The sequence below is a fragment of the Schistocerca americana genome, chromosome 1, assembly GCF_021461395.2.
Source record: "Schistocerca americana isolate TAMUIC-IGC-003095 chromosome 1, iqSchAmer2.1, whole genome shotgun sequence".
Lineage (NCBI taxonomy): Eukaryota > Metazoa > Arthropoda > Insecta > Orthoptera > Acrididae > Schistocerca > Schistocerca americana.
This window is the reverse complement of record NC_060119.1, coordinates 712,644,148-712,716,236: the sequence shown is the minus strand read 5'-3', so window position 1 is coordinate 712,716,236 and position 72,089 is coordinate 712,644,148. Positions and strand designations below refer to the sequence as shown.

At 43.4% G+C, this 72,089-nt stretch overlaps 5 non-coding genes and 1 pseudogene across 5 annotated transcripts; 3 read left to right on the top strand and 3 right to left on the bottom strand.

Annotated features, from left to right (window-relative positions):
• Nucleotides 1-5,226: 5,226 nt before the first annotated feature.
• On the top strand, nt 5,227-5,299 carry Trnaa-agc. The gene has a single exon. It is a non-coding gene; the product is annotated as a tRNA-Ala (tRNA).
• A 9,893-nt stretch (nt 5,300-15,192) lies between these two features.
• Trnaa-agc lies at nt 15,193-15,265 on the top strand. Its single transcript has one exon. It is a non-coding gene; the product is annotated as a tRNA-Ala (tRNA).
• A 23,659-nt stretch (nt 15,266-38,924) lies between these two features.
• On the bottom strand, nt 38,925-38,997 carry Trnaa-agc. Its single transcript has one exon. It is a non-coding gene; the product is annotated as a tRNA-Ala (tRNA).
• A 174-nt stretch (nt 38,998-39,171) lies between these two features.
• Trnaa-agc lies at nt 39,172-39,244 on the top strand. The gene has a single exon. It is a non-coding gene; the product is annotated as a tRNA-Ala (tRNA).
• A 4,262-nt stretch (nt 39,245-43,506) lies between these two features.
• LOC124557415 lies at nt 43,507-43,624 on the bottom strand (annotated as a pseudogene).
• An 18,821-nt stretch (nt 43,625-62,445) lies between these two features.
• Trnaa-agc lies at nt 62,446-62,518 on the bottom strand. The gene has a single exon. It is a non-coding gene; the product is annotated as a tRNA-Ala (tRNA).
• Between the last annotated feature and the right edge of the window lie 9,571 nt (nt 62,519-72,089).

The following is a 72,089-nucleotide window of genomic DNA, read 5'->3' as shown; positions in this document are numbered from 1 at the left end:
TCTAGAATTTAGTGTTAAATACACTGCTTGCCCCGGCACCTCGCAATTTTTTTCGCAATTTTCGGTAAATATATGAAATAGTTCTTTTGAAACTGTTGTTGTTGTTGTTGTGGTCTTCAGTCCTGAGACTGGTTTGATGCAGCTCTCCATGCTACTCTATCCTGTGCAAGCTTCTTCATCTCCGAGTACCTACTGCAGCCTACATCCTTCTGAATCTGCTTAGTGTATTCATTTCTTGGTCTCCCTCTTCGATTTTTACCCTCCACGCTGCCCTCCAATACTAAATTGGTGATCCCTCGATGTCTCAGAACATGTCCTACCAACCGATCCCTTCTTCTAGTCCAGTTGTGCCACAAGCTCCTCTTCTCCCCAATTCTATTCAGTACCTCCTCATTAGTTATGTGATCTACCCATCTAATCTTCAGCATTCTTCTATAGCACCACATTTCGAAAGCTTCTATTCTCTTCTTGTCTAAGCTATTTATCGTCCACGTTTCACTTCCATACATGGCTACACTCCATACAAATACTTTCAGAAACGACTTCCTGACACTTAAATCAATACTCGATGTTAGCAAATTTCTCTTTTTCAGAAACGCTTTCCTTGCCATTGCCAGTCTACATTTTATATCCTCTCTACTTCGACCATCATCAGTTATTTTGCTCCCCAAATAGCAAAACTCCTTTACTACTTTAAGTGTCTCATTTCCTAATCCAATTCCCTCAGCATCACCCGACTTAATTCGACTACATTCCATTATCCTCGTTTTGAAACTGTAGAAGAACATAATTTTATTTTCACTGGGTGAAGGAGTCTGACTACTTTCTGAGCTCCCGTCACGTCCCGTACCTCTCTATGTGAAACAAGTATAGGCGGCACAAAGCAGTAGTCCGACTGCACTGGGGGGGGGGGGGGGGGGGGGGGGGTGGCCGTGTGAATGGAATAACAAGATTTCCGGTGTGGAGAAATAGCAAACCAGTCACGTTAAAAAACAATTTTTAACGCAACTAGTGCTCTATTTCATAACATCGCCATTCTTCAGAAACAATTGCTGAAAAGGTGACCATAATCTAAATTATAAGATTTGTTTTTGCGATGGGTAAAGACTTGTGAGGGGACATGCTGACGGTCGGCGCTACCAACAGAAACTGCAATGTTTAACTACACCACGTAATTTTGACACAACTACTAGGCCGCTAGCGTTTACAGAAATGAAAAACCAGGGAAGTCTGCATACAGTGCTCCAGACAAAACCGCTATATGACGAAACCGAACGACAGACCCATCGGGCATCTTTTATTGTCATAACCTGCACCATTGTTACGGAAGTGGTTATCGCCAAGCGTGAACGTGCATCGTTTTCCTTTCAATTCTTGCCCTAAGGGGGAGAAGCAGCCAGGTAGCTTGTTGATATACAGAATAACTAATAATAAATCAATTGCCGGCCGCAGTGGCCGAGCAGTTCTAGGCGCTTCAGTCCGGATCCGCGCGGCTGCTACAGTCGCAGGTTCGAATCCTGCCTCGGACATGGATGTGTGTGATGTCCTTAGGTTAGTTAGGCTTAAGTAGTTCTAAGTTCTAGGGGACTGATGACCTCAGATGTTAAGTCCCATAATGCTTAGAGCCATTTGAACCATCAATAAATCAATACTTAAATATGCAGATCTAAAACCGGCAGTATATTTACAATGTGCAGCCAATATTTTTATAGGCCGATACGTCGATATTTTGTCGTCGATGTATTGAGGACCGATAATGACATTTTGAATACCGATATATGGATATATCGGTTTCCCAATATTTCTAAAAATTTCACCGGCCCTAGTGTACACTACACGCTAGAATTATGTTCCATCACCATCCTTCATTTCACTCCTCGTTCAACCGTAACATCACTAGCACAGAGCAGTAAGTTTTAATTACAATTATCCGTGCGATAACAGATACGCACCTGACTCATTGTTGACACGTTGGATGCTACTCAGCCCGACAACATGAGGATATTTCTGCATCACATTGCAATAATGAATTAAAAATCTCTTATTAGAATGTCACGTTTTCATAGCGAATTTGTCAATATGGAATGTATTGTACACAGAAAACCTTACGCATTTCTTCGCTCTACGGTCACAGAGTTCACTTGTTTAGAATAAATAAGGTAGTGTTTACTTAATGTGTGATACTTTCCTGTGTAATTAACTTAGGACAACACGAAGGAAAGAAAGTTTGCTCTTCTTTTTGCTTGATTCATGACTACTGTTAATCCTGTCGATCCGTGAATTACATTAATAAATTACAAAGAGTCTGAAAGCCAAAGACCAGATTTCATTTCAAACGCCTGAAAAAGCGTCGCAAAGCGAACTTAAGTTCGTGAATTACAAAGACCAGTGTGAAAAAGAGAACAAACACAACCACAGAATGGAATTCAGTTGCCCGAAGACGCTACTGCCTTCAGACTGAGCCCGTGGCAGATGCTGCAGTTAGCAATTTACACATGCTTTGACATAAGTTAAACGTAAGTCTTAGAAAAATGAGAACCTAGAATACAGGCCGTACGTAACAGCCTGCTATACGCAGTTTCAAGCACATCTACTCACTGATGAGGAAATTTGCGCACGTGATCGTGTCTACCCAATAGGATCTTCACCGTTGACAATTAAATGCCATAGAAATGTGACAGTGACATTAGACACAAATTCAATTAAAGATTTTTTACGATCTTGTGAGAAGAAAGGACTTCAAAAAAGGTAGAGCGAGAACTTAGAGGCTGTGCTGTTATACTTCCAACGGCTGACAATCACATCAATTCGCATGTGCAAGACTAGAGGCTGAAAAGTGCTGCCAAACCACCAGTGGGCACACTTATTTAACAAAAGTTTTGTAAATATACAGCGCATGTAGTCAGTTAATGTGTGTACCGTCAATGAAGATCGGTAATTACTTCACTTTTACCTTGGGATGGTAATAATTTTACACAAGTCATCTGGACCAAAAGAATAAAAAAATATAAATGAAATAATTGAAGAAATCATCTTCTTCAAGACAATGCCTTTGATCTGAAAGTGGTTGGGCAGTGAAACAACTGAACAATTTAAAATACGATATGTTGGAGCATCCATCCACAATAGTCACCAGATTAATGCCGATTCCCACATGCAACGAAATTTGTCGCTCTACAGCGATTTGAGCCAAACGAAGAGGAGATGGCAGCCGTAGGTGGCCACTTTGATTTCCAAAATCTCATTTTACAGGCGGAATGTACCAAAAAAGCACTGAGCGTCGTAAAAGGCGACGTATTTTTTGCAAAAAGCACAGTGCTGCAGTGTAAAAAAGAAAAGGCAAGATAAATATCTAAAATCACTTATTCCTCCTAACCTTCTGATTAATTACTCAGTACATTCAAGCAGTGTACACAGCGTGTTTCACAATTACTGTTACAGGGTCTGAGGAGACTTAAAAGATAAAATTTCGATAGAGAACCCTTGTCCAGAAATGTACCGTCACTTTCTCAGCATGCCACTTTACGATACGATACGTAATGGTATAGCTGCACAACACATGTTTAGAGAACGGTTTTCAGATTGCCTCAGTCCATTACATACCGTTTTTCTCCGACTGCAACAACATCTGAAAGAAACTGGTATGTTTGCTACTAGGAATGTCGACTGTGGTGCTCCACGGACGCGGACCAGTGTGTGGACAGTGTGTATTGAAGCATGAGTCGCATATGCACCATGTGCAAGGAACAGCAGGGTCGACAAGTGGAGCAACTCCTGTAGAGTACACAGATCAGAGACCATTGTCTACCCCGAGTCAGGAATGGGAAAAACCGAACGGTTGAAACCGATACCGGTACTTTAGTTCTAAATAACAGCTATTTTTCGGTATTTGTTAGGCCTCGGTTCTAAGAGAGTTTTTAAATTTTTTTCTCTAATAACCGAGTAAAACAACCGAAATATCAGTTAGCTGTAGCAGCAGTTCTAAAATTTTTTGCTTTTAAATAAACCTTTTAAAAGAGGAGTAATTTTTGTTCGTAAAATTTGCATTCGTTTTAAATACTACGTTATTACACAAAACAGGAAAAGCGGTCAGTGCTATCTTATTAACAACGCTGATGGAAACGAGCTACATACACACAGCATAAGAATTGGCGCAGCATTGCTGGGACAATAATGGCCCAGTTACCGTGTGTTGCGGTTTAAGATACGCGAGCACGTGCGGAGTAACAAGACTTGCTGCGACATCGTCGCTATGACAGTTTCTTGCGGTCGTCGCCGGGTATCCTTCGTATCGGAGAATGGCACCAACCCTAGTCTGGAAATATTTCTATGAAGTGACATAGCGATGAAGTACAATGCTTCATTGTCATTAAAAGATTAAAGATTTGTCTGCCATTTCTACGAAATAAAGGAAGAGGAAGGAAATTATGGCAACAGCAATAAATTAGAAACTTAACAATTGATTCATAGCATACAATAAAAATAGAAACTAACTGACCTTCTGCCTATGTCTATATAATAAGCCTTTATTTGCTTGTAGGCCTTCAAACGGGCAAATTTACGCGAAAAACAGTGATCTTCAAACTCAGTTTTTCATTCTTTTTGTACTGACTTCTCGTCGTGCACAAAGAGTGGCATGGTCCCCGATTACAACACGATTTTTGAGCAAATTTCCAAAAAACTACAATCAGTAGGAGTGTCGTGATTGTTTGTAGTATTCAACTATTTATTGCTTTTCGGGAAAAGTAGTGAACTGTGGACGGACTAGTTTTCTTAAGTCGCCTATTTAATTTAATATTTTAAATCCATGTATCTTGAAACGGAGAGTGTCAATTTTTTATCTTTGTTCAATTTCTACATTTATTACAGGAAATAATAACAAAAAACCGAAAATCAGTTATTTCAGGAATCGGTTACTTCAGAAATGCTTATTTTGAGCGGTTTTAATGTCACTTTAAACGGCGTGGAAAAAACCGATATAACCGTAAACCGGTTTTTTGAGCGATAACAGCCATCCCTACAGTACGGATCTTCAGAACGGAAAGTGTAGCGGAGCCAGTGCCGCCTGCAGGGCGTCGCGAGTGGACGGCTACTGCCGCTCTCCTGCCCAGCGTTCTGGCTTTTACTCCACCTCCCCACCAGTACGACTGCCTCTAGGCGCAACGGAGAAAATCCGGCACGCAGCGTTTCACCAAAAACTGAGGACAGGCCGCTTAACCTCTATCTGGGGGCGTAGCTCAGATGGTAGAGCGCTCGCTTAGCATGTGAGAGGTACCGGGATCGATACCCGGCGCCTCCAGGCCTTAATTTTTGTGAGTACATGGTACCACGCACTACACAACCTATGACATTAATATGACAATCGCTCGTCAGGACCAGACTGTAAGAACACGTGTTCCACATTTGTAATGTAAGTGATGGATCACGAACAAAGATGAATCAATGTGTGCATGAAAAGAAGTGGCTATTAAACAGGATGATTGATCGGTGTCTTAGAGCGTAATGATTACATTCATATTGTGTTTTTATGATAGTGTTTTAGCATAGAGCACTTCTAGCAGCCTTTTCCCTAAACAAAAATTCTGGAATTTAGAACACGTGCAGTTCCATGGTTGAGATGAATAACTGTACTGTAAAATGTATGACTGACATCGAAAAACAATATTACAAAGCTTTCATTTGCACTGCATTGAAAATGAAGCTTTTAAATAATACTAATAATATATTATATCATTATTTTATTATTATACGCATCAGACACGTTGGTTACGGATCGAAAAGGTGAAGCAGAAAATATCTGGAAATTACAGAGAAGAATCCCTAAGGCCCGTAAAGAGACTGGAAAGAGGATAAGAGACAGAACACGTATCTCACATAGTACATGATATGAAGAAACATTGAGTGAAATTTTACCGGCATATCAAGAAAATTACGGACACCCAACAAACTAAGCACACCATTCAGTATATGAAGTTCCCCAGTTTTCTCCTTGGCAAAGCACACTTCGGGGCTCGTGCGCTGCCCTAATGAAATGTGTTTTTTACTTTTTATTTTAATTTCATACAGTTCACTCCTCACGTATTTTTTTCATTCAGTCGCTACAAAACGTATGAGTAGCATTTTACTCTTTGCTATTTAATGGTCAAGAAGAAACACCCCTTCAGAATCCCAAAAAGAACTCTGGATAATAATCTTTATGGAACGTTAAATCGAACGTTAAATCGACTTCATTCTGATGTGACGTCTGGCCTGAAATCATGCCAAATGTGTCTTCCACAGAAGGAAGTCGACGCACACAGTCACATACATTAATTTTAGAACAGCGAAAATTTGCTGAGAAATTTGTTTCGCATTTTCTTATGTTCAGAGTTCAGTAAAGGACTCATCCTGCACAAGGCTTTTCAATCATCAGTGTTTAATGCACTGTTCCATCTACTCCTTCTTACATGACTATGCGGTCAGTTATTTCTTACACCTTTCATTGTCGGTCTGCGTGTACCATATTGTAATCATTTGAAAAGTGAGTAGCGTGACACCCAAACAGTGTGCTGATTTCAGTGTAATTTTATGAACAAAATACGAGGACACTTAACTGAAACGAACTGTGATTTTAGTTTCGCAAGTAAGTTCTTATAGACAATACCTAAATACTGAATACATACGACGATGTTCTGTGTTTTCCGGGGACGAGAGGGACACATGTATTAGATCTCGTTATTAGTAGGGTACAGAATGTTTTTGTATGATTTTAGTAAGATGTAATATCTTTCTATTTATAATTATTAATTTTCAGCAAGATAGCTCTGACCGTTAAGTAGGTTCCTTTGTATGGAGGTTGACGCCTTGTGCTCAAGGATGTCTCTGCTAGGAGGTAGCTCGTGGCCAAAGCCAGCTATACAATGGCAGCCCAGAAGATCTGCAGAGTTCCCTCGGAATCCGATTGTAAAATTAGTCCAGTTTCCTAAGGTTCTTCCTTTTACGATGGCAACAAAAAAGAGCATATCACGATGGTGTACTATTCCTTGCTGGGATCAATTATTTAAAAAAGTCCCAGCAAGATCACTCACTCTCACTTCTAACAGTTTTCTGGAGCACACGAAACGTCCGCGTCGTGTAGTCATTGCCTAGTAAGATGTCCATTGCGGTTGATACTATGTTGGCGAAAATCTTGTAGTGATTCACGCAAGCGCTGAGAGGAGTGGTAACAACCTCTGATATAGACTGTGACGTTTATCGTTCGGCAAGCGTGAATTACCTTGGCAATTTACGTGATCGGAAGATGAAACGGCGTCCTGCGGTCTGCAGCTACACGTGCAGATTTTACAGCCTACGCTACGCAGTAAAGGCTAGGTGAGACCCCATCATATTCCGCTGAGACCATCATTGCTCGCACTTCTTTTTGCCACTCCTCTCAACCCCATATGCAATCTGCAAAAATATTCATTTTGAAATCTTTTCACGATTAGTGTCAGTGCAAAATGTATGTCTGCTAACGTAAATGTAAACTTTTGGAGCACAATAAATTCAGATTATTGCGTGAAATTTGATTCTTCTCAGTCTTGTGATTGTCGTATATCCTTTGCTGGTCAGTTACATCCAAAGATTAACCTTTAGCTCAATTCACGTGTGTGTGTGCGGGGTGGAATAGGGTGCTTTCGAGGGTACATCAAACGGTTTCTTTCCTTGGGTTCCTGTTCGAGAAACTGTCAGGCAGTATAGCTGTACCGTCATTGTGTTTGCAGGTTAGAAACGTACTTCACGTCGATTTCCTTAAAAAGGGGCAAGGCACGTTTGGATACTGCCATCCGTTACTTAACTTCTGAAAATCAGTTTAATACGTCAGTCGAACTGAGATTCAAACGGACTAATTGTGTTTGGGGTGTTTAGCTTAACTATGGGTTTTACAGCTTGACACAAATCAACCTACTCTACGGGGGATCTGTCATGTACTCGTACATCATCTTCAAAATGAATAAGTACATAATCTAATAAATAAATAAAAAAAAGACATGGAACTTCCATCCAGGAGCAAGGAAGTCAGTGCCAACGCAACGGCGCTAAAACATTCTGTACTGCTGCTGTATCGAGAACGTTCTTGATTCTCTAGCGATTTCTTCTTTTTAGTGGTAAGAATTTCAGTCACCTTCCACCGTACACAAAGAATTTCAGATGTCCTCCAACACGAAAGGGCGGCGTCAGGCACATAAAGTTGTGTCTAAATGTATCGGCGCATTAGGGACTGAAGGTAACGGCGTCGATAAACGCCACCATCTTGGAGGTCAGACTAGCCACATTTCATGAGACGCCTCGATGAATTGTTTTCTGTGGCTAGCTTTACATCAGAATACTATATGAAGCAACTTTCGAACATGAAAGTCAACCTTTTGTTTAACAATGGTCAAACAACATCTTGCGATGGTATACGTTTCAAAATATAGGCAGTGGAAGAAGCTTACACTTTCAGATTCGCGCAGTCTAAGCGAACGCAGGTAGAAGAGTACATGTCCTCATTCACAGACCGTGCTCCAAGGTCCTGTAACTTTCGGACACTTGTCGGTAATGCGAACATTGTGTGTAGTGACGCATACGTTCTGTAATGGCCGGGGATGGATGCTCACTGCGATGGGTGGCTTCTGGACTCGGTAGTTCACCATCCTCGGCTGGGTAGCAATGAGTGACGAATGGGTGTCTGGTTGTAGGCTGATATGTCATCAGGAAATACCATTTACTGAAGTTACGGGTTATGAAATGTGTTTAGGCAATGGGAAACCGAGGAATTTCAAGCATGATTTGTTGGAGCATTAATTTATTCATCATATTTTGGCACATTCCCGCACAAAGAAACGTGCTGGAAAGCTATTTGAGTTAAAAGAAGAGAAATGGCAGCCCTAGATTGTTTTTTGAATGACTTCCAGAGTCCCACTGAGCACTGAGCAAGAAGTGTTGACCTAATAGTGGACTACGCTGAAAAAAGAAGCATATTTTTTATGAAAGAAACATCCTCTCTTTATAAAAACAGAGAAGGCAATGCAAATAAATAGAGTGGTCAGAGACAGTGTGAAAAGCTTGTAATGTTCTCGCGGGGTAGGTTGTGCTGAGAAATAATGGTTAAGAAAAAATTCGATACGTTGCGCCGTTTCCGAGTTAATTAGCACTGAAGTTAGCCAGTCAGGCTGTTGAGCGCGCAAGTTCAAGGGGCGCACCAGAAACGGTGTTGCCAAACGTGTTACTCCTGTGGTTTCCTAAAAGCGAACAAGAAAGCGACACAAAAATTGGACGTGGAACGGTAGTAAGGAACGAACGCAGGCGAAATCGTGAGCAGTCTCCTGCGCTACCATATACGCTATGAGAACAGCTGACACTAATTATATCTGGCGGGCCACTTGAATTTGTGCGCGCAATGGCTTGATTCAATAACTTCACTGCTAATTAACTCAGAAACGGCATAACGTAACGAATTTTATTCTTAGCAATTACTTCTCAGCACAGTCTTCCTGCAACACCATTAGAAGCTCTTCAAACTGTTTCTGACCGCCAAGCATGAAGTCACTTACTCGTCCTATTTCACTGACGAATTGCTCTGTACAGATACTTAAAGCATAAAGGGTGCTTCGCAACTCCTGTTACAGGGTTCTAAGAACTTTAGAGGCGACTTTATCAAAATTTCATATCGTATGTTGCGAAACTTACTGTCTGGATATAGAAATACGTTTTCGGGTAACTTTAAAATCATTCGCTCCACGGTAAAATACGTAATTATAAAGCGCTACACTGCAAATACGGGAACGTTTCCCGGATCGCCTCAGTCCTACTGTAACATTGCTTGCGATAAACTGGCACTTTCGCAACTAGGATGGTCGACTGTGGTGCTCCACGGACGCGAATCAGGATTTGCATTTCGCGTGTATGAAAGAGTGCGTCGCGGATGTACCTTCTGCAACGAACATCCGAGTCGCTACGAGGAGCAGTCTTGTAGACACGCAAGTCAGAGCTCATTGCCTACACTAACAGCGTACTGCGAAGCGGAAGATTTGAAGGTGATCCGATGTTCATATATACTTTACATCCAAACGGAATATTTCCGCAGATTGATTTCTTATCAAAACTATGTACAAAGTCCCTTCTACTACCCTCAAAGCCGGTAATACGAAACAACTTGTTTATTATTAATACAATGATCGTCATAAAAAGAGCTGCATCCAGAAGGATCCAACCGATCCACTGGAAACTTGGTGGTTATGTTGCACACCATCAGCTATGCCAATAATTACCTTTGCACTGTCGGACACGCACCCAGGGAGCGTGAGAGGTGCCATGACGTCGCCGATAGGTTGATTTAAGAGAGCCCCAAACGACCGTGCTGGCCAGCATCACGTGAATGTGCACAATTCTTAGGCGATACGTATGACAGCAGCCTGCACAACTAGACGGGGTCGAGAGACAGACACTACCTTTGTCCGTTGTTGGTGGAAGTGGATACAGGAAGGCACGCATGCACTTGAGGGTTTGAACGTCTCACTTGCTAGAAAAGACAGGACGACTGACAGATTGTCTGCCACGCGTGAACAGATCCAACGGTCATGAGTGACGAGTTCCGCTTTTGTCTCAGGGACGACGACCGCCGGGTCTCTGTCTGGAGACGCAGTGCAGAGCGCCACAAAGAGCGGTTTGTGGTCTCACGTCACAAGTCCGTCAGCTTGATTTCAAGGTGTGGGAAGCGATGTCATATGGTGCCCGTTCACCGTTAGTGTCCCTAATGGGCTCCATGACTGGCGCATGGCATCTGGGAGACGTCATGCAAACAGTGGCTCTACCTATCGTGATCCCCAAGCACATGCCTTATTTCTACACGGCAATGCTCGTCCTAATACTGCTGCCACATCCCCCAGCGTACCTTGTAGCTGTGAATGCTCTGCCATGACCAGCCTCATCGTCCCATCTCTCAATGAACGACAATATGTGGATACCATGGAGTTTGCCATCAGGACACCATCTAAATCCACCAACGTGCAGGAACTGTGCGCTCAGATGCAAGCAGCTTTGGATATAATATCACAGGACTACATCCGAGACCCGTAAAACTTCACACCGTGATGTCTGCACACTTTTATTCATAAAGACGTGGTCCCAACAACATAGTAACACATAGGTTTTGTGGCCGTGTAATGTGATCAGTGGTAATAGACGTTGTAAACTGATTTTCTGTTTAGTGATGCTTGACTACAATTTCATAACATTTATCATATCCATCTTGTAACGTAGCAAGTTACAAGGTGCATTCAAGTTCTAAGGCCTCCGATTTTTTTTCTCCGGACTGGAAAGAGATAGAAACATGCACATTGTTTTAAAATGAGGCCGCGTTCATTGTCAATACGTCCCAGAGATGGCAGCACCGTACGGCAGATGGAATTTTACCGGCAGCGGCGAGAATGAGAACTGTTTTAAATACTTAAAATGGCGACGTTTTCCTTACTTTAACAACGTGCAATCATTCGTTTTCTGAATTTGCGTGGTGTGAAACCAATTGAAATTCATCTACAGTTGAAGGAGACATGTGCTGATGGAGTTATGTATGTGTCGAAAGTGCGTTCGTGGGTGCGACTGTTTAATGAAGGCAGAACATCGTGTGACAACAAACCGAAACAACCTCGGGCTCGCACAAGCTGGTCTGACGACATGATCGAGAAAGTGGAGAGAATTGTTTTGGGGGATCGCCGAATGACTGTTGAACAGATCGCCTCCAGAGTTGGCATTTCTGTGGGTTCTGTGCACACAATCCTGCATGACGACCTGAAAATGCGAAAAGTGTCATCCAGGTGGGTGCCACAAATGCTGACGGACGACCACATGGCTGCCTGTGTGGCATGTTGCCAAGCAATATTGACGCGCAATGACAGCATGAATGGGACTTTCTTTTCGTCGGTTGTGACAATGGATGAGACGTGGATGCCATTTTTCAATCCAGAAAGAAAGTGCCAATCAGCTCAATGGAAGCACACAGATTCACCGCCACCAAAAAAATTTCGGGTAACCGCCAGTGCTGAAAAAATGATGGTGTCCATGTTATGGGACAGCGAGGGCGTAATCCTTACCCATTGCGTTCCAAAGGGCACTACGGTAACAGGTACATCCTACGAAAATGTTTTGAAGAACAAATTTATTCCTGCACTGCAACAAAAACGTCCGGGAAGGGCTGCGCGTGTGCTGTTTCACCAAGAGAACGCACCCGCACATCGAGCTAACGTTACGCAACAGTTTCTTCGTGATAACAACTTTGAAGTGATTCCTCATGCTCCCTACTCACCTGACCTGGCTCCTAGCGACTTTTGACTTTTTCCAACAATGAAAGACACTCTCCGTGGCCGCACATTCACCAGCCGTGATGCTATTGCCTCAGCGATTTTCCAGTGGTCAAAACAGACTCCTAAAGAAGCCTTCGCCGCTGCCATGGAATCATGGCGTCAGCGTTGTGAAAAATGTGTACGTCTGCAGGGCGATTACGTCGAGAAGTAACGCCAGTTTCATCGATTTCGGATGAGTAGTTAATTAGAAAAAAAATTGAAGGCCTTAGAACTTGAATGCACCTCGTATTACGAAATAATATTCGATGCAGTAAGACACGCAGCCGTGTAGCACGGTGGCTTCAGAATAGCTATGTTTTTTCTTCGCTCTGACTTAAGCGCAGCTGACGTTACTAGCCGTGACATTCAGTCGGTACTCAAATCCATACCCCCAACGAATCTACATAAACCACAGTAATTATCATCCGATTTTGTTCAAACTTGGTACACAATCTTTTATTATTAAGTTAAGGATACTGTCAATTTCAGATTTTTATGTATTACAGTAACGGAGATTGAGAAAATTACTTAAATGTCCTAAAACCGACACTTATGTTTCAAAACTCAGTTAGTAATAATAACCAAATGTCTTTCATATCATCTGTAGTCATAACAAAGCTCACAGTATATAAAATCACTTAATTGGAAATTTATTTTCAAAATTTTAATTACTCTACGTTATGTAATATAAAAAATCATTCACTAAAACTTAATGTCATTTTATGTAAAACCTTATAAAATTGAACGGTGGGAAAATTGTGTTGTAACCACGATGCTGATGACGTATGTCGATGTGTTTGCTTTTGTAAGAGAGCAGCTAGAATAAAAGTCTGAAGCGGAATAAGTTTCTACATTAATTTAAAGAATATTTTGCATTTCGCTCTATTTTATTAAACAATACATTAAAAATTGAAATTGTAATGACGTCAATGACTATCTGATTAGTGGTTGGCTAGCAAGAATGATATGGAAAGATGGTTCTGATTGGTCATTCGGATCAATAGCCAATCAGAATTAGGCGATTCCCGCGCGCAGATAATTAAATAGGCAGAGAGCAGAGGAGCATCGAGAGACTCGCTCGCTAACCTGTTCCCTAGTAACACCATGCTAGATGTCTCCGCGAAAATAATATGTAAAATGAAGAGCTAGTGAGGTCATTTCAGATAGAACACGTCGTGACTAAAGCGGTTTAAGTTACGAACATTTTGTGGGAAGTGTGATGTTTCGGAAGTAATTAGTTGAAGTTTTATAAGCGTGTGATCTTTTGGGCATAGAGACAACTCCGCGTGGCATATTCTTTATGGAATACTTTGGCGAGCACTTCTGACATAGAAGACCACTGAAACGACCGATTGGTCAACTCGCTAATAAACGGGACCGATTTGCAGGAATTCTAGTTGCTTTCACGCTGCTGGATAAACAGTGAACTTGGAATGATAAAGCATTTGCATTATTAAATACGGACTTGATAGCCATTTCATGTGCTTCCTTTTGAATAAAAATACGTTAATAGAATTTCCAAATGCTTACTGCACTTAAACTACATGCTTCTACCTCCCGAAATTTGTGAAAATGAACTTACAGGAACTGATTTTCAACTTGAGTTACACGGCCTCTGTGTGGTAGGTATTCGTAGTTGTTTCATCAACGCTCCTTTACACTGTCTAGCGTGTATCTACTACTGCAGAGCGATGGGACGTAGGAAGGAAGAAATATAGAGGTAGGTGAACTGTTCGATGGAAGTGACAGAGAGTAAAGGAGACAAAAAGAACCACCGAACGACCCCGGCCCGGCGCAACCTGAGTGCATGATACATTTACACTTTTTGTGTCAGTTTTGTTATTACCTCCTAAACAAAAATATGATTAAGGTTTTCCAGTTATTCTACAACTATGAGGATCATTTCACTTAAATCTGTGTAAGGAACATTACGCTACTGCTTTATATTTTTTTATATTGTTAGTTTGTAAGTCGCCACTCGATACTATTTTTTGAGTTATTTGCTGCAGTCTGATTGGTTGGAAAATTAGGCGTCGGACATTCATATGTAGCCACTTTTGGAGTGTGAACTCACTCCCAAGGTACATGTGCCAATAACTAAATTCTGACCATGCGCTTACGACACTTGCACTATCTACTCTACCACACCGTTCTATGACTCATTCCGTTCCAAAAATTCTAATAATAATTAGGAGGTGAACATTTTTGTACGATACAATTTACTTCATTTTAAATTAAAAAATTACGTCCCTATTTCGTCTGATCGCACACTGCAATTGCTGCCACTCATCTATCACGTTACCATGGCCGATTTATTACTGTACGATCGTTATTTAATCACATAATAACTCCCCCGACACGATATTAATCCTTTGCTTCAAAATTGTTCCTTTGACCACGATCGCTTCTCTCACTCATGTACGCGTCCTGCTAGTGTGATGGCTCTGGCGCGACTGACTCAGTCCTTCGCGCCAAACCATCTCTAGGCACCAATCTGCCCTCCTAGAACTATGGGGCTGCGCTGTAGCAAAGTAGCTTAAGATTAGATTCCGTCAGTCTAGTACAGTACCGAAATCTGTACCCTTACAAGTTGTAGTCCGTATTCTCCTTTTATGACACGATCCACATACTTGAAGACATCGTCACTACTGATGTGTGGGACAGAAAGCATTGTGGACCAGACGTAATCTACAGAGCGACGTGAGTGGACGGCTTCTGCTACTGTCCAGTCCTGCGTTCTGCCTTCCAGTTGCTCCGCCTCCCCACCGACACGGCCAACTGGCTCCACACGCAACGGAGAAAGTGTGGCACGTAGCAGTTCGGCTTAATGTGAGGTCGTTCTTCTGTATCTGGGGGCGTAGCTCAGATGGTAAAGCGCTCGCTTAGCATGTGAGAGGTACCGGGATCGATACCCGGCGCCTCCAGCTTACATTTTTGTGAACACTTGCGTCTGTGCATTACAAAACTTATGACTTTAGTAAGTCAATCGCACTTCAGGACCAGTTTGTAAGAACGTGTGTTCTCTGCTTGAAATACAGGTGACCGATCACGAATAAAGACCAATCAAAGGGTAATCTAAAATAGCGATGGTTCTCTTGGGGATTTCTTAAACAGATAAAAGTCTATTTTTTATGATTAGGAGCTGAGTAATATTGTATGTGATGATGTTTTTCGGGAGACTGTTTTGCAAGAATGTAGGATATTTAGAGGGGATTGAGGGCCTCGAACCAAACTGTTTGAATTGGAGGGCGTAAAGGAACCGTGCCACGGAGAGAAAAAGCAGTATGTCGTTTAAGTTAGGAGGTTGGTAGTGCTCTGAGCTGATTTCTTGGTCTGACAGGGCGAGGTGGTTAAAGTTTCGTTGGGACGGAATATAGAGAAATGTCTAGGGAAGGAGTTGGAGAGGAGACTGTAATGATGTAAGCCCAAAAGATTACGAGAGTTGGTAGTCATGAAGGAAGTATTGTTGGTGTTAAGTTTACGTGAAGCGTAGCAAATCTGTTGAGTTGAATGTAGGAGACGAGAGGACATACAGGATTCAGGTGGGTCAGGGTAGGTGGACGCGGTAAGGGGGCAGACGTTCAGCGATTTTGAGGGAACGGTATAACTTTGGTGGAGCTGAGCTCTAGGCGGCGCTGGGACAACAGAGAATTTCGCTTGTTGGTGATAAGTGCAGTAAATGTGTCATTTGGATCACCGTTATTTAAGAGCAAAGAAACTCTACTGAGATACCCCTTCGTAGTATTCTATATCTATACTCCACAAGCTACCTTGCTGTGTGGTGTGGGGAGTACTTTGTGTACAGCTGTCATTTTCCCCCTTTCCTGTTCCACTCACGAATGCTTCGCGGGTAGAACGATTTCCGATTAGCCTCCGTTTGGATTCGAATCCCTCCGATTTTATCTTTATGGTCTTTACGCATGATATACGTAGGGGGAATCACTACATTCCAGTATCTTTTCATGCACACTATGTGATCAAAAGTATCCGGACACCCCCAAAAACATACATTTTTCATATTAGGTGCATCGTGCTGCCATCTACTACTAGATACTCCATATCAGCGACCTCAGTAGTCATAAGTCATCGCGAGAGAGAGAGCACAATGGGGCGCTCCGCAGAACTCACGGGCTTCTTACGTGGTCTGGTGATTGGGTGTCACTTGTGTCATACCTCAGTACGCGAGATTTCCACACTCCTAAACGTTCCTAGGTCCATTGTTTCCGATGTGACAGTGAAGTGGAAACGTGAATGGACACGTACAGCACAAAAGCGTACAGGCCGACCTTGCCTGTTGACTGACAGAGACCGCCGACAGTTGAAGACCGTCGTAATGTGTAATAGGCAGACATCTATCCCGACCATCTCACAGGAATTCCAAACTGCGTCAGGATCCACTGGAAGTACTATGACAGTTAGGCGGGAGGTGAGAAAACTTGGACTTCATGGTCGAGCGGCTGTTCATAAGCCACACATCACACCGGTAAATGCCATACGATGCCTCGTTTGGTGTAAGGAGCGTAAACACTGGACGATTGAACAATGGAAAAACGTTGTGTGCAGTGACGAATCACGGCACACAATGTGGCGGTCCGATGGTAGGGTGTGGGTGTGGCGACTGCCCGGTGAACGTCATCTGCCAGCGTGTGTAGTGCCAACGGTAAAATTCGGAGGCGGTAGTGTTATGCTGTGGTCGTGTTTTTCATGGAGGGGGATTGAACCCTTTATTGTTTTGCGTGGCATTATCACAGCACAGGCCTACAGAGATGTTTTAAGCACCTTCTTGCTTCTCACTGTTGAAGAGCAATTCGGTGATGGTGATTGCATCTTTCAACACGACCGAGTACCTGTTCATAATGCACGGCCTGTGGCGGAGTGGTTACACAACAATAACATCCCTGTAATGGACTGGCCTGCACAGAGTCCTGACCTGAATCCTACAGAATACCTTTGGGATGTTTTGGAACGCCGGCTTCGTGCCAGGCCTCACGGGCCGACATCGATACCTCTCCTCAGTGCAGCACTCCGTGAATAATGGGCTGACATTCGCCAAGAAACATTCCAGAACCTGACTGAACGTATGCCTGCGAGAGTGGAAGCTGTCATCAAGGCTAAGGGTGGGCCAACGCCATATTGAATTCCAGCATTGCCGATGGAGGGCGCCACGAACTTGTAAGTCCTTTTGAGCCAGGTGCCTGGATACTTTTGATCACATAGTGCATACAGACAGAAGTGGCAAGTGAAAATTTGTATCAAGGCCGGGAATCTAACTCAGGTCTCCTGCTCACTAGGCAGGCGTATTAGCCAGTATACCACCTTGTCACAGCGGTTCACACAACTGCACGGATTAACCTGGCCACTTCGTTCCAAATTCTCCCTGCCGTCCAAATCTACTTTAAATTCCCTCTTACACACAAACAGAATTCTTCTAGGATCACTTAAGACCATGGAGTAGCTCTATGGCCCTACGCAACTAACACCGGAGAGGACAGGTTCCAAGATGCTACTCCAGGCGGGTGTAAAATGAATGTGCGCAACGGAAAATATTAAACGCCAAATGAAGATTTGGTCCTGACTGACTACCCCCTGAAGCAGATCTTAGGATATCTTAATGGACTTTAACATATAAATTACAATCTAAACATAAATGAATGATGAAGACAACTAATCCCACTAAATGATAAACGTTGTTCCTGCTTATATATTTCTTGTAGATTCAAAGAAAAACTTTATATTACAAAGTTTACATTTCCTAAGAAAATTACTGATCAATTGCCCAACTCTGCCCCTTATTATGACTGCATGGTCTAATATCAATAACGCGGAACGACTGACATCATCTACGTACCAAATACTAGAAGACACTACTTTCAAAGATGATCTATGGTGGTGTGGTGGTGTGGAATCTCAGTGGAAGTAAACTAACGTGATCACAGCTGTTTAGCTTTTATAGCCTAGTAAGCCGAAGCAATTTGCGATATCACCGTGTGTACTGCGTCCGGTGCATCGAAGTGATGGTTCTCGTACTCGTCTGCCACGGCGGAAAAACTCCAGCCACAAATAAACTCTTTCAAACACTAGAACGGCAGAAGGCGGTCCTCTGACTAATATACTCTAATACTGTCTTCTCCTCTCTGTGTTCTACAGACGAGAAACGCCTACTCCCAGCCACAAGGATTGAGTTCAGATAACGTCTCAACGTAAGTATAGGCAGAAGAAGTGCTCTCAATCCCTGAACACTGCGTACTCAACGACGACTTCCAACCCGCAGGCGAAGTCCAGAATCGTATAAGTTCGCAACAGTACAGTGCCTAACTGTTCTAACTATAAACTCTCTTGAGAGCAAAGACAGCAAGTTCGTCCAACAAAGCTGCGTTCGAGCGACCGTCACACACGGGCGCTCACAACGGAAGGCTTCGTCTCTCCACCGTTGGCCTCCCAGCAAGACTCACCTCCCCACCATCGTAATTCCGAAAACGAATCATATTCCCGAAACCACGGAATAGTCTTTTGTCGTCCAGCGCGGAAAGTTTGCGAGGAAAATCCTATACTCGTGCAATGGTATGCTTCTGAATGAAAATTCTTGGAAATAACCCAGCCTTTGTGGTTTACGAGGTGCCGCTTCTTCGTTCCTCTCACGTGCGTCCAAGATTTTCGTAGTTTCCGAAATATAGTCCTTCCGGTTCGGCTACAATGTCGGCCAGTCGCGACTCTGTGTTCCAGCGCTTACGTCCTACGACGTCCGTCTTGGCATTTCCTGTGTTTAAGCAGGACCAATACACCTGTGTGGGCCTTCCACACAGGGCTTGAGTTCCGTCTGTAGTTTCATTTCCACTGTCATTCCAACCTCTTCTAGTATGATAACAAAGTCACTCCGTCACCTTTCATGCAATAAACGTTAACAATTATTTACAAGGCGTATGTGACAAAGTCAGTCTCCTTTAAATATTCATATATACGATGTGCTACATATCAAATAACACCTAATGTGGTTGTAGATCACGGAAAAGTATGTGGATGAGCGCTTGTAAGGTGCGAAATTATAGCCATCTTACAAGGTGTATGGTTCACTCAACTGTGTACCATGGCAGAGCCATGTAACGCACCTCAAGCCAGAAAATCTACTTGTTTGCAGCACGACAAGTTTCACACAGACAGTACGACAACGTCTGGAGCGCCATGAATTGTCAGCACAGCGACCACCGTTATTGCTTTGCATAAAGTGGCAGCAGACAGGGCTGCACCAAAGAACAGACAGGATGCAGGAGTGGCACGACAATGTCTTTTCAGAGGAATCATGATGGGTGTATCGGTATGTGGTGGCACTGAAGAGAACGAACACTGCCAGACTGCATTCATCATCGACATACAGGCGCAGGACTTGGCGTGAAGCTATTGGTACAATACCACTTGTGATTTGCATAGCAGGTAATTTGCATAGCAGACGTTACATTTCTGACGTTTTCCAACTGAAGTCTGTGCGCTATTTTCGCGGACACTATGACACTGTCTTTCAAACAGGTTAACATAAGACCGCATGTTACCAGTGCTCTCCTTACCTACTTCAATTCAGTGGGTGTTCAACCCATCCGATACATGTGGTCATAGATGGCTGAGAACCTGGAACGCCAACACTTGCCAGCCACTACGATTGATGAACCCTTGTACACCGCTACAGCAGTTCAGAATGAAGTACCCATACCTGACATGCAAGCTCATTTCGACTTTTCGCTCACCGCGATTAGTACACAGAGTAGCTATCTCCTGGCAGCAACAAAAGGTCTAAATCTTGCAGCCTGTATACATTCAAATCACGTACCAACTCAACGTCGTATTGTTCCTACTGTACCATATTGGCTGACAAAAAATGTGAAGTACCCTGAAGGTAGAAGGAAATGAAGGTTTATTGGTTGAGAGTGTATGTGATGTTATTTCAGCGATTATAAAATCGAGTCCTATTTACAAACAATCTGGCAATATGAGCCCACTTATCAGTAGGCGGCTGCACTTCCTTCGGTCCGCATGTTTTCATTGACTTCATTCGAAAGGGTGTCATGGAGCCAATGTATCCTCTTCTGAAGCACGCTGGCCCACAGCTGTTTAAACTGGTCACCGATATCCTTGATACTGGCACTGGGACAGAGGTGATGTCCGAGCTGTCTCACAGTGCTATATCTGGGAGAGATCTACATCTACATCTACATTTATACTCCGCAAGCCACCCAACGGTGTGTGGCGGAGGGCACTTTACGTGCCACTGTCATTACCTCCCTTTCCTGTATCAGTCGCGTATGGTTCGCGGGAAGAACGACTGTCTGAAAGCCTCCGTGCGCGCTCTAATCTCTCTAATTTTACATTCGTGATCTCCTCGGGAGGTATAAGTAGGGGGAAGCAATATATTCGATACCTCATCCAGAAACGCACCCTCTCGAAACCTGGCGAGCAAGCTACACCGCGATGCAGAGCGCCTCTCTTGCAGAGTCTGCCACATGAGTTTATTAAACATCTCCGTAACGCTATCACGGTTACCAAATAATCCTGTGACGAAACGCGCCGCTCTTCTTTGGATCTTCTCTATCTCCTCCGTCAAACCGATCTGGTACGGATCCCACACTGATGAGCAATACTCAAGTATAAGTCGAACGAGTGTTTTGTAAGCCACCTCCTTTGTTGATGGACTACATTTTCTAAGCACTCTCCCAATGAATCTCAACCTGGTACCCGCCTTATCAACAATTAATTTTATATGATCATTCCACTTCAAATCGTTCCGCACGCATACTCGCAGATATTTTACAGAAGTAACTGCTACCAGTGTTTGTTCCGCTATCATATAATCATACAATAAAGGATCCTTCTTTCTATGTATTCGCAATACATTACATTTGTCTATGTTAAGGGACAGTTGCCACTCCCTACACCAAGTGCCTATCCGCTGCAGATCTTCCTGCATTTCGCTACAATTTTCTAATGCTGCAACTTCTCTGTATACTACAGCAACATCCGCGAAAAGCCGCATGGAACTTCCGACACTATCTACTAGGTCATTTATATATATTGTGGAAAGCAATCGTTCCATAACACTCCCCTGTGGCACGCCAGAGGTTACTTTAACGTCTGTAGACGTCTCTCCATTGATAACAACATGCTGTGTTCTGTTTGCTAAAAACTCTTCAATCCAGCCACACAGCTGGTCCGATATTCCGTAGGCTCTTACTTTGTTTATCAGGCGACAGTGCGGAACTGTATCGAACACCTTCCGGAAGTCAAGAAAAATAGCATCTACCTGGGAGCCTGTATCTAATATTTTCTGGGTCTCATGAACAAATAAAGCGAGTTGGGTCTCACACGATCGCTGTTTCCGGAATCCATGTTGATTCCTACATAGTAGATTCTGGGTTTCCAAAAACGACATGATACTCGAGCAAAAAACATGTTCTAAAATTCTACAACAGATCGACGTCAGAGATATAGGTCTATAGTTTTGCGCATCTACTCGACGACCCTTCTTGAAGACTGGGACTACCTGTGCTCTTTTCCAATCATTTGGAACCCTCCGTTCCTCTAGAGACTTGCGGTACACGGCTGTTAGAAGGTGGGCAAGTTCTTTCGCGTACTCTGTGTAGAATCGAATTGGTATCCCGTCAGGTCCAGTGGACTTTCCTCTATTGAGTGATTCCAGTTGCTTTTCTATTCCTTGGACACTTATTTCGATGTCAGCCATTTTTTCGTTTGTGCGAGGATTTAGAGAAGGAACTGCAGTGCGGTCTTCCTCTGTGAAACAGCTTTGGAAAAAGGTGTTTAGTATTTCAGCTTTACGTATGTCATCCTCTGTTTCAATGCCATCATCATCCCGGAGTGTCTGGATATGCTGTTTTGAGCCACTTACTGATTTAACGTAAGACCAGAACTTCCTAGGATTTTCTGTCAAGTCGGTACATACAATTTTACTTTCGAATTCACTGAACGCTTCACGCATAGCCCTCCTTACGCTAACTTTGACATCATTTAGCTTCTGTTTGTCTGAGAGGTTTTGGCTGCGTTTAAACTTGGAGTGAAGCTCTCTTTGCTTTCGCAGTAGTTTCCTAACTTTGTTGTTGTACCACGGTGGGTTTTTCCCGTCCCTCACAGTTTTACTTGGCACGTACCTGTCTAAAACGCATTTTACGATTGCCTTGAACTTTTTCCATAAACACTCAACATTGTCAGTGTCGGAACAGAAATTTTCGTTTTGATCTGTTAGGTAGTCTGAAATCTGCCTTCTATTACTCTTGCTAAACAGATAAACCTTCCTCCCTTTTTTATATTCCTATTAACTTCCATATTCAGGGATGCTGCAACGGCCTTATGATCACTGATTCCCTGTTCTGCACTTAAAGAGTCGAAAAGTTCGGGTCTGTTTGTTATCAGTAGGTCCAAGATGTTATCTCCACGAGTCGGTTCTCTGTTTAATTGCTCGAGGTAATTTTCGGATAATGCACTCAGTATAATGTCACTTGATGCTCTGTCCCTACCACCCGTCCTAAACATCTGAGTGTCCCAGTCTATATCTGGTAAATTGAAATCTCCACCAAAGACTATAACATGCTGAGAAAATTTATGTGAAATGTATTCCAAATTTTCTCTCAGTTGTTCTGCCACTAATGCTGCTGAGTCGGGAGGTCGGTAAAAGGAGCCAATTATTAACCTAGCTCGGTTGTTGAGTGTAACCTCCACCCATAATAATTCACAGGAACTATCCACTTCTACTTCACTACTGGATAAACTACTACTAACAGCGACGAACACTCCACCACCGGTTGCATGCAATCTAGCCTTTCTAAACACCGTCGGTACCATTGTAAAAATTTCGGCAGAATTTATCTCTGGATTAAGCCAGCTTTCTGTACCTATAACGATTTCAGCTTCGGTGCTTTCTATCAGCGCTTGAAGTTCTGGTACTTTACCAACGCAGCTTCGACAGTTGACAATGACAATACCGATTGCTGCTTGGTCCCCGCATGTCCTGACTTTGCCCCGCACCCGTTGAGGCTGTTGCCCTTTCTGTACTTGCCCAAGCCATCTAACCTAAAAAACCGCCCAGCCCACGCCACACAACCCCTGCTACCCGTGTAGCCGCTTGTTGCGTGTAGTGGACTCCTGACCTATCCAGCGGAACCCGAAACCCCAACACCCTATGGCGCAAGTCTTGCTGGCCACAGACGTACCTCAACATCATGGGGACAGCTGGTAGAGACATGTGTCGTGTGTGGACGAGCACTGTCCCGTAGAAAAATGGCTTTTCGACATTGTCGCATAAGAGGTAACACAAGAGGACGCAGGATGTCTGTGACGTACCATTGTGCCCCCGGAGTCCCTCAGTCACTACCAGGTGTGGTTGAAGCTGTACCCCATGCCTCCCCACAGTACTCACCGACAACGGTCACCTGTGTTAGTGCAGGACCATGATTCCTTACTGAACAGAATGCGACGCTTTTCGTCAGTGGTCCATGTCTCCCAGGCACGGTGTCACTCAAAACACAATCAGTTGTGCTGGTATGTTAATGGCAGCCCATGCCTGCGATGCTAATTCCCTATTAAACTGTTGCTAGCCCACAACGAGTAGTGTGGTAAGACAGCTTGCTGCAGGTAGTCCATTAGTGATTTTCGGATGACAGGCACAGTTATGAACGGTTTACGATGTGCTTGGTACACTATATGGCGATCCACCATTGTGATGGTAAAATTTCGATATTTGCTACCTTGCCTGCTATGTCCAGCAGTATATTAATATGGAAAGATGCGGTGAAGATAAGAAGTTGAGATTCTGGCAATGATGTGCGCGGTACTATAAGAAGTTTCCCGCCCCGGGATTGGAAGTTTCCACATCGTGTGTACTGGTGACAGAACTCTTGCTCGGGAGCGTTCTGCTTAATGCAGGACGTTCATGAGAAACACACTATTTAAAAAATGCACTATATCAACAATTTTGAAGATATGTTTTACAGGAAATCAATACCTTTACTGTTAAGTCCCTTGGATTACACATATTTAACATTTTTTAGGGAATTTAAAAATTTAATTTTCAAAAAGTAATATATGTACCTTTTTTTTTTAGAAACTATTCAAGAGATTTCAACAAAATTAGCTCTGTTTAATCTCTTTCACACAGTAAGCGTCTCCAATGAACTTTTTGAATATATCGAACAGGAGAATTTTAATAATTTTTAATTATAATTCTGTAAATGTAAGGTAAAGTGCGCAAATTGGAGGGAAAAGAAATTTAGGACTATTGTATGTGAATATCCAGCACACTCATGAACAAACAGAAATGGTGAAAGACTGATCAATATGTGTAAAATGTTCCAGTTAAAACGCATGTCCACACATTTCCGCAAACTACCAATAAAATTCAAAACTTCGCGACATCCAAATCCAAACCTAGGAGAATTTCAACTGGATCACGTACCCATATCTAAAAAGTATATCACGGAACTAATCAATGCTAAAATAGTCAGAAACGAGGAATTCGATTCAGATCATTATCTCTCTAAGATTAAAATAAAATTTCTCCCATCTAAAACCAAAAAGGTGACCAAGAAAGTGATCAGATACAACACCACTACAGTTAATATTACAAAAGAAAATATAGAAAAATTTAGAGAAGCAGCTGAGACAAGTAAAGAACGTGATTGGCGTGAACTCCAGATGCAAAAAACTCAAGCAGCAAAGAAAACTTTAGGATTGGCCAAGAATAAAAAGAAGACATGGTGGAATGAGGAGTGTGAAGAAGCACTAACACAAAGAGCTCAAATATGGAGAAAATGGAGATGTTCGAAAAAAGACGAATACCTTGAACTATACAGACAACAAAGAAAAGAAAGATCAAAAATAATCCGGAAAATCGAAAGAAACTTTGAAAATTCTCGGTTTATTGAAATAGAAGAAAATTTCACCTAAAATAATACCTACTAGAATTGTTTACCAAACTTTGAAACAAGTGCTTACAGGATATCGGGCACCAAGCATTTGTTTCAAAGATGAAAATGGCAAAATGGGATTAAATGACGAAGAAAATTGTGAAATTTTAGCAAAAACTTTTTGAAAAGCTGTTAAACTGTTCAGTTCCAACAGATAAATTAGGATTTCCAGTGACACCTCAAAATCTATATTTCCCACCAACAGAGTAAGAAATTGATGAAGCCATCAAAACACTTAAAAACAATAAAGCAAGTGGTGAAGACTCCATTACAGCAGAAGTATTGAAGTGGTCAGAACCAAAAATCATAAAGGATCTGCAGCTGCTTTTTGAGAACATTTGAAAAGCTGAAAAGATTCCAGTTGAATGGAAAACAGCATTAATCCACCCACTACATAAAAAGGGAGACAAACAAAATGTCAATAATTACTGGAGGGCAGCGTGGAAAGTAAAAATCGTAGAGGAGACCAAGAGATGAATACACTAAGCAGATTCAGAACGATGTAGGCTGCAGTAGGTACTCGGAGATGAGGAAGCTTGCACAGGAGAGAGTAGTATGGAGAGCTGCATCAAACCAGTCTGAGGACTGAAGACCACAACAACAACAACAGATACCATTGGAAAGCTGAGAAATCGATCTGTTTGGTGGTGTATAACACACTCAATTTCTTACAGTGTTTTGCGAGCTATAAGCAATTGTTTTCAAGTTGAGTTAGGTTTATCCCCTCCTCCCTCCCTACACCCCCCCCCCCCGCCCCCTCCCCGCGCGCCGCCCTCCCAAGTCTCTCAAAAACAAAGCTTCCAGACATTGTGTAGTGTGCGTAACAAGGAAGAAGAAAAGTATGAGTGTAAGAAATGTCTAGGAGCATTGCTTATTCCTGTATTTTTTCGAGTATCCCACACCAACAAAGACTATTAAAACAGTATTATCTTCACTCTTTACCACTTCAATAAATATTAAAGATAGATTTGTAAAGAATACTGATCAAAAACCTATGTAATTTTGAGAAAAGTGTGTAAGACAAAATATGATGATTTTTGTAAATTTAAACTATGCGTATAGGGTCCTCTACGGGGAAAAATATTAGTAACTCAATGGGTTATGGGGGGAAATTGACCGAAAACATCAATTTTCAATTTATTTTTTATCTATTAGAGGAACTCGTGGACAATTTCCCAGAGTTTCGGTGATGAAATCGCATCCGCAGCACCTGAAAAGTAATTAAATGTGTGACTCGAGATATATGACAAAGGGGAATGGCCCGATGACTTTCTTGCAACGTTAATGATACCAACTGAGAAAAAGAGAAATACCTAAAAAAGTGAAGAGCATAGGACTATCAGCCTAATTTCTCATGCTGCTAAAGTACTGCTGAGAGTGATGAACAGACCATATGGAAAATAGGATAGATGGACTGGGGAGGCACAGTTCGGATTTAGAAGAGGAAAAGGAACAAGAGATGCTACTGGTCTGTTCAAAAATGTTCAGATGTGTGTGAAATCTCATGGGACTTAACTGCTAAGGTCATCAGTCCCTAAGCTTACACACTACTTAACCTAAATTATCCTGAGGACAAACACACACACACACACCCATGCCCGAGGCAGAAATCGAACCTCCGCCGGGACCAGCCGCACAGTCTATGACTGCAGCGCCTAAGACCGCTCGGCTAATCCCTCGCGGCTACAGGTCTGTTAAGAATAATAGGAGAAAGATACATGGAGAAAGGTACCCATTTTTGCTGTGTTTATTGGTATAAGAAAAGCTTTCGACAGAGTACGACGGACCAAGCTGATGGATATTTTGAAGAGGAATGGAGTAGACTGGAAGGAGAGACAATTGGTACAGAATCTGTATTTACGACAGAAAATAAGAATGACTGGAAATGAAATGTCTGGAGGAAGCAGCATTGGAAGGGATGTTGCCTCTCTTCTTTATTGTTAAACGTATACCTGGAAGAGATTATTGTGAAAGGCTTGGATGGGAAAAGAGGAGTGTGGATTGAAGGAAAGATCTGCTGATCACGCGATATTAGTGGCAGAAAGTGAACGAACTGTAAATAAAGCGCTAAAAATTCTGAATGATGCTTGTGTAGGATATGGGATACGAATCAGTACAGCAAAAACAGACGATGGTTATCCTCAAAGTAAGGAGATGCATGTATAAAGATCGGACAAGTTGTTAATAGCCAAGTAAGAGCATTTAACTACCTTGGAGGTACTATTGCTGAGGACTTGAGTTGCCATCAGTAGTTGAAAACTCGCACTGCTTCAGCCAACGAGACGTTCAATAGAAAGAGATTATGTGGAAAACTAGATAATGTCCGAGGAAAAGACCCAGCAAGTGTTTTGTCTCAACTGTGGTAATCTATGGGCAGAAACATGGACACTGAGACGAGAGGATGAGAAAAGACTAGAAGCGTTTGAGATGTGGATGCGGAGGAGAATAGAGAGGATAAGCTGTATGGAAACAGTGAGTACCGAGAGTTTTGGAAATTGTTGGTGAGAGAAGAATACAGCTGCAGATCATAGGAGAAAGGGAGAAGTACTGAACGAGACATTCGATGAGACGGGAATGCCTGTCAACAGACGCTTTGGGAGATCTACTTCGTGGGAGGAGATTGAGGAGAAGAAGAAGGAGAAATAAGTTTATGGGCGACATAAAGGGAAGTGGAAATTACGCGAATAGGAAGAGGATGGCAGAACACAAGAGAGCATGGAGTTACCTAGTGAGAACCTACCTTTGGGCTGAACACTGGTGACGGACGATGACGACGATAATGGCCTTGCTGCTAAGCCCACTTTTTGAAGCAACACTTCAGTACCAGCTCGGTGAACAAACATTCCGTGAATTACTTTCAAGCAAACCTGCATGGGATATATATAGGAGTCTGGGATATTTACTCTTTTGTTTTATAGATCATCTGTGACTCTGTTCCGTCGTGTTCACAGCAAAACACAGAATTCGGATGAGCCTCCCAGTTCACTCATATGGAAACGATGCCTTATTTTCATCTGCTGCAGTTGTCAGCGCTGCAACTTATGATGCAGTTCTTATATTTAATGACGGAAACGTAGGGAGGACGAAGGTATTAGAAACAAAGGGCTTTAAAATAAGAAATTTAGCTCTAGACACTTTGAGAAACATAGATTTACAGTGCCTCTGTGCAGCTGAAAAGTCGTTGACCTGGCAGAGTAAAAGAAGGCAGAAAACAAGAAACCTTAAGAGAACTCTTAAAGGGAAAGAGGATGCTGAGTACAAATCTAGGGCCTTCTGAAGAGGTGATGTAAGAAACACAGTTAGTTTGAACTTGAAATTGCATTTCCTAAAGTTTTTCTATGGTGACCCCCTGATGCCCCAGAACATGTCCTACCAACCAATCCCTTCTTGTAGTCAAGTTGTGCTACAAACTCTTCTTCTCCCCAATTCTGTTCAACATCTCCTCATTAGTTATGTGATCTACCCATCTAATCTTCCGCATTCTTCTGTAGCACCACATTTCGAAAGCTTCTATTCTCTTCTTGTCTAAACTATTTATCGTCCATGTTTCACTTCCATACATGGCTACACTCCATACAAATACTTTCAGAAACGACTTCCTGACACTTAAATCAATACTCGATGTTAACAAATTTCTCTTCTTCAGAAACGCTTTCCTTGCCATTGCCATTCAACACTTTATATCCTCTACTTCGACCATCATCAGTTATTTTGCTCCCCAAATAGCAAAACTTCTTTACTACTTTAAGTGTCTCATTTCCCAATCTAATTCCCTCAGCATCGCCCGACTTAATTCGACTACATTCCATTACCCTCGTTTTGCTTTTGTTGATGTTCATCTTATATCCTCCTTTCAAGACACTGTCCATTCCGTTCAACTGCTCTTCCAAGTCCTTTGCTGTCCCTGACAGAATTACAATGTCATCGGCGAACCTTAAAGTTTTTATTTCTTCTCCATGGATTTTAATACCTACTCCGAATTTTATTTTGTTTCCTTTACTGAGACGACCCTATATGCACTGTTTAAATTTACGAAAATCATCATATTTTGTCTTACACACATTTCTCAAAATTACATAGTTTTTTGATCGGTATTCTTTACAAATCTATCTTTAATATTTATTGAAGTGATAAAGAGTGAAGATAATACTGTTTTAATAGTTTTTGTTGGTGTGGCATACTCGAAAAAATACAAGAATATGCAACGCTCCTAGACATTTCTTACACTCATACTTTTCTTCTTCCTTGTTATGCACACTACACAATTTCGGGAGGCTGTGTTCTTGAGAGGTTTGGAGGAGCGGGGGGCAGGCGGGAGGGGATGAACCTAATTTAACCTGAAAACAATTGCTCGCAAAACGTTGTAAGTGTGTTATACACCACCAAACAGATCGATTTCTCAGCTTTCCAATGGTGTCTATTAACAGAGAAGAAGAAGTTACAGTCGCTCGGCCTCTCTCTCAGACGGAAACACAACATCGGACTTGAAACTTGCGACCGGCTGTGAGCCGGTAGTATCAGCCAATGGGTTGCACGCCGCTGGCCAGTGCTGCCCTGAGACCGCGCGCTGCCCGCCGGCCGCCGCAGCTCCGCCCTTCGGAACAAGGGCCCTCGCACGTCGCGTGCAGAAGCGGCCGTTTGTCGCGCGCACTCGCCGCTGCGCCACTCTTCTGTTCCGCGCAAGAAGCGCATCGCACAGGACGGGACGGCTCTGCTACAAAAAGACGGCCCGGGGACGCACGGCGGCATCAAAGGCCCGCCAGGAATGCTTTGAATTTTATTTACAGGTCGGCCGCATACCGGCGGCGCGGCGCTGCCTTCCCCCAAACTGCCTGCCTCTGATGTGTGTTTTCCTCCAGAAAAATTCTCTCCGAATTGGCGGCCGCACTCGCGTACAGCGGCAGCTGACATCTCGCTTTGTGTCCGGGCTGACGGTGCGTTAGTCACGTTATGCTTCTTTTTTTGTCACTGCGTACATATCTGTTTTCTATGGCTGTCCTCTGGCATTACAAAATGTGATACAGCAGCCGATTTATATCCGTTCTCACTAAGAAGGGAGCCTTCCCAAGGGTCAATAGCCGATCTTTATGTGTGGAGGGGGGCAAAATAGTTCAATACGTATTCTTTTGTTTCTGATCAGTCTGAAAGAACCGTTTAGAGCATCGTACCCGAGGATAACGAACTTCTTCATCTGGTGATCCCAAAGGGCTCGATGGCACAGGTATAGTGTGGAATGTATACGGTTTTCGATACTGAAAGAACTTCGCGAGAACGTTTTCAGATCCAGGTCTGTTGAACGATTATGATGTCAGTCTCCAATTGAAAACAATGCAGTCAAACTACAGTCACTAGTACACAAATAATTCTCATCGACAGGGCTTACCTACGTACTGAAATATGCTGATACAAATGAGATACTTAGATCACTCGCGACAAATTGAAAATTTGTGTTAAGTTCCTAGGGGACCAAACTGCTGAGGTCATCGCTCCCTAGGCTTACACACTACTGGATCTAACTTACGCTAAGGACAACACATCCACCCATGCCCGAGGGAGGACTCGAACTCCCGACAGGGAGAGCCGCACGAACCGTGGCAAGGCGCCCCTAGACCACGCGGCTACCCCGCGCGGCGTGACAATTTGAAATCCTCCCTAGTTTTGTTTTATATTGTCTTCTTCGTCGTGTATATTACGTGAAGAAATTTCTTTCCTTTTATGTGTATGTTGTAAGAAACGTTATGTATTGAGCATTTCCTTGAAGATTATTGTCATTAATGTAATTATTTTCTATCATAAAATGAGTTACTTATACGAGGGTTGACCAGAAAGTAACGCCCCGCATTTTTTTCTTCCTCAGTTCTTTATTGAATATAATGAGAATTACACACACCAAAGAATGGTGTTTTATCTACACACCCTATTCTCCCCCGTAATCTCCACCCCGTCCTACGGCCTTCCTTCAGCGCGAGACAAGGACGTGTATGCCCTGTCGGTATACAGACTTTCGGATATCCAAGAGTGCAGATAATTGCATCCACACTTCCTTTCCTCATTGACGGATGCAGCGCCAACTGCCATGTCGCAATGCATCTGTCCTCGCGAATGACATCAGCTCGCTGCAACATGTCAGGTGACAGCCGTGGATGGTGTCCCCGACCGCTGCAAATCGTGGAGCTCCGCCGAACCGCCTTCTGATGACCTCACCCTCCGTGCCCAGCGATTAAATGTACTTCTGTCGACAGCAGATGCTCCACGGACTTTGCACGAGCGTTTGTGAATATTCCCCAGAGTTTCTTTCTCTGCAGTGAGAAATTCAAAGACGGCACGTTACTTGTAATTTACATCACCTATAGACGCCATTTTGAAACTGTCCTGCAACTACGTTATCTGTCGGAAGTGATGGAAACTTGGCGCGCTCACTTATTAGACTTCAAATAAAACATGCGTAACCTTCCGTATTCATAGCGTTGCTTTCGACTGAGAAAAAAATGAGATGCATTACATTCTGGGCAACCCTCGTGGTTTTCAATTAACATAATATACATACGTGAAACGATACACCAAAAAAAAAAAACAAAAAATCATGAATGTAACACGTAAAATAAAAATCTGACATTTAAGTGTCAGGAAGTCGTTTCTGAAAGTCCAAATGGAGCAAATGGCTCTGAGCACTATGGGACTTAACTGCTGAGGTTACAGTCCCCTAGAATTTAGAACTACTTGAACCTAACTAACCTAAATACATCACACACATCCATGCCCGAGGGAGGATTCGAACCTGCGACCGTAGCGGTCGCGCGGTTCCAGACTGTAGCGCCTAGAACCGCTTTCTGAAAGCATTTGTATGGAGTGTAGTCACGTGTGGATGTGAAACGTGGACCATAAATAGTTTAAACAAGAAGAGAATAGAAGCTTTCGAAATGTGGTGCTACAGAAGAATGCTGAAGATTAGATGGGTAGATCACATAACTAATGAGGAGGCATTGAACAGAACTGGGGAGAAGAGAAATTTGTGGCACAACTTGACTAGAAGAAGGGATCGGTTGGTACGGCATATTCTGAGGCATCAAGAATCACCAATTTAGTATTGGAGGGCAGCGTGGAGGGTAAAAATCGTTGAGGGAGACCAAGAGATGAATACGCTAAACAGATTAAGAAGAATGTAGGTTGCAGTAGGTGCTGGGAGATGAAGAAGTTTGAACAGAATAGAGTAGCATGGCGAGCTGCATCAAACCAGTCTCTGGACTGAAGACAACAACAACATGTTAAAAATACTCTGACAGAACACTGTGTGCAGCTTATTTTCCAAAAATGGTATTTCAGAAACCGATTTTATTACATAGCAGTGTACGTGGGTTGATAGCGTCTTTAATTTATGTTGTAACAGAACCTTTCACTTTTCAACATTAGTTAATGGTGCTGGGGTATTTTATAAAATTTCAAATCAATCACAAAAGCTAATTATATAGTTTTCAATAACATCAATTACATATTAACTTTTATACGAAAAATATTTTTATACATCATCGCCGGCCTGAGTTGCCGAGCGGTTCTAGGCGCTTCAGTCTGGAACCGCGCGATCGCTACGGTCGCAGGTTCGAATCCTGCCTCGGGCATGGATGTGTGTGATGTCCTTAGGTTAGTTAGGTTTAAGTAGTTCTAAGTTCTAAGGGACTGATGACCTCAGAAGTTAAGTCCCATAGTGCTCAGAGCCATTTGAACCATATACATCATCGTCGTATCCAAGATATCTCCTCTAAACCTAAACTGCCAAATTACCTTTCGAGCTATGTTTTGCCTCTTACAAGTGAAATTGGACAAAAACAAAAAAATAAGTATTGCACTACTTTTCCCTTATACACACCCGCCAAATCTCATCAAGATCGTTTATAGGCCCTTTGGAATGTTCCTTTGTAAGTCACTGACTGCAGAATTGGATTATTCCACTCACATGTTTATATGCAAGCGCGAAATGTGGTGGAAGCGTGACTTATCATTAGAAATGTCTCCATGACTCATGCTATCCGACATTGTGTGGGATATGACTTCCCGTACAAGTTTCATTAGACGTCCTCCAATTCCATTATTACATAACCGAGGAGAAATTTGTCCAATTGCTTTCAGGGTTTTGTATATGCCCTATTCTCCTCTTAAACGTATCACTGTTTTGCTAAATACAAAATGTGTTTCAAAAATACGTGTCTGAGTTCACGTGTTTATAAAAATGGTCAAATTGTGTGAAATCTTATGGGACTTAACTGCTAAGGTCGTCAGTCCCTAAGCTTACACACTACCTAACCTAAATTATCCTAAGGACAAACACACACACCCATGCCCGAGGGAGGATTCGAACCTCCGCTGGGACCAGCCGCACAGTCCATGATTGGAGCGTCACGTGTTTATATCTGTACTAATAATAAAACTGTAAAAGCAACGTGTCTATTTCAGCATGCTAATCTCCAAAACTACTGGACGAATTTTCATGGATAAATTGAGTGGAGCTTTGGACAATATGTAGGCTTTATTTCATCACAATCTGAAAACGGAAAAAAATTATATCGTGATTTTAGTGAAAAAAATAAAATTAGTGAAAGTTTACGAGCTTATCGAGTATCGCACTCGATTTGCGACTGGATTCGAGACTTTCTTGCGGACAGAACTCAACACGTTGCTCTTAACGGAACAAATCGACATATGTAAAAGTAATTTCCGGAGTACCCATAGGAAGAGTGATAAGACCGCTACTGTTTAAAACGTATATTAATGATCTAGCAGAAAGCATCGGAAGCCGTTTAAGACTATTTGCAGAAGACGCGGTTGTCTATAAGGAAGTAGCAACGCCCGGGGACTGATGAATGGTGCACGCTTTGGCAGTTGACCCTGATCGTAAATAAATATAACATATTGCGCATACACAGGAAAAGAGTTTCACTACTGTATAACTACACTATTGATGGCAAAATGCTGCAAGCAGTGTCCACAGTATAATATCTAGGAGTAACTATCCAGACAGACCTTAAGTGCAATGACCATGTATAACAAATAGTAGGAAAATCAGATGCCAGACTGAGGTACACAGGAAGAATCTTAAGGAAAAGTAAGTCATCCACGAAGGAAGTGGTTTATTATACAGATTCTTAAGTATCTTTCATCTATCTGGAATCCTTACCCGGTAGAACTGGTACAAAAGATGGAGACGATCCAACGAAGAGCGGCGCGTTTCGTCAAGGATTCGTTTCGTCAGCGCGAGAGCGTCACAGAGATGTTCACCACACTCCAGTGGCAGACTTTACAAGAGAAGCGTTGTGCATCACAGAGAGGTTTACTATTGAAATTTCGAGGGAGCACTTTCCGAGAAGAGTCGGAAAACGTATACATCTCGGTAACGACCACGACGAGAAAAATTGAGTAATTAGAGCTAATACAGAAACTTACCGACAGTCATTCTTCTCACGCCCCATTCGCGAGTGGATCGGTATCAGTTGGCAGTTCCCGAAGTACCGTCCGCCACTCACCGTTAGGTGGATTGCGGAGTATGATACAAATGCAGATTTAAAGTCTTATAACGTGACATAGGAAAGGATATTTACTATTTGAAAAAGCTGTTACTCTTTGACGTTTGAACTATATAGTATTTGTGAAAATGGGTTTATTGACTGGTATGTACTACATAATACGATTCAACGTAATGAAGACAATGCTTATAAAATCCTCAACGTGTTTAATCCACGCTTCCGTACTAATATTATTAAAAGCAAAAGTAACTGTCTCTTACGTTTTCACCACTGAACTGATGAACCAATTTCGATGAAATTTGGTATGGAGATGACTGATTCCTTCGGAAGAACATAGGCAGACACGTGAGCGCTGCTGACATTATTGCACGTACAACAGCTTACTTACTCACCACCACTTATTCTAACCAAACTATTGATATGCGAGCACAGCTGCAGGTAACAGCTAATTTTCAATATGAGTGGCGAAGACGAAAACATGGAGATAATTTTAACTAACACAGAGGAGAACAAACTTTTTATTTTCAAAAGAACCATGACATTTTACAAGGGCTTATCTTTCACGTGCATAGACATGCAACATTGGCGTACTTTTTGCAATTACGTTTAGTATTTACTTTTCACAAATATTCAGTACGCCCTGCACAGGACGCACGACAAACATGCATACGATAGTCAGACTCGTCCTATGGTGTCTGTAGTCGCCGCATCCACTGTTCTGATATGAAGATTCTCAGTTCACTCAAAGTTCCTCGAAGGAGAGGCATAGACTGAACCTTTCGCAAAACCTCACAAAGAAATCACACATTGTGAGTTCAGGCGATCTTGGACGCCAATGCCGCAACGCGAGACCCTTACTCCCAGCACAATCTTTCAGACATCTCGTTCTAACAAACGCGCGTACTTGCAGCTGTCATTGCGGTGGTACGATTGAAAAATGAAATTGGATTTTCTCACAATTGTGTTAAAAAAATAGATCTCCAGCAATTCCAGGGGCGTTGTTACAGTAACCATCCTCCCCTCGAAAATCTCTTCTCAGGAAAAGGCACAAAACACTACGAAAATTTGGGAGCCTCCTTCTCGTGGTCAACTATAGTATGTAGCTGCCACGTTTCCCATATTCTTACGTTATGTGGATTCGGTTTTCCATTTGAATGGAACGTATTCTCATCAGTGACCACTAACGTCAAATGAAATTATCTGCCAGCCTCGGTGGCCGAGCGGTTCTAGGCGCTTCAGTCTGGAACCGCGCGACTGCTACAGTCGCAGGTTCGAATTCTGCCTCGCTCATGGATGTGTGTGATGTCCTTAGGTTAGTTAGGTTTAAGTAGTTATAAGTTCTAAGGGACTGATGACCTCAGATGTTAAGTCCCTTAGTGCTCAGAGCCATTTGATTTTTTTTTAATTACCTTCCTAACACAACACCTTGTTGTTAATCCAAATTGATGAAGAAACTGTATCAACTTAGCCTGTTTCGTTCGAAATATGAACATCGCCACGAAACACACCAGACGCATCAAGAGTGCCTAATTCCCGGCTGGCATGGTGAGTAGACTTCGGTGGACTACGTGGAAAATTCTGTTACGTAACCTCATGAACGAAACTAACATAAACAACCAGTGTCTCGAAACTGTGGAAGTTGCAGCGCCGTACTCTCGGCAGAAAACACGCCGCACAGTTGTAACTGAACGGAGAACATAAAACGTCTTTTGCTATCGTAATCTCGATTCGACATACACTTGGCGATGAACGGTTGTATAAGCAAGAAGGCTGCACAAGGAAGACTCATATCGGCAACCACCAAAACTGGAACTGCCACCAACGTAAACTTAGTTTCGATGCACAAGTTAAAATTTACCCCTGGTTTCTATCTTCATTGATGCTCACCTTTCGAGTTTGCGAGACGTCTCTTGCATGAACGCAAGAATGTAATCACACCCGTCAAGTACTGTTTCATTACTACAGTACTGTTTCACCTGCTGAAAGTATCAGGCTGTAATATGATTACCACCGTATCTGTTGTAAGACCGTGTAATGTTATCCGACTCGATGAGCAGTTCTGTGCAGGTCTGGTCCGAAAATGAACGGCTACGTTCGAAACTAATGGCCTGTATAGAATACACGCAACTGTGACAAACATTTTCAATCAAGAATTACGTCTTCGTTGTTTCATGCTACATTCACCTGTTCGGATCCCAGCAGCGCGTTTCTAAATTCTTTCGATGTCAATTGTCTTGGATATTTGCTAATGGCACCAAATGATGGAACAATACTCTAGAATTCGTCACTTCTGTATCTTGTATACAATTTCCTTTACAGATGCATTGTATTTTCCTTGAATCCTTCCAACAAATCTAAGTCTTCCATTCGCTTTCCGTAATATGATTTTACGTGCTCGTCAGATTTCATATCACCTCTTAGCATTATCCCTAAATACTTGTACGATGTCAAGTGCTCAAGATGTTCTGCAGCAGTCTAGTAATTAAACACTAAGGTGCTCTTTAGCTTCGGTATAGACATTATCCTGTATACATCCATCTTTTAAAGAGAGCTGCTATTGAGAACTGCAGGGAACCAATTGTTTCCTTGGGGCACACGTCGCAGACCCTTTGTCACTACTGTTTCTGTGAACATTTACCGTCCAATATAAGCTACTGTGTTGTACCTAACGAATATTCCTCTAGACAACCACATATTTGCGAGGATACTACTTGTGATCATACCTTCATTAACAGTTGGCGATGTGTTACATTATCGAGCGGCTTTCGGAAACCTGGGAAGATCGAATCTACCTGTTTACCTCCATCTCTTCTTTTCAAAACGTCGTGAGTAAATACAGCTAGTTATGTTTCGAGCTGTGCTTCCGGTGAGTATCACTATTCTAATTGCATAGCTGACAGCAACACTAAGATTCTCCAATACGCTTGCCAACGTGTGGAAGAACCGCTTATCACATTATCCGATTCCAGAACAGCGCTTAATAGGCTATCTTAAGGCATCACCAGTTTGGGAAAAGAAGGCATCCCGTTGCGTATGACATACAAGAACTTTTAATTTCATTTCACAAGACTCAAGAGAAACTCCACGCTTCTAGCATTAATAGAAACCAAACTGTAGACTTTTTGAGTGGAAGGAAGGGAGGGGAAAGTAATCAGATCACTATAGGGTGTAGAAAAATTTCCGCTACCAGTCACAACAGCTTTCAAAATGTCATATGTGTAACATCATTGTACTTCCTAGCTCTAAGTTCTCCGACAAAAATGTGGATCAAAAAGTTTCATAATGTACATCAAAAAACTTCGCAGTCTATACAGCTTTTCAAGTTTCTGTATGTGAAACACCCTTGCACTTCCTGTGTCTAAGTTCTTTGACCATAGCCTACATGTTTCTGTATGAGCAACATCTTTACACCCGCTACGTCGAAGTTCTTTGACCACAGCCAACATGTCTGTATGTAAACACAGTGTATTGGAACAATCAAGAGTCTGTCTTCTGTAGCCGCCTTGTACGAGTGTCTGCTGTAGTAATCCTCAATCCATCGAACACACAACGCACAACGCACAGCTCCCCACCCCCCTGCAAAGGTCATTGCTTATCAGTCCGCTGCAGAGCTTTCCTATTTATTCCTCACTTCAACTGCTGCATCTTCATTGGGGCGGATGCAATTGAATTACTTCGAGGGCACAGGTTTTTATGAAGGGCCAGGCTTGAAGAGCGGTAATAACTTCATTCTCAGATGCCCTACCTCTTTACGCAGTATGTATCATCGTCTCCAGAATTTGATTCAGTGCACCTTAGACAGCGTTTGCCGACCATTTTCTGAATAACAGAATCTCCATTGTTAAAAGTTTTCTTGGCCATTGACCTCTTAGGAAAGCGTCTTTATAATGTAAAAGTAAATTCCGTCTACAGGTCTTTGTAGGCACAACGGTACTGGCCGACCGAAAGGCGTCAGTGGATGCGGTATGGAGGGCCTAACCTCGTGCCATTACACACAACAATAGAGAGAGGATCAGTTTTTTATACGATTACGGAAAAAGTCGCAACACAAAAAAATAATTAATGAAGGGTAATGAACTTTCGGGAACACATTTTTCCAAAATCGTATCTGGAGGCGCCGGGTATCGATCCCGGTACCTCTCACATGCTAAGCGAGCGCTCTACCATCTGAGCTACGCCCCCAGCTGCTTGAGGTTTCCTGGTAACACAGTCTGTGTGCGTGGCCGAGGTTTCGCTGGCACGCATGGAGGCAGAGTGGACGACTGGGTGGGGAGAGAGGAGGGCGTGGTCGGGCTGGCACCCAGGGCGCTGGCCTGGAAACGGGTGTACGATGTCGAAGCACAAACTCTCGTGTCTGGGGGCGTAGCTCAGATGGTAGAGCGCTCGCTTAGCATGTGAGAGGTACCGGGATCGATACCCGGCGCCTCCAGTAACTGTTTTGTTGACTATCACAGCTTTTGTGTGGTACTGTGACGCTATACAGATTAAGAGTCTCCGTAACAAATAGATTGTCTCTGTGACAGTAGAAGAGTTCTTCGGACTTACAGGAAGACGGATAGCGACGCATGTGTGTAGACGGAAGGGCGCGACCGAAACCTGTAGGCTGGGCCACTTCAAATGGTCATGAATATCTTGTTACAAAATTACCGAAACATCTTCTTCCATGGCGCTAGAAGAAACAGTGAAGTGTTGAGGAGCATGAGCTTTAAACGGCTACAAGGCACATGACCCGAGTAACATAGATGACACACAGTAAACTTGCGAAAACTCGTTACCGTCCATACAAGTGTCAAAACATGCTGTTTGCATAGATTAACATTTGAAAAGATTTCATCGGTGTAATTCGTAAGTTCAACATACATTATTATAAATTTTATTTGTATCTGTCACCCAAATTTATGTAATTTCGGCGTTTTAATTTAAGGGTAAATGACGGACTCTGGCTGTGCAACAAATTTTTCCTTCTATTCAGAGGCTACAAACATAATTTATAACTCATAATTCCCTTTAAGCGTCGTCAGCGGTGAGGGAAAAAACCACAGCTGGCCCCAACAAGTATAATGTTGGTAACCAAGTTGCTAAGACACTAAATTTTCAAAAAGGTGAGACGAATGCTGACAGCTGTTTTGGAATTTCTGAAAATCAGACAGGAGAGATTCTGGGCTGTGAACAAGTGCTCCTAATAGACCGACGGATAAAATCACAACACCAAAAAATAATTAATGTACAGCAATGAAATTTCGGGAACACAGTTTTCTACGTAATATAATTGAGTGATTGACGTTGCAAGATCGCCGTTTAATGTAGGCGCGAGATAAGCCATTGCAAATGTGAAATGCTGGCACATTAATAACCGGTGTAACCGCCAGAATGCTGAAAGCGAGCATGCAGATGTGTATGCATTGCATCGTAGGGTGCCGGATCTCAGTTTGTGGCGCAGTGTTCCATGCCCGTTGCACTTGGCCGGAGATACAAGGACAGTTAATGCTGTTTGTGGAAGGTGCTTCAGTTGTCCGATGGGTCCCATATGTGCTCGACTGGAGAAAGATCTGGTAACCGAGAAGGCCAAGGTAACATGTCGTCATACTGCAGAGCGTCTTGGGTTAAAACAGCGGGCGAGCGTTATCCGGTTGGAAAACAACATCTGGAATGCAGTTTATGGACAGTAACACAAGAAGTCGAATCACAAGGCTGGCGCACACATTTCCAGTCAGGAAGTGCGGGATAACCATGCGAGTGCTGCTGCTGTCACACGAGATCGCGCCTTCGACCACAATTCCAGGTGTAGTCCAGTGTGCCTACCACGCAGACAGAGTGGTTGCAGGCCCTCCACTGGCCTGCTTCTAACCAACACACGGCCATCACTGGCACAGAAGCAGAACTAATTTTCATCAGAAAACACAACAGACCTTCACCCTGCCACCCAATGAGCTCGCAATGGTCACCCGCGTAGTCGCAAATGGCGGTGGTTTGCGGTCAGCGGAATGCACGCAACAAGGCGTCTGGCTCAGAGCTGTCCTTGAAGTAACCGATTTGTAACAGTCCGTTGTGCCACTGTGTGCCAACAGCTGCTCAAATTGCTGCTGTAAATGCCGCACGATAGCCCGACTCATACGCGGAACACGATGGCCTTCGCTCTCAGTAGTGCCACGTGGTCGTCTGGAACCCGGTCTCATTGTGACTATAAATTCTCGTGACCACCACTACCGGCAGCCACGTACAGTGGCTACATTCCTGCTAAGTCTTTCTACATTATCATAGAAGGAACTTCCACGCTTCTCGTTGCCCCAGTGAGATGTTGATAACGGCGCCTTCGTCACCTCAAGGGCATTCTTGACGAATATCAACTTACCACGTCCAATCTTAATGGTAACCAAGGCTCACGACCGTTACAGAGTGTATTTAAAGCATACTGGCGCTACTAGCGCCACTTATGCGACTGGCGCGAAATTTTAATAGACATCGTGTAGAAACATGCCTATCAAATTTCGTTGATGTCGCAAAACACCTTCTTGGTGTTGCGATTTTTTTCCATGGGTATAGTGGCCTGCCAAGTGAGCTATCTGTATTCTGATGACTGATTAAGAAGAATTAGGGCCAGTGATCCGACCGGTGATGGGTGTCTGCCACCGGCAGCAATGATTCACACAGCCTTGCTCATTCATGCGTTTCTGCTTGGAGACTGCCGATATTTGAAAAATGTTGGCCTCCACTGACATTTCCATGACGAGGCATTTTGCGTGTAACAACTGAACTGAAACTAAGGGAAAGCGGTTTCACAAAGGACATAGTTAATTCGTATCAAATTGTTCTCACATTTTAGTAGCGCAAGTGGTCACTCCTGTAGCTCCCCACGCTGCAGTGAACTGAAGTTTTGTTATTTAGACTTTTTAATAGACAGCAGATGTATTTCGTGTGGTCTAGTGTCCAAGAAATAAATGAATAAGTTATAGATTCTAGACTGAATATAAACTAAGCTAAACGCCGACCGAACAGGCCGTGAAGGCCTAACGGTACTGACCGGCCGCCGTGTCATCCTCAGCCTACAGGCGTCACTGGATGCGGATATGGAGGGGCATCTACATCTACATCTATACTCCGCAAGCCACCTGACGGGGTGTGGCGGAGGGTACCTTGAATACCTCTATCGGTTCTCTCTTCTACTCGAGTCTCGAATGGTTCGTGGAAAGAAAGATTCTCGGAATGCCTCTGTGTGGGCTCTAATCTCTCCGATTTTGTCTTCATGGTATCTTCGCGAGATATACGTAGGAGGGAGCAATATACTGCTTGACTCCTCGGTGAAGGTATGTTTTCGAAACTTCAACAAAAGCCCGTACCGAGCTACTGAGCGTCTCTCTTGCAGAGTCTTCCACTGGAGTCTATCATCTCCGTAACGCTTTCGTGCTTTCTAAATGATCCTGTAACGAACGCGCTGCTCTCCGTTCGATCTTCTCTATCTCTTTTATCAACCCTATCCGGTACGGATCCCACACCCGTGAGCAGTATTCAAGCAGTGGGCGAACAAGCGTACGGTAACTTACTTCCTTTGTTTTCGGACTGCATTTCCTTAGGATTCTTCCAACGAATCTTAGTCTGGCATCTGCTTTACCGAGGATTAATTTTATATGGTCACTCCATTTTAGATCACTCCTAATGCCTACTCCCAGATAATTTATGGAATTAACTGCGTCCAGTTGCTAACCTGCTATATTGTAGCTAAATGATAAAGGATCTTTCTTTCTATGTATTCGCAGCACATTACACTTGTCTACATTTAGATTCAATTGCCATTCCCTGCACCATGCGCCAATTCTTTGCAGATCCTCCTGCATTTCAGTACAATTTTCCATTGTTACAACCTCTCGACATACTACAGCATCATCCGCAAAAAGCCTCAGTGAACTTCAGATGTTATTCACAAGGTCATTTATGTATATCGTGAATAGCAATGGTCGTACGACACTCCCCTGCGACACACCTGAAATCACTCTTACTTCAGAAGACTTCTCTCCATTGAGAATGACATGCTGCGTTCTGTTATCTAGGAACTCTTCAATCCAATCACACAATTGGTCTGATAGTCCATATGCTCTTACTTTGTTCATTAAACGACTGTGGGTACTATATCGAACGCCTTGCGGAAGTCAAGAAACACGGCATCTACCTGGGAGCCCGTGTCTATGGCCCTCTGAGTCTCGTGGACGAATAGCGCGAGTTGGGTTTCAGACGATCATCTTTTTCGAAACCCATGCTGATTCCTACAGAGTAGATTTCTAGTCTCCAGAAAAGTCATTATACTCGAACATAATACGTGTTCCAAAATTCTACAATTGTTCGACGTTAGAGATATAGGTCTATAGTTCTGCACATGTGTTCGACATCCCTTCTTGAAAACGGGGATGACCTGTGCCCTTTTCCAATCCTTTGGAACGCTACGCTCTTCTAAGTGATTTCAGGTGTGCCGCAGGGGAGTGTCGTAGGACCGTTGCTATTCACAATATACATAAATAACCTTGTGGATAACATCAGAAGTTCACTGAGGCTTTTTGCGGATGATGCTGTAGTATATCGAGAGGTTGTAACAATGGAAAACCGCTCTCCCGGCCGCATGTCAGTTTCCGAGACCGGAGCCGCTACTTCTCAATCAAGTAGCTCCTCAGTTTGCCTCACAAGGACTGAGTGCATCCCGCTTGCCAACAGCACTCGGCAGACTGGATGGTCACCCATCCAAGTGCTAACCCAGCCCGACAGAGCTTAACTTCGGTGATCTGACGGGAACCGGTGTTACCACTGCGGCAAGGCCGTTGGATTAGACTGAAAGTAGTCTAGCGAAATTTTAGAAAAATATAATTTAAGTTGGTAACCGTGCAGAAAATATAGTTGAGTGCATAATCCTAAGCTCAAACTGTGTGCAGCCGGAGTAGAAACAAGAAGAGAGGTTGACTGACTGCAGCCATGGACGAAACGTTAAAAAGCAGGATGTTTCACAGACCACGGCCATTAAGCCCGAGAACTAGTTAGTTCTCAACAGAAATAAACTTCTGTCCGTCGCCGGATACTAGTTCAGGTGCCTCCGCGAAAAGAAAGCAGTTTCGCAGGGAAACAAATTTAGCAGTGTATTCTTAACTGACGGCTCTGTTTTTGTTGCCGGCTGCGGTGTCGCTACGTAAAGACTTGAACGCCACTGCGAAACAACCTGCATGGCAATAAAGCGGCCCGGTGTTTCGGCGTCAGTGTTTTTGTTCCGGGCAGTTGGTGGCACCGTCGCCTACCTGTTCTGCTCCACCCCTGGTGCGTCTGGCTTCGACTGCAAGCCCGGCGCGGCGCGGACGTCGCGGTTTTTACATTGTAAATGGCGCGGACGGCCCGCGGTGCCGGGGCAGTTTTAATCAGGCGGGCGCCGCCCTCGCTGGCCGCCTGTTGTGTGCATATTTATGGAGGTACCGCAGGCGCCCCTAACAACGCCGCTTCGCGAGCTTCCTGCTGCCTGCCGTCCGCCTCGCATTCACTAATCCCTCGCTCTCCCACTTTTTGTCCGTCTCTGTTCGTGCTATGTGTGATTCTGTCTACGTGAATGTCGACGTGAGTGTGTGCCCTCCGGTTAGAGACGTACGAGTAAGAGAGAGGAACAAAGGAAGGGGATAGGGTGGTTCTGTGCATGTGAATGTGTGTGTGTGTGTGTGTGTGTGCGAGAGAGAGAGAGAGAGAGAGAGAGGACACAAATAGAGAGAATGAGGGAGGTGCCCAGGTATCATATTGTGGTACATTTTTTCCCCTACGCGCACGGAGAACTGGAAATTGGTGGCGGGTCACAGATGGACAGAAATGGGAACTAAACTAATTCAGGTCTAAACTGAGCGCTGCCCTCAAAGAGGTACCGAAAATAACGTTAACTCTTGGCATAAACTGGTACGATGTTTGTGCATTTTGGCGCGTAATTTCTCCTGTTATGTGTACAATTTTCTTTCATTTCTGGAAATGAAGATTGAGAGAATACTCCGTTTTGAGGTTAGGAACATTTACACATTTATTACAGTTATCTTGCCCGCACCGGACGTCGTTAAACATTCTGACTATGGTGCGGCCGGTGTGACCGAGCGGCTCTAGGCGCTTCAGTCTGGAACCACGCGACCGCTATGGTCGCAGGTTCGAATCATGCCTCGGGCATGGATGTGTGTGATGGCCTTAGGTTAGTTAGGTTTAAGTAGTTCTAAGTCCTAGGGGACTGATGACCTCAGATGTTACGTCCCATAATGCTCAGAGCCATTTGAACAATTTTTTTTTTTTTTTTTTTTTTTTTTTTTTTTTTTTTTTTTTTTTTTTTTGTTACTATGGTGTCATGACAGCATTATTCGGGAAGGATCGCAAACAGTCTAAGTTTAGTCTCTTCACAAATCTATTCTTTATAATGTTGCATTCAAAGCAGACGAGTTTCATTCTCACGTAATGGCTCCAAATGGCTCAGATGGCTCTGAGCACTATGGGACGTAATGTCTGAGGTCATCAGTCCCCTACAACTTAAAACTACTTAAACCTAACTAACCTAAGAACATCACAGACATCCATGCCCGAGGCAGGATTCGAACCTGCGACCGCAGCAGTCGCGCAGTTCCGGACTCAAGCACCTAGAACCGCTCGGCCACCGCGGCCGGCCTCACGTAATGGGATTTAAAAACACCAACTGGCAAACCCGGCATTTCTCGGCCATTTCTTCTGCCAATTTTCTATTAGAAACGGAAACAGAAAATGAACTGTTTTTGTAGTATAATATCGAAAAAATTTCATATCCATGTATTCATGGAAATAATTTTGAAATTATGAAACAGTCGTACAAAGAAATATGTTAATGTACAAACATGTAAGTACAGTATCCAAAATAAGAAACATAGTACGCAAAATATAGTTCCCCGTAATTTTATTTAACCGAGAACTTTATTATAAACAATGTTTCTAGTTACATGTCCAGGTGCTACCATGATTAGAGTTAGTAACAAAAATGTAAAAAATTTAAACGTCATGCATTATGCGGCAGTTGTTGACGCATCTCATTGTTTATCACATCATATTTCCTGAACTGTGATAGGTAGATGGTTCTTATCCCCACAGCGATTGTTGCCTGACAGTAAGGGATATATGTACCAAGTTTGGTTGAAATTGGTCCAGCGTTGTATCACAAATAGATCGACCACCAAGTTGTGGCAAAGTCGTGGAAACCAAAATATTTAACAACATTAACATTTTAGATTTCACAACAAGCCTATGGCTTCCATACGTCAAACGAAGAAAACACAGTGAAAACAGTCACCAATACTATTCCTTTGTTGCGCAATACGTCGCGAGTAATTCACCCCAGTATTTTCAGGGGAACCGTCAATCTACGTTATTAAAGCTGTACGATGTTTACTGGTCTATTTAAAGTATTTCCGATAGCGATTGAATACAACAGCTGCAAGACAGCAATATGAAGACAGCCCAGCACTGCAGATGTTTCCAGCCACTGTTCACATCCGCAATTACTTATTCTGCGTGTTTCGCAGTCGCCTTCTGTAAATAACCCAGGACTATTCTATAAGTTTCGCAGTTAAAATTATAATGTAAATAACATTTTATTTTTGTAGCGAATGGGCGTCGCATGACACGTCCTTGCACAATCTTCGTTTGACGTGGTTTCATCTAAACATTAGAAAGGCGAAACTGATGAAACATCAGTTTCTTGCGGTATTCGAATAGACACCAGAGCACGTGAATAGATGACGTTAAGAAATATCCATACCGCGTGAATGTTCAAATAGCTCTGAGCACTATGGGACTTAACATCTGTGGTCATCAGTCCCCTAGAACTTAGAACTACTTAAACCTAACTAACCTAAGTACATCACACACATCCATGCCCGAGGCAGGATTCGAACCTGTGACCGTAGCAGTCCCTCGGTTCCGGACTGAGCGCCTAGAACCGCTAGACCACCACGGCCGGCCCGCGTGAATGTGTACGGGTGAAGAACATAATCCTTGTAGAAGTCTGGAGGAGGCCTGAAATCGACAGTGGTTTTTCAACTGATGATATCGATGTTGTTGCTGATGGTGGTGAGGTTTTTTTATTTTTTTTGTGTTAATTCGCTTGGTGTGTGAGAACAACAAACTATATAATCTCTCAGATTTACTGGACGTGGTTGAGCAATGGCATAACTTGTTGGAATCAGCAACTTGACTGAACACCTGAAAGTACACCATGAAATGCTACGGATCAGTTTTACAGCAATTTTCTATGAAGAGAATTTGTCACAGAGTAGTGCAGTTATGCATAATAGCTTGTGATCGGTTGGTTGGCTGACTCGGGATCAAGGAACTAAACAGCTACGTTATCAGTCCCTCGATCCAGGGGTAGTTCCTCCGGAATAATTAGTGACGCTCACAAAGTACGTTTTCTGATGATGAAAGTACATAGGAGCAGTAAAAATAAGGCACTGAAGGCAAAACTGATGCCAGAGCTGAGAATGAATTTACAGAGAATGGTATGGGCTGGAACAGAAGTCAGAGACGACGGGGGGTCTCGCAGGGATCATCTAATGACGAAGAAAGCCCCATCCCACGTCTGACTCCTGCTAGCCTGATAAATGGCAAAGACAGTTAAAAGAGCGAAGAATGTCTTCTAGTCGACCGATTCAGAACAGTAAAGGTGAGAAGGCCAAAAGTGTAATAGACATCTGCTGGTCTGTCAATAATAACAACAACAGGAGAGAAATAAGTAAGGCAACATGTGGACGTCCACGTGCGACGGGGCTAGTCTCACCACCAACTTAGTGCAGTCAATGCGTCTAACCAACAGTGTGCTACCTCTAAAATACAAAATAGAATGCGGCAGAAAAGGACACAAATCGCATCTAAAAGTAACTAAAACACAGTAAGAGAGAGATGAAAGAGTGGGCTGATCAAAGAGATAGGACCGGGAGTCCCCAAACCCAGCATGCAGCGGGAGATGCCCCAACCCCAACCACCCTTTCCCTGTCCTGACGGTATCTTAAAACCTTATATTTGAAAATAAAAACAGGCATAGAATTCAGAATGCCATGCTCATCGTGGAGGGCCAGAAGAGGGGGGCATTCCACCAGGATATCTGTAAGGCTCCACGTCTACAACGTTGGAGAGTCCTCCTGGAAAAAACGAAAGGAAGAGCGCCATGCAGCAGCAGTCTCCTTGATAGCGCAGAGTTTATCAGAGGAGGCAGTAGCCAATAAAGCTTCATTCCATCTACGAGTGAACAGAGATCTTATTCGCACCTGCAAATCGGCACCAGAGATCAGCAGAGCGAATGGGGCTAAGTAATCACTCCTTTAGTCAAACTGTATGTCAGTTAATTTCCTGGTATGATCATATGACTTGAGACCCACATAAAGACAATCGAGCTGTCACTATGACTGTGTTCATGGGAAGGTCATGAATAGCAGAGACCAAGAGTAACATGTACCAACGGCCTAAATGCTGCTCATTGAGTTACTACATATTAAAGTGCAGTCACGGGAGGTCCCTCTAATAAACTGGAGGGTTCTGTTAACGGCTCTCAGCTCATCTATAAGAACACATGCTCCTGGCAACGAATGGTGTTCCTGATCTGTGGGGGACGTAAAAGTGTATCCCCTCTTATCCACAGTTTGAAAGCCAGCAGTGCAAAGGATGGTAGCAATCCAGAACTGTCAATGAACTGGAAGTAACACACACCGAAAGGTCATGGATGTGGCAGGCTTAAGGACGTTGAAATAGATCAGTCCTAATTCGTAGCTTGACCTCCAACCAAGGGAGTGCTGGGGAGCACAATCCAGGGACGAAAGGCAGAGGTCCTGGCAGAGGGCTGCCAGGCACACTCCAACTGGCAATCCCACCCAAGGGCGAATATCAGGAGGTTGACGCCCCTTGTATGCAAAATGAATGTGGTACATTGGATGGCCAAATTACGATTGCAAGGAAGACCAAGAGTTGGTACCATCGGAAATGACGAGGTAAGATCTTCACTTTAGCGAGGAGACTGTCTGCGGGACTAATCCAGAAGGTTCCAGTGACTAGACGAACTCCACAGTGATGGACTTGGTCCACCAATTTCAAAACCGAGTGTGCTGCACTGTAATCCTGACAACCATAGTCCAGTCAGGATGACACTGGGGCTCAGTAAATACGTAGAAGAGGAGCACGATCCACGCCCCAAGATATGTGAGCAAGGAACGAGCAAACGTTTAGCTTCCACATACAACTAGTCTTTAATTTACAAACATAGGGCAGCCAAGTCAGCTTTCGATTGAAATAGAGGCTCAAACACTGGGGCATGTGCAACAACGTCCAAGAGCTTGTTACTCAGTGCTCTGGGTCAGATGGACCTTGATACGATTCCAGAAATTTTTGCAGAAGATGCTGTAGATAACTGGAATGGACTGTGCGGCTGGTCTCGGCGGAGGTTCGAGTCCTCCCTCGGGCATGGGTGTGTGTGTTTGTCCTTAGGATAATTTAGGTTAAGTAATGTGTAAGCTTAGGGACTGATGACCTTAGCAGTTAAGTCCCTTAAGATTTCACACACATTTGAACATTTTTGATAACTGGAAATCATGGGAAAAGGTCCACACAGAAGCCCATCAGACGTCATCCGAGACGTCGTTCAGCTGAGGCTACTGAATGGGAGTTGTAAGAAATGCAACCATTCTCGACATATAGTGCAAGGGTGGCAAGTCGCCAAGCAAAGGTTACTAGCCCATTGACAGTAATGAGGAAGAGAATGACACTCGAATCTGGAACAGTTGGTGGGATAAGAAATGGCGAATAAAAATCGGTAGGGAGTCTCAAAACCCCAACCATAGAGGGTAAGTAACATTTGATGGCTCCAAGCAGTGCCATACACCTTATGTAGGTAAAAGAATGCAATGAGGTGTTGGCGTTTAGAAAAAGCCTGTTGGATTGGTCTTTGCAACCATACCAGATGGTGGGTTGCGGATTGCCACTTCCAGAAACCACAATGATTTGGGGCCAAAAGGTCCTGAAAGTAGATACCTAATGTAGTCTGTGGGTAGGAAAGACGCCTTTGAGCCATATATGGTTTAAGACCCCAAGTAAATGTAGCCTTTTAGTAACATTCAGATGTTACATCATCTGATTATGAAAAGAATTGGGGCCAGGGATCACATTGCAAGATGAGACAAGAGCCTGAAGCAGTTTCCAGTCAGTGGAAGGCTTATTATATGACTCAGCTTGACGATGGGTGAAATATAGGGGAACATCTTCAGCTTGTCATTTCTGCAGGAGATAGGTAGCTAGATCAAAAGGGAACGCCGATGTTGTCGCCATGTTGGTCGCAAGGTGTTCAGCAAGAACCAATGCATCAGTACAAAGAACACCTTGAAGGGCAGGACCCAGAACAGTTGTTGGTCACTTGCAGCCCAGAGGACTACAGGGCTCGACCCACACCTGGGAGGAAGAGGCACACATTCCCAGGGAGGAGACAGAGCGCTCCTAATATTCCTTCTTACTGTTTTTAATTAGATAGTGAGCTTATCACGAAGTCACTTTAAAGCGATAAGGTAAATCTGCAAGGAATGTCGCTTGGAATACTTCAGTACTCTTTAGTGAACCTGAATAGCTACTGCAATAACTTTGGTCTTCCTGGCACCAGCCAGCAACGGAGGGGACCTGTAGAAACGGGAATAGCAGTTCCAGCGGTGTGGGTGATCACATCAGAGATGTCTTGCACAACCTCTTGGATACAATCTGACAGGGAGGGGACGAGGGTAACGGCAGAGATGTGTAACTGCCAGTCAGCTCTTCGAACTACCCAACATAGTAGTTGGTCCATCCAGCGGCGGCAAGGAAGCGATAGGATCAGTGGAAAACTGTCATTGTCACGTAGATCGTCATATAGTGACCAATGCAGTGAAGCCACAAGGCTGGAGGAAGAGCTCACTAGATCGATAGCTGAAAAGGTGACATGGACGGCACTGAAGTAGACAGGAGTACCATCAGTAAAGCGACACATATCACGGTCGGTAACAAACTGTCTGTCAGAAGGCCCATACATGCTCAAGGGGTATTCACTGAAAGGCAATTGGAATCACCAAGTGAGTTCACATTACGGATGTCCAGATTAGCTGTGAAGGGGCCAGGAGGACTGGTTATGCCCTAGGATCACACTGCCTGTCGCAGATGGTGGTGGAATTACATGTTTGAGCATCGTTCATAATCCAACAGCGTGGGAGGATCCTGCGCTTCTGAGGTAACCAGAGTGGCCTTGTTCCGATTTTCCTTCTTACTCTTTGCAGCCTTTGGTGGCTGGGGTTATTAGAGGTCCTATCCACGATATATGTGGCGCTGCAAGAAGAGCCGGCAGCCCTGGGACTCATAGGTCATGGTGCCTCTAGCCACTGGCTTGTGTTGGCCCTCTGATCTGTGCAAATCCAGGGAGAAGGGTCCCAAGAGGGAGTCTTGTCACCAGTATACGCCTGGGAGAAGGAAGTGGTTCCTGAAGGCAATGCCTTGGGAACCACAACAGAGGATGGTAGTGGGAGAACTAGTTTCGAGAAATTGAGATTGCGACAACGATGGCTGTGACTTACTTGGACGTCATATCAACAGGAAGTAAGTGTTCATGTTTTTTGCATGCCACAGTATACAATGGGTGGTCAGTAAATTTATTTTTCTGGATTTTCTTTTCCTTCTAGAAGACTGGGAAAACCTGTGAACGTTGAGGATGACGTTCTGTGCAACTGACACACAAAGGTAGTTGTCCACACCAGAACTACCTTCATGGAGTGATCGTCTGCAGTTTTCGCATTTTGCAGCAAGATGACCACTAAGTAAAAGGATCAGAAGCATCTCATTGGCAGTGGGACGTTCAATTTCATGTCACACCTATACAACACGAATAACCTTTTCTGGGAGGACATCTCGTTCAAAGGCTAAGACAAAGGCACCTGCACCTACTATTCTTTGGGCCTTCTTAGACATACTGAACAAAATTTACATCTCACTATGCATGATTTGCCTCTGGCTCTTTGTCTGTTTGAAGCTCAGTGGAATATGATTTCTTGGACAATAATCGAAGTCTTGTGTGGGGTCATTTGTCACTGGTATTTCACCAAGACGTTCACATGCCTGAAGAGCTGTAGCTCGGGTAGCAGAGGAGGCTTAAGCAACAGTGATCCATTGCAAATTTCCCCCAATGACTCAACTTCACCAAATTTATCTTCAATATCTTTCACAAACAGTAATGGCTTGACGGTGTAAAAGCATCCCCCTCAGTTGCAGTACATACTAAGTATAGGATGAATTTTTTCGCACCTAGGTGTTTGCCTAGACCCTCCTGGACCCCCATTCTCGCCGTGCACTTACTCACAAAAGATACATGAGCCCCCTCCTAGGGTAATAGACTGTGAGCCTGCGACAAACTCATTAAATACTTTTACTCAAGCATCTTATTTTCAGTTCTCAGCGATTGATGACGTCACCCTTTCTGCTGCTGATGTCTTAAAGTGCTTCCGTTAAACCCTGTGTCAATGTTGTTTCTCTGAGGAGAGTAAATACACTACTGGCCATTAAAATTGCTACACCACAAAGATGACATGCTACAGCCGCGAAATGTAAAGGACAGGAAGAAGATGCTGTGATGTGCAAATGATTAGCTTTTCAGAGCATTCACACAAGGTTGGCGCCGGTGGCGACACCTACAACATGCTGACATGAGGAAAGTTTCCAACCGATTTCTCATACACAAACGGCAGTTGACCGACGTTGCCTGGTGAAACGTTGTTGTGATGCCTCGTGTAAGGAGGAGAAATGCGTACCATCACGTTTCCGACTTTGATAAAGGTCGGATTGTAGCCTATCGCGATTGCGGTTTATCGTATCACGACATTGCTGCTCGCGTTGGTCGAGATCCAATGACTGTTAGCAGAATATGGAATCGGTGGGTTCAGGAGGGTAATACGGAACGCCGTGCTGGTTTCCAACGCCCTCGTATCACTAGCAGTCGCATGGCTGTAACGGATCGTGCAGCCACGTCTCGATCACTGAGTCAACAGATGGGGACGTTTGCAAGACAACAATCATCTGCACGAACAGTTCGACGACGTTTGCAGCAGCATGGACTAGCAGCTCGGAGACCATGGCTGCGGTTACCCTTGACGCTGCATCACGGACAGGGGTGCGCGAATGGCAAAACGTCATTTTTCGGATGAATCCAGGTTCTGTTTACAGCATCATGATGGTCGCATCCGTGTTTGGCGACATCGTGGTGAACGCACACTGGAAGCGTGTATTCGTCATTGCCATACTGGCGTTTCGCCCGGCGTAATGGTATGGGGTGCCATTGGTTGCACGTCTTGGTCACCTCTTGTTCGCATTGACGGCACTATGAACAGTGGACGTTACATTTCAGATGTATTACGACCCGTGGCTCTACCCTTCATTCGATCCCTGCGAAACCCTACATTTCAGCATAATAATGTACGACCGCCATGTTGCAGGTCCTGTACGGGCCTTTCTGCATACAGAAAATGTTCGACTGCTGCCCTGGCCAGCACATTCTCCAGATCTCTCACCAATTGAAAACGTCTGGTCAATGGTGGCCGAGCAACTGGTTCGTCACAATACGCCAGTCACTACTGTTGATGAACTGTGGTACCGTGTTGAAGCTGCATGGGCAGCTGTACCTGTACACGCCATCCAAGCTCTGTTCGACTCAATGCCGAGGCGTACGAAGGCCGTTATTGCGGCCAGAGGTGGTTGTTCTGGGTACTGATTTCTCAGGATCTATGCACCCAAATTGCGTTAAAATGTAATCACATGTGAGTTGTAGTATAATATATTTGTCCAATGAATACCCGTTTATCATCTGCATTTCTTCTTGGTGTAGCAATTTTAATGGCCAGTAGTGTATTATCAAATGCATTGTGTGTAATCTAATAGCAGAGAATGAATTACTAAAGAAGCACTTTTGACAAGTCTGTTTTTAGGAAGTTGTGTAATGAACAGAGGATAGTACACAGAGAGTTGTATATGAATACATTGATACCAGAAACGGAAAAAGATAACGTGCTAACATTCTTGTTGCTCTATCTAGTCTGGTAACAATAAAGTAAAAATTCATTTGGTCAATGAACTAGTCATATACACGCAGGATACTGATTTAAACACTATTTTAATATAACTTATGAAGCTCAAGAATAAACGTCTTTGATGACCGCGGCTCGAACTGCTGTTACACGCTAATGAAAAACGAAAAGATTGGTCAAACACCAGAGTAACAAAATGTGTCATTGACCGATAAAAAGACAAATAAAACCAGGATGTGTATTCGCAAACGTCGCTCTAACGAAGCGTAGGATATAATGGGAAAAGTTGCAGTTACGAACGATCGATGAGACTATTGTGAATAAACGAGGCCTCACGGAACGGTAGCAGTGACGTAAATGATTAAACATCGCGCTTTGTCAGTAGCGGAAAGATGTGGGCACGACAAAGGATTAACGATACGGAGGCGAAATTTCAATGCCGCGTCAATGAATAAAATGTCAGCGTACGATATGGCCCCATAAACAGAAGCGGTTACTGTCGCCCACACAATACAGCACGCTGCAGAATGCATGCACGCATGACTGACGTTTCACGTGACGGGATGCTGAGCGGCAGCTACAATTTAAAAAGTGACAGTTAAACGAACGAAGAGCCAGCGCGCCAACCAAGTAATTCACATCGCAGAACTGCGTGGGTCGGTGCAGCACGGACGGAAAATACGTACCAACGGGGCAGATATTCTCTGATAAAAGTTGCAGCGTTACTTCGAGAGCAAGGTAACACAGTACTACTAGAAAAGCAGATGGAAATTCTGCTACTAACTATCAGGTTCGTCGAACTTCGGAATTCCGCCATCGTCTGAGTTCCGCAAACTCTGACGATTTTACCACATCCAACATTATAAAATTAGGACAAATTCTGTTATGTTCAGGTGTAATTTTTGACAACTTTGTGACGATTTTCTGTAACTGAGTAACTTTTTCCGTAATCGTGATAATTAAGAATAAAGTTAGCATATTTGGTTTCTATTCTGGAGGCGGAAGAAATTGTCACGGTATTGCAAGTATTAGCTATGTATATTTAATTCACGACATTATTTTCTTTTGATTGTTTGGGATGTAATGCAGGAGTTAAGTATTAGGTTAAATAATTTTCCAATATTAGACCGTGCGCTTATTTACGTCAAGTTTCACAAACTTTCCATAGCATCTGCGAAGTAAAGCCATAATACAGTTAGGAAGAGATGAAGGAAGGGATGGTAAGGGCAGGGGTAGGGCGGACTAACCCATAGGAAAGATCCCAGTGGAGTTCTGAAGGTCCGGTGTGATCACGTGGCCATTTGATTGGCGTATACAAAAAATGAATTTAGAATCTATTTCAGCGATCTAAGTCCTTCAGTACCCTTCTTTGGCAATATCTGTAATCTGTTAATAATGACATTGACGATGCATATGTCTGTGTGATATAACTTACGTATTTTTTGATCAAGAGTATTTGCAACTCAGAAAGTTCATTGGTGTCAATTCACTCGTTTTAAACAAGCGCACATTCCGCTGATGATGATCATTTGTTCTGGAAATAATCCTCAAGGTTGTGACTAAGCCATTTCTCCACAGTATCCTTTCTTGCGGGAGTCCTAGTCCCGCAAGGTATGCAGAAGAACATCTCTGATGTTTGCAAGGAAGGAGACGAAGCACGAGCGGAAATGAAGCTCAGTCGGCAGATCAGTTGCCGCAAAGATCCGAGGTTTGAGCCCGGTGCAGCAAACAGTTTTAATCTGGCAGGAAGTGTCAAAAGCGACACTTTTCTCGCGAAACCATGTACAGTAGTGTGCAAATTAATTGGGGCAAGCCCATGTTTTATAAAGAATTGAAGTTGGCTATCTGTAACCAATTTTAACCGCCCAATTGTTGGCTTATTGGCGGGCTTTTGTTGCCTTGACTATAAACAACAACTGTAGGTCCCGTTCAGTTCAGTTCTTGTATGTATGGCAACAGCATGTATTACTTGTCTTCTCGCCGAGAAAGCTGTCCTAAAATGGACAAAAACACTTCCTGTTCATGAACACAGATTTATGCCTATAAGAGACATTGCCTCTGTTGTTGGTGTGGGAAAAATCAAGTGTTTCGAATGGTTCAAATGTCTCTCAGCACTACGGGACTTAATATCTGAGGTCATCAGTCGCCTAGACTCAGAACTAATTAAACCTACCTAAGGACTTCACACACATCCATGCCCGAGGCACAATTCGAGCCTTCAACCGTAACAGCAGCGCGGTTCCGGACTGAAGCGCCTAGAACCGCTCGACCACAGCGGCCGGCTACTTAGAAATTGTAAAACTCATCCTCTCAAGACCGGTAAGGATCTTCAGTGAGGTTTATTGGCTCCGTTTGAACTGACTCTGCAGTGGTATGGTGTAGGCTTCTTGATTGTGGGCGGAAGACACGAAAGCAGCTGTTGACACCTCTCATGAAGAGAAATTGGTTGGCGGCGACAAAAATATATAAATCTTCGGCCTCCAATGACTGGAAACGCGTTATTTTCAGTGATGAGCCAAATTTTATTGTTCAAAGATACAGAGCGAGGGTTGTCAGGCGAAACACCCATTGGGTAGTGAGCGCTGAGCATCTTGAACAGACTGTAAAATACCCTCCCGAAAAATGTTTTGAGCTGTCTTCACTGCAGGTGCTCCTTAGGCACTAGTTCCAGTTGATGGCATCATTAATTTAACCAGATACATGGAAATCCTTAGGCGCAAGATTGTGGCATTCCATCAGACCTCCGAAGATGATGGAGGAACATTTCAACGGGCTCTGGTCATGTGGCACATTTCAAAAGCAGTGAAGATGTCCATGGAAGAAAACAGAATTAATGTGCTTCAGTGGGGTATAGTGCAAAAGCGTTTTGTTAAAATGAACTGTTAAACAAAGAATCCACGTTAGTAATTGTGTGGTTTCATGAGTGTGGTTTCACGACGACGAAGTATGAACAATTTTCTCTAATCTGGGTGTATCTAAGCCACAACGTGTTCAGGTCTTTAAAGCAAAAGAAAGAAACATTACTATCAACCTTCCTCCCACAAAACGGTATCGGAACCGACGCGTCTTGTTTGTTTTCGTTAGCACAGGAAACAGCGCTAGTGTGCGGTAGTATGTGTTATGTATATAAAGCAAACGACTCTGATTTATGAGGGGAAAAACAGTTTTTTAGCGAAGTGTTGTATACGACAGGGGCTTGTGACGTGTGTCCTGATACTCCACCTTATGGCGGGAAGGTTCATAATAAGTAAGCAACAAACTGTATTGTACGTACAGTAACGAATGTGCACAGTGTAATCGTTTTGTCTCACTTAATTTGTACACTACTGTAAATACAGGGAACTAGTGTGTGAGGCCGACTGTGCAAAGTTTCTGTTGTCTGGGTGTTGTGTACCTCGAGTTGATTAGAGCACGCACCAAGGCGTGCAGACAAATACTTTTCCCTCGTTCAATATACGAATGCAATAGGACAGAAAATCAGTATCATTGGCACTATATATTTACCGTCAAAAACCGTGTAGCAGCATGCACAGCATGGACTGAAAGTTGCCAGTTCATTCGAAAATTTCATTTTTACCCACTATATTTTTCTTTTTATAGATCTCAGTGGTGATCTTTGGAATACTTCGCTTATCTCTACCAAATTCACCTTCGATTTATCGAAATAATCTCCTTGAGCAACCTTTTTGTGTCTCCACAGAGACATTTTCGCATCTTTGGGAAGGCGGTTTGTCAACAGACAAATGGAGTAGCTTTCGCGGTCTGGAAGCAATTAGGGTTTGCTTGTTTGAACATGGTTCCGCCATTCTAATTCTTGTCCTGGACTGTTCGGACGTGGTAGTGGTGAGATTTCTGCCTTGAGAGGAAGACTGGCTTTGACTGATGTGGATCTGAGGTGATTTGGAGATGCTACAAAGATGAAGAAATTGGGTGAGGTTACTTCAATTATTTGCCGTGCTGAAGCCAAGGTGAACTGGTTAGGTTGTCTTGGGATTGCTTACTAAATTTCTGCGCAGATTACTGACGATTACTCCGCGGTCATACCTGCGACAGTATTCTTCCGCATGGTGCAATGGAAAAGCTTAGATCGCTCAATTTTGAGTAAATGGAAGTTGATTATAGCGACGAATGTTAGCTTTTCAATCCGTCGTGCTGTAGATTTAAAGTTATCATCCTATGCTATATTATAAAAAAGTTTTTGTCTTCTGAACGTTGTAGTACGAGGGCCATTCGTTAAGTAAGGAACGATAGGTCGCGAAATGGAAACCACAGTGAAAATCAAAACTGTTTTATTTGCAACAGTTCGCTACAATTTCCAGCTACTTATTTCCTTAGTCGCCGATCCGACTTAAGACGTTTGTCGTAGCGTTGTACCAACTTTACAATACTCTCGTTATAGAAGGCAGCCGCCAGTGCTTTCCGTCAATTCTCTACGCTAGCCTACAGCTCGTTGCCTGTGCCAGAATGTTGCCTTCATAGCGAGCGGTTCATGTGAGCAGAGATGAAACTCAGAGACAATTACAGGCTGTATTGTGGGTAATGAAACATTTCCAATCGAAAAGAATGCCCCTGCATAATGCGGCTGAGAATAAAATTGTCTTTAAGAAGAAACCGCGCGACAGTTATGTAATGTTGGCTGCTTAACTTCAGGCGAAATTTCTACCAGGCCCTCGTACTTGGCGGGAGACACTATTGTTCTAGGTATCTTTATTTGCTCCGTGTGTGCTCAGAACTAAAAAGAATGACGTAACGCGAATGACGGGCATACTAGAGACACTGCCCAACACACCTGTGCAAAACTTCATCGGATTTTCACTGTGGTTTCCATTTCGCGACCGATCGTTCCTTACTTTCCGAATAACCCTCGTATATTGAGAACTTGCGATGGTCATTGTGAATTTCATGCGCGTCTGTATTGCTTCAAGGAACAATGTGGGCTTGTAAACCAACTGTAGTCTTTCGGTAACATTATATACTTATTTGTTTATAAACTCATATCTGAATTATTTCCCCTTAATCCAAGTTCAAATGCCTCTGAGCATTATGGGACTTAACTGCTGAGGTCATCAGTCCCCTAGAACTTAGAACTACTGAAACCTAAGTAACCTAAGGACATCACACAAATCCATGCCCGAGGCAGGATTCGAACCTGCGACGTAGCGATCGCGCGGTTCCAGACTGTAGCGCCTAGAACCTCTCGGCTACCCCGGCCGGCCTTAATCCAAGTCATTTCTTTGTTACTTGTACGTGCTACAGCGCTATACTGCCAAACCGCCATATTGCTTTAAGTTGTTGGTTCTAATCGCAGCCGTGAATACTTTTATTCGTAAGATGCCACTCAGTTTCCAACTAAAAAACATTAGAAATAAGTACTCTCTCTCAGAACAAAATTAGATTTCAGATACAGAAAGCTAAGTAGACGACTGCTGTTACTACAATCGGTGCTTACTAGATGTGCTGCGAAGTGATCCAGCATATTGCTGAGGTATTGAATGAAAGGGGCATTCGTAAATTGTGTGCTGAATTTATTGGTTCAATTTTTCTTTCTCTTGCTGAGAATCGATGTGCGAATGCTTAAGCGGACATCCTCTTGAGGACTGCTAGACGCTACAAGCAGAAAGGGAACACCTGTTTCAGTTCTTGTACAGTTTTTTTTAACTATTTCGGGTCAGACTGCGTGCGTTTCCAGTTTCATTTTGTAGCTTGGAAGGTTCGTACTTAATCACTAACTTCAAAGATCAGGGCTTTTATATTGCCTGCTCGTGGGAGTAATTCAGTAATTCAAACCAAATGCTGTGATCTTTTCTATGTGTATTCATTTTTCGCACTGTGCAGTTTCTTTTACCTGCTGCTAAAGAATGCTCACAATGAATTTAACAAAAATGAAATGAAAACTGAGGCAACATTAAGCCGCGGTGATAGTAATAAGGTACAATGAAAGCAGCTTAGAGAACAGCGAGTCCAGCTTGCGATAAATGGCCGAGCAGGAGAGTGCAGAGAACATTTACGGGCGACTGTGACCGTATACTCCTTGACGCAGGTTTCCAGGTCCAGAGCGCCATCTGTCAGGCGCTCCGTGCCTTCCAGTTGCAGGCTACTGCCGCCTGCCGGCAGCAACACATTCATCTGTGGCCCCGCCCTGCGGTTCAGCTGGGAGCGCGCGAAGTTGCGTCACGCTGCGCTGAGTGAACCAGTAACAGTGAGCGCAACTTACAGACGCAGTACGAACGCAGAGCGCTAGCGTAGCATAGGAAAGGAATCTGGATCAGTCTCTCTTCTCGACAGGTCAAGCTCAACGAGCATATATACTGTCCGGTCACATTAATGTCACTACCTGTCAAAAGCAACTACACTAAAGTAAGTCTCGAAAAGAAATATCAACCGTCAGGGGACAAAGGTTTACAGTCACATCATAAATGTAAAGTGAATGGGTCTGTTCTTGTGTGCCGGACCGAGACTCGAACTCGGGACCTTTGTCTTTCGCGGGCAAGTGCTCTACCATCTGAGGTATCCAAACACGACTCGCGAGCCCTCCTCACAGCCTCAATTCTGCCAGTACCTCGTCTCCTACGTTCCAAACTTCACAGAAGCTCTTTTACGAACCTTGCAGAACTAGCACTCCTGGAAGAAAGGATATGCTGAGACATGGCTTAGACACAGCCTGGGGGATGTTTCCAGAATGAGATTTTCACTCTGCAACGGAGTGTGCGCTTATGTTAAACTTCCTGGCAAATTAACTCGAACTCGGGACCTTTGCATTTCGCGGGCGAGTCTCGGTCCGGCACACAGTTTTAATTTGCCAGGAAGTTTAACATAAGCGCACACTCCGCTGCAGAGTGAAAATCTCATTCTGGGTCTGTTCTTAATTGTAATTATAGGCACACTTGATATTTGTCGATTACAGCACATCTACCACCCATGATAAAACGGAATGTATTTCTTGGCGTAGAATGCTGATGTGGAACAGAAAGTTGACCCGTTCACGCTGGAGGGGTGGTTAGAAGGTGGGCTGTTGTAGCACAGACAGCTGTCCCCTTTACTGACATTAACTTTTCACCTAGAACATTTTCTCCGTACGATGCGTCGTTTTCGAGCCACTTAGTTATCTCAATTAAAACAAACAGCCTGTATTTTAAAGTGGGCTTATATAAATTTAGTAAATGCATTACTTATGTTATTTAGATGTTGAAGAAATCAGTAAACATACAGCTTTGCAATTCATTTTTCACAGTGTTCATCCCGCTTTGGACGAAGATTCAAATCTCGACGCGGTTACCCGTTCAAGCTACAGACGTAGTAGGAGCTTTATGAAATCATTTCAGTGTCTTGAAGTTGTGTGTGCGTTTGCGTGCGTGTGTGTGTGTGTGTGTGTGTGTGTGTGTGTGTGTGTGTGTGTGTGTGTGTGTGATAGAGAGAGAGAGAGAGAGAGAGAGAGAGAGAGAGGGAGAGCGCATGAGTGGAGGGGGCGAGGATGCGTGGATAAATAAGTTTTCATGGATTTTTGCACAGAAAGACCTCGAGAGACACATGCGCCTTTGTGAAAGCGTTTCATTCTTGAAAACGATTCCTGATTTAGTGTTTAGTATCGCAAGTATGTGATGGAGATGTCGGTAACTGGCGGTTCGTCTTTTTCATTTTTGGGGGACGGGGGATGGAATGACGTTTTAAGCTGCAACACTGACACGCAGGCCGCCTAAGCGGCGTCAAATCGACAGGCACGCATCAAAGTTTAGGCCGCACAGTATTGATTCACTATATTAAATTGTCTCTGTCTTTGCTTTAAGCAGAACATATCATGGTAATCGAGATTTTATATCACAAATTGTACTGTAAGTTTCAAACGTTAATGAATTTTGTAGCCAATTTTTACTGGCTGCCACATTTTCTGTGAATTTTCTAACGTAATGAATGAAATAGTGATACTAAAAGGAAGTTGCATGTTCGGTCACACTTTATCTCACACGGATGACGGACGCCACCGGAAAAATGTAAATAATTGAAGACTCACGAGTGCACAGCTTTCTGCATTGCAGAGTACTACATAAAAAACTACACCTCAGAACTACAACCCTTATAATGGGAAATTTTTTCCTTCCAAAGAAAAATTATCTTTTATGAACGAAAAATCGTTTCTTTCTATCACATGGAGCTATTTTCATTTCTGGGACAGCACGTCTCAGATAAAACTATGATGGCCTTGTCTCTGTATCTAATAGTGTGTGTGTAACAACGTACAGTCGATGACTGGCCACGTGTTACTGTGTACCTAGCTGTAAACGGAGTGCTGTGCTTGTTCCCGTTTTACATGTCACAGATTCGCCTTCAACCTCAGAGCGTTTCAGTCGTGACATTAACACGCAACTTGCCAAAGAGGTGTCAATTCCATCAGCTTCGAAGCCCTATGAATTTACTTCGTATGAATATATAACTTGCTAGTGGACCGGCGTTAGCGACACGTCTGTTCTCTAGACAATTCTTAGCTAGTCCCACCGAACGATTATTTTATTGTTCATTGTCACAGATTGTTCAGCGACGAAAAAAAGTAGCCTGGAGGCGCCGGGTATCGATCCCGGTACCTCTCACATGCTAAGCGAGCGCTCTACCATCTGAGCTACGCCCCCAGATACCCACAAGGTGTTTGACATTCTGCTGAAACGCTGCATGCCCGACTTTCTCTGTTACTCGTAAAGCCAGGAGGCCGCGTTGGTGGGGAGGCGGAGTAAAAGTCCGTACGCACTAGGCCACCGAAGGCCAACGAACGACAGCCAATGGATTCGGCCGAAGGTCCGTCACCAACGCATTGGGGTTCGGCCCGTCATCCTCAGCAAGCGAACGGGTTGTAGCTACAGGATCAGGCCGTGTGGAATCGCAGTTGGATCTGAAAACTTGTTGAAATCGTTTCCATTTTTTTATTGTTATAAAGTCTGTAAGGATATTGCTCAACTTTGTGGGACTCATATCAAATAGGACTAAAGGTGGATATTGAACGTATACAAGGAGGGCAGCACCAATGGTCACAGGTTCGTTTGATACGTGGGAGAACGCCTCAGATATGTCGAAGGAACTGAACTGGCAAGCTCTTGAAGATAGACGTAAAGTATACCGGGGAAGCCTACTTACAAAGTTTCAAGAACCAGCTTTAAATGATGACTTAGAGTATACAACAACGTGAGGACAAGATTACACGGAGGCACTTAAACAGTCCTTCTTATCGCATGCCGTACTTGAATGGAACGGAAAGAAGCCTTAATAATTAGTACAACGGGGCGTGCTCTTTTCCGTGCATTTCACAGTGGTTTGCAGAGTTTAGAGGTAGAAGTAGCGTTTTAATTGCAATTTAACCGGCACATACGAGGAAACAGAGGATTTTGCAGTCGTCGCATGTGGAGTAATCGTTTTACTGCAAGAAACTGATAGCCAGAAAAAGAAAAAGAAGAAACGACGCTGATGGGCGACCTCTCAAAGGGTAGGGAGCAGTGTGATGGGGCAAAATTTACGTCTGACCTTAAAGCTGAATTTCATATTTTCTTCCGAATGAAAGCTAGTGACTTCGAATTGTTATTGAATCGCGTACGCCCTAATACTTCCAAAGATAACTCCTCTTTTAGGAGATCTGTACCTGCTGCGGAAAGGTTAACAGTCACACTGAAATATTTAGCCACTGAGGATTCACGTGTCAGCTTAACATATTTTCAAATACAGTGAGTACATGCTCGTTCAACACACACAGCAAATCGCTACTAAACCAACGAACATTCGAGCCGGGGTTCACACTAGGAGAAGGTTCCCAAGGCCAACCAAACGCCAACGGTTTGATGTTACCACCAGCTGTTCGAACCGCAACCAAAGCCAGCGGCTTCATTTGCTCCAATTTGCAGCTCGGACACACCAGTGTAAATCCCGGCCAACGAAGTAGTTGCTTGTTGTTCATTGGTCTAGGGCGTACACGCCTTTTAACTGGACGGTCAGGGCGCTGGACAAGGGAGCAGTTGGAGCCGTCTACTCACATCGCTCTACAGCTTCCAATATAATGTGTATGAATGAATGTGAAATCTCTGGACTGGACAATGAAAGACTGGGTTTTCAATTAAAGAACTGCATCTGTGTATATGTTTTGCAAGTTGCTTTTGGCCGGCGTTCAAAGAACGCGCACGCACCTTTACGTCAGATGTGCCGTAGTCCTCCACGCATACGGCTACGCAGTCAGGTATTTCGGATACCACTCATAGCGTATCTCCGAAAACAATATTGTGCATTTCTAATTTCGTGACGTCCTTCACCTCCAAGAGAGGTACGTCCATGTTTGTTTTCAGCCATCCACTTCTCAGCTGTTAAAACTTTAACAGAGGAACACTGCTTCTGGACATCACTAATTTTTGGTCTATTTTCATTGGTGATAAACCATCCAAATCGAACTATTTTATGGCGGTTCCGTGTTTCAGTTTATCCAACTCGACGTACACATAGAGCACTACTTTAAAATTCCAGACGTACAATAAAAAAGGAAGACACAGGAGAAGCTCAGATTACGAAAGGATGGGGAAGGAAATCGGCTGTTTCTTTTGCAGAGGAACCATCCCGGCATTCGTCTGGAGCGATTTAGGGCGACCACGGAAAATCTACACTTGGGTGGCCGTGCTCAACATTCAGTAACACATCATAACTACATTTTAATAGTATGTGCGTCACCTCTATCCCAGGGTGATACCGTTTCACGTTGCTGTGGGAGTCAAGTTCCATAACGCGTGAACACTCGGTGGCACTAACACAACCTTTGCTTCATTCTTCTTCCAAATTCACGCTGTAAATATTTCAGAAGAACACAAAAAGTTACAGACAAAAGGGAAGTGTTCGACTGGGAGTGTACTTAAGGAATGGGGTAATCAGAAAGTTTTTTCAAGTGCTAAACTATAAAACTGCCGAGGATGTTAAGCTTGTTGCCTATCGTGAGGGGAAAGCAGAAATAGCTGCAGAAATCTCCGCTCGGTTGTCCCGATTTAGCATTATTTAAAGCTATTAGTCCTTAATTATTGGGACTATTAACACCAAGCTGCTACGTGATTACACACCTTTTCTGCTCTATTTCAACAAAATTTTTACAACGGAAAAACGAACTGTGGATATTGCATAACATTAATTTGCCCTGTACGCCGAAAACCGAATTACAGTATAAATTAACCTTACAGATTATTCGCAGTTCGTTTTCATTGATAAATATAAATTCCATAACAAATTAGCGGCGACGAAATCTATCAGAAAATACCGATTACTAGCACAGCTAAATTAATGTAGCATTAGAGCAAATCGTGAATCAACAGATTAGTATCATTGATGTGTATTGTTGACAACGCAAAGGAGAATCGTCGACAGCGTGTATCAGAACAAAAAGACCCCAGAGAAATCATTGGCCAGCACAGGATCATGTCTGACACTAACCTGAGATAACACTGAGTAGTAATGGCTAACAACTTTGCACAGTGTACTAATGGCGAAAAAGCGCCGGTCTGGAGACAGGAAATGAGCATCAAGGAAAAGATCAGACTCGTCGTAGGTTTCAGATTCTGACTTCAATATTACACCAAAAAGGACAAGTTAAATTTATTTGCTCGATTTCAAAATAATCCCCTTCCATTACCGCTGCATACTCACGTACAGGTAGGTTGTCAAAAACGTGCGCGTCTCTAGAAAAGTTTCATTATTAGTTTTTTTTTCCGACGGTTGTTATTGGAACATGCTACTTTCGTATTCTTTATCCTGTTTTACCAATAATATTTCGTTCGAATTATTATTAGTAATATTTAACCGTTATATTTTTTATTTCTGGGCAATCGCCCAACAGAAATACTAGTAAAAAAGAATTGGATTTAGTACTTTTTCCTCAGTGGTACTACTCGTATATGCATAATATGCTAACATTTTGGTCCCTTCTCTCAGTTATCAGAGCTACATCGTACCTATGCAATTGTTACGAACTGTTGAATTTTAACTGATTAAGTCTTCTTCCAAACGTTCTTATTAACATCAGTGGCGGCCTTCATCAAAGGCACCACTGCAAAATAACCGCGAAGGTAAAAATGAGGTGACAGATCAAGCTTCAACGAACGTGAGTCTAAATTTTTGTTAATTATAGAGACACAACTGTTAGAAGGTAACTCAAACAGATGCTAACAGAATGTGTTAAAGACAAAGCTGATTTTCATAAATTCTACCTCCGACTTCAACGCACTTTGAAATTCTCTTGATATTATCAGCTGTAGCTCTTCTGATGTCATATTGGCGTCCTTTTACGAGGGTAGCACTAGCCATAAATTCGACTCCTGTGTGCACTTTTTCTGTACAGGCTTCGCTTTTCAGTCGTCCCAACAGGCGAAAATTTAAAGACGTAAGGTCCGGAGGCCTCGATGGGTAAGAAACGTGACTATCTCTCCAGATCCGTCTTGCAGGGTATGTTAGGTTTAGATTATATACCAGCTGACGACTATTAGGTGCAGAGGCCCCGTCATGCTGGTAGAACTTAACCATCCTTGAAGCCAAAGGAGCCTCTTCCAGTAATTCAGTTATCTCGTTTCCAACAGTCTAGAGAAAGAGACCCTGTCAGACGACCCGCTAACACAACAGGACCGTTCGATTGATTGTCTACCAAATCGTACCACACATTTACAGGAAAGCGTTCCTGAAAATGTCTCCACAAAGGCAAGCAGTTTTTTCGTCGGACCTCCGATGCGAGAAGTGCTGTTGACGCCGTCACGAGTGAAACTGGCTTCACCAGTAAACAAAAGGCTACGTTCTACAAAGCGAGTAACGTCTTCTGTTTCATCACACTCTCTTCATCTGCACGTTCAGATAGGATACAACTGCTGGGTGCTCCACCAGTCACGCAGTTTAGTGAAACCACGAGCACACACACACGAATCTGGTACTCTGCGGGTAGGAAATCGTCTACCATATTCTCCACAAGTATCAGCAGCGTTTAAAATTCAAAAGCCGCACGCAAATACCATTTTGGCAAACTCAGCGTTTGTAAACACGCGCGGAAAGCTTAGACGGTACAACAGAATTGGTCAACACATCACAATCACAGTAGAAAAATTTGTGTAAACTCATACACAACTTCATACACAACTGGCCATTAAAATTACTACTCCACGAAGATGACGAGCTACAGACGCGAAATTTAGCAGACAGGAAGGCGATGCTGTGATATGCAAATGATTAGCTTTTCAGAGCATTCACACAAGGTTGGCGACGGTGGTGACACCTACAACGTGCTGACATGAGGAAAGTTTCCAACCTATTTCTCATACGCAAACGGCAGTTGACCAGCGTTGCCTGGTGAAACGTTGTTGTGATGCCTCGTGTAAGGAGGAGAAATGCGTACCATCACTTTTCCGACTTCGATAAAGGTCGCATTTTAGCCTATCGCGATTGCGGTTTATCGTATCACGACATTGCTGCTCGCGTTGGTCGAGATCCAATGACTGTTAGCAGAATATGGAATCGGTGGGTTCAGGAGGGTAATACGGAACGCCGTGCTGGATCCCAACGGCCTTGTATCACTAGCAGTCGAGATGACAGGCATCTTATCCGCATGGCTGTAACGGATCGTGCAGCCACGTCTCGATCCCTGAGTCAGCAGATGGGGACGTTTGCAAGACAACAACCATCTGCACGAACAGTTCGACGACGTTTGCAGCAGCATGGACTATCAGTTCGGAGACCATGGCTGCGGTTACCCTTGACACTGCATCACAGACAGGAGCGCCTGCGATGGTGTACTCAACGACGAACCTGGGTGCACGAATGGCAAAACGTCTTTTTTTTTCGGATGAATCCAGGTTCTGTTTGTCAGCATCATGATGGTCGCATCCGTGTTTGGCGACATCGCGGTGAACGCACATTGGAAGCGTGTATTCGTCATCGCCATACTGGCGTATCACCCGGCGTGATGGTATGGGGTGCCATTGGTTACACGTCTCGGTCACCTCTTGTTCGCATTGACGGCACTTTGAACAGTGGACGTTACATTTCAGATGTGTTACGACCCGTGGCTCTACCCTTCATTCGATCCATACGAAACCCTACATTTCAGCAGGATAATGCACGACCGCATGTTGCAGGTCCTGTACGGGCCTTTCTGCATACAGAAAATGTTCGACTGCTGCCCTGGCCATCACATTCTCCAGATCTCTCACCAATTGAAAACGTCTGGTCAATGGTGGCCGAGCAACTGGCTCGTCACAATACGCCAGTCACTGCTCTTGATGAACTGTGGTACCGTGGTGAAGCTGCATGGGCAGCTGTACTTGCACACGCCATCCAAGCTCTGTTTGACTCAATGCCCAGGAGTATCAAGGCCATTATTACGGCCAGAGGTGGTTGTTCTGGGGACTGATTTCTCAGGATCTATGCATCCAAATTACTTGAAAATGTAATCACATGTCAGTTCTAGTATAATATATTTGTCCAATGAATACCCGTTTGTCATCTGCATTTCTTCTTGGTGTAGCAATTTTAATGGCCAGTAGTGTACAATTAATTTCGAAATAAAAGTGGCAATCTCTAGCTAAGCTCAGAGCATATGGAGTATCGATAGGCGAAACGAAAACTTATCCCTGTGACGACCTATATCTCTGTAACCAATAAAAACTGGGCACGTGTTGCATGAAATGTTTTTACAATTAGTCTTTACTTTGCACATTGTAAGATATTTACTACCGCTCCTGAAACACCCTGTATTTGGACAACAGGTTTTTCTGTGTAAGTAGCTCATGGGCCTCTGTGAGAGAGACAGGGAGATGAACCACACAAGGATCGAATTCGCGTGGCTGGTAAACGACCGTTTCACTGGTACACCGACCAGCATGAAACTGGTTGCTAAGCGGTTTCTCAGGCTCTGAATACACATGCTGTGGTGACTCCAAACTCCGTTTCAGAACATACCATACACAGTCACTTAAAACACCACAATACATGGAACAAAGTTTACGTGATTCACAGGCAGATGGAGCACTCCACTTCCCTCCCTCGCCGCGCGGGATTAGCCGAGCGATCTAGGGCGCTGCAGTCATGGACTGTGCGGCTGGTCCTGGCGGAGGTTCGAGTCCTCCCTCGGGCATGGGTGTGTGTGTGTTTGTCCTTAGGATAATCTAGGTTAAGTAGAGTGCAAGCTTAGGGACTGATGACCTTAGCAGTTAAGTCCCATAAGATTTCACACACATTTGAACATTGTTTGGAACTTCCCTCCCTCACGATAACTGACCACTGTGGCGACAGGAAGGCTGTACGACCAAAAAGTTAACATAAGACAAACTTTCCAAATCGCGCTAACAGTGCGTCCGCTGTGACGGGATAAATGCTACAGTTGGGGTTTCCAACTATCTCCTCTGACAGAACATTTTGAGAATCATAGTACTTCGACGGAACACCTTGAATATTTTGAAGATTAATAAAATTTTTAAAAATGAGAAAAACTCGTTTTATTGAATGACTACTTAAATTTTTAATCATAATTAATAACACAGAAATCATAATAAAATTTTTAAAATATTTAGTATCGTGAAAATATCGAATAAGCTTGTTAATAAAAGCTGTGTAAGTTAACTGCCGTCTTTAGCAACTGTAGTAAGTCTTATTTAGACCAGATGCGTTGCGCTTTATTTTAAAGTGTCTTCAATGACCACTGTAACGATATGGTTTTTTCTCTTAAAATTTTGTTTGTTGTGGTCATTAACAAATGGTTCAAATGGCTCTGAGCACTATGGGACTTAACTTCTGAGGTCATCAGTCCCCTAGAACTTAGAACTACTTGAAACTAACTAACCTAAGGACATCACACACACAGCCATGCCCGAGACAGGATTCGAACCTGCGACCGTTGCGGTAGCGCGGTTCCAGACTGTAGAGCCTAGAACCGCTCGGCCATCCCGACCGGCGGTCATTAACAGCTCGCATGCATTACATATTACTATAAACAGTTTTTATTCTTTTCGATATTCACGATTTTCTTGTTTACTGCATTCTTCTTCGACTTCCGTGTGCATGAATTGAGTTTTTTCACACAGCACTTTTGCTGCACTTAATATATTCACATTTGTGTGTTGAGAGGTATCACTGTTCCTTCACCACTTCGCATGTGATACCTCCCAACATAGAAATGTGAATATATTAAGTGCAGTGAAAGAGCTGCGCGCATAAACTTAACATACACGTGGAAGACGAAGAAAAATATAAGAAAAAACAAAAAATCGTGAATAACGAAAAAAATAAAAACTGTTTATAGTAATAAGTAAAGCATGCAAACTGTTAATGACTACAACAAACAAAATTGTAAGGGAAAAAACCGTACTGTTATAGTGGTCACTGAAAATGCTTTAAAATAATGCGAAACGAGAGTGGTGTAAATAAGACTTTTCTTACAGTTGCTAAAGACGGCATTTAATCTATAGAACTTGTGTATGTGGATCTGTGGAAAAAGAGGCTGAATAACGAAGAAGACAACATGTACACCAACAGTTTTTCACGGAGCACTTATTCACTTCCCGGTGTTTTGCGAATGCAATTTGCCAACCGATGCGCCAGAGACACGTCTTTGAGTTGGTTCTACAAATTCTGCTGCTGAGTACACTATAACGTAAGTTAAATACAGCAGGACTGTTCACACATTTGGATTCTAATAAAAACAGAAATAGAGACGTTGCACGAAATATGCCAAGAAGGTTGAATACTTGTAGTTACACAAACCATTCAAAGGCGGCACCGGCCTACAGACTATGCACACAGAGCACGTATACTGATTCAATAAATTAATAAGTAATGAGTGGCTTCATATGGAAGTAGAAAAAAATGCATAAGGTTATGTACAAATAATCAGTACAATCACCGATTTCGTTACGTTGGACAGGACAGATTCTATACGCTTTTATTCACCTCGTGTTAGTTCGTAATTTACTTGTATGGGTTTGCTTGTTGCTGGGAGCATTAAAGAGTTAAACTTCAAGGCCTTAAAATTTAAATAAAACACGAAAGATATTTAAATACTCCATTAAGACACAGAAATGTACTTCTACATCCCAGTACGATACAAATATTGTCAGACAGTTTACTTTTTGGTCCCGACGAGGAATGGGAACTGGGTTGCTGGACTTACTGACTGACACCGCGCATTTGTTCGCAACCCCACATACAAGCAGTTCTTTTCAAATGTTCTATGGAACGCCTTTCATGACCCGCATTAGAGTTGGAACGTCCAACCCATGAGATGCTGATGTTTATTTGCCGACATGATCTTCTGAACGAACTACAAACGGAATCGCCATAAAAATTTCGAGAAGGTATGTTTGAATGGCGCGAGCGACTCCTGGAATTTCGGTACACACGTAAAAAAGTCAATATACAACTCCTTTCATTTTCGTTGCTCCCCTGTGTGTCCTCTTTGCGCACTTTCTTCCTTTCCTACCAACGTATTATTAATACGTTACTTGTTTTGGCATAGGCCTGAAGAGTTGCAGTTCTACTTTTCTTAGGGCACAAGTGGTGGTGGAAAGTAGATCTGTTTTTGTAGTTTCCCTTTCCTGTCCAGGAGAGGTAAGAAAACGGTAAGGCCACCATGGGGTGAAAGGTAAGCAGAAGATCATGGGTTCGTATCCTGGTAATTAAAAAAAAATAGTTCAGAAACAGAAGTAAATGTCTTCCTTTTAAAATTACTTTCGAATGGTCATGGTGCAACTGCCCTGCAATCTTTTCGTGCCATCAAAGGGTTGATTATCAGTCATGAAAACGCTATGTATATTAACTGGTAGCACCACCCGATGGAGCCCTCTTCCTAAATCAGCCACATTTTTAACAAAAACTGTAAGGTATTAGCGTTTTATGATCACTCCCAACGGTCACGCATTTCACTGACCTTCAGAACGAATGGAAACAGTTCCTCCGCAAAGTTGGTACACGTAAAATATACGACAATAGTGATTAAATGAGCCGTTACTGTAAGGTAGAATACGTTACTTGCTTGTAAGGTTTGCAAATGTAACGAGTTGCGCACATTCTTTTACGTTAGCGTTCTCAACCTTTCAGCATTCGCGACCCAATTTTCACCCTCCGCCCCCGCTGCCTACGTTACAATGAGCGCGTGCAGACCGACAGAAGTTCGTACGCAGGCAATAAGTGTTCTCGAAAAGGTCCGGAAATAGCTCC